The sequence below is a fragment of the Conger conger genome, chromosome 12 (genome assembly GCF_963514075.1).
Source record: "Conger conger chromosome 12, fConCon1.1, whole genome shotgun sequence".
In the NCBI taxonomy this organism is placed as follows: domain Eukaryota; kingdom Metazoa; phylum Chordata; class Actinopteri; order Anguilliformes; family Congridae; genus Conger; species Conger conger.
The window spans coordinates 776,820-846,853 of record NC_083771.1 but is presented as its reverse complement, the minus strand read 5'-3'; the positions used below and the strand labels follow the sequence as shown (position 1 = coordinate 846,853).

Here is a 70,034-nt window from a genome sequence, read left to right as displayed (position 1 = left end):
TTTTCCCTCCTTTCTGGGTTTGTGTGTTTCATTTTGCTTCAGACACTGAGCCAATGCCCAGCAGCACAGATATTTTAAAAGACATTCAGCATTTCTCTTGTTTTAGGATAAAGATTAGGATTTTGTCTGATTATGCCCTGTTCAGGTTCTCTTCCTAAGCTCTGTTACTCTGTATTCAGGTGGCTCTATCAATTTTCTCGAATATCCTCTCTTCTTCTAAAGCTCTCCACTTATTCTATAGAAACTGTGTTTGGAAGTGCCTAAGTCTAAATGGACTCTTACCATTTTCCCTTTCTCCTCTTGTGGTTCCCCTAGATTCTATTGGTGGTTATCAAATGTCCTGTGGTTAACTGTGAAGGTTCCCTTTTCAGTTGTGTCTGTTCCTCCATCCCCACTCCCTTATAGCAGGAAAACATGCTTCAACACAAAATCATTGTGCAATTTTCAGAACTTTTAATTAAATGCAACTAATATGATGCCTTGCTGCCATGTGGTTTCAAAAGTATCATGGTTATCGCATTTGCCTCACACGAGACTGGTCCCCAGTTAGAAACTGGGCAGAGACCTGGCTTTTGGGATTGCAATGAGGAACAGTTGCATGTCTGGAGTATCAAATTGCCTCAAACCTATATCTTTATACCTATACTGATGTCATGCCAGAAGAACTCCTTTGTTACTCCATAAATTCACATCACACGCCCACAAATCCTTATTTATCACAAATGTGCTTAGCCAGTGCTTTCAACCCTCTGGGGTCTGAAGGCAAAATGAGAACTAATGACTGCCACACTCTGACATTTGTCAATTTAATCAACTTTATATATCCAAAGTGTGTAATGTAATTATTTTCAGCACAAACTCCGCTACAATCATATGAGAACAGCAAGTAGGACTGAATCATTTCTGGGTTGTAAATTGCTCTAGAATCACACATTCAAACCCTCAGTTTTGAACCCGTCCAGGAATGTTGCAAAAGCCTGCGCTAACCAATTGTAACGATGTTAGGGTTGCTGACATTTGTTCATCTTGGTCTTGGGTCTCGAAGATATTGTAGTAAATCCAATTAGAAATATAAAATATAAGGCTGAGTAAGTAGGCTTTTCACACTTGGCCTGACCCCTCCCTACCTCTAAGAGAATGCCTTTCCACAAAGCAATACTCGGTGAGCCATTTCAAAGACAAATACATATTTTGATTCAGGAACTTACTGAAATCACCTCACAATCTACATACAATGAAGATGCAATTCACAAACATCCCAAATGTGCCCTTTTAGCTGTCCGCAAAGGGGGACATCACCCTCTTTGCACTTCCATTGAGTGTTCTGTTTCTTCCCAATGTCCATCCTGCACAGCATGCACCTCTTGCGACCATACGACGCCACCTTGTTGACATCCAGAGTCTGTGTGGCTGGAGGCACAGGCACATGATCATACATGGCCTGTTGAGATTCCTTGGGTTCTGTCTCTGAGACACCACACAGCTGTGCAGTGAGCTCCTCCATAAGTGCCACTGCTTCCTGTTCCAGTGATGACAGTTCTTTGTATAGCATGTAAGAATTTGTTGCAGCACTGTCCAAAATAATAAATCCTGTGTGTGTGTCTATATAGCCTACAAACAAAGGTGCCTCTTTACCTTTAAAAATGCAGAGGTATTATTTTGAGATGTAATTGTAAGAATCCTTCATGAATTCAGAACAGAGTGGGAACTTATAAACACGCATTACTGACTATTCAGAAAAACACGGGTTTTAATACAGCACACATTTAACAGTATGATCGTAAGACATGCACTTCCTCTTGCAGTTGGTCTGTTTAGCAAAGTATTTTCTCTCTGCCATTTCCCCAAACGTAGGTAAAGTACATTAATATTGATTGTGCTGCAAGTACAACCAGTTTTAGAATCCTGCCTAAGCCACTACACATCACATACAGTCAAATAATTATTTGATCCCTTGCTGATTTTTGTAGGTTTGCCCACTTACAAAGAATGGATTTGTGTAGAATTTTAATCATAGGTGCATTTTAACATTGAGAGACAGAATATCACAAAATAATCATCATACTTTTTATAAATTTATTACCGTATTTTTGCATGAAATAAATATTTGATCCCCTACCAATCAGCAATAATTCTGGCTCCCACAGACCAGTTAGTTTTCCATTAAGAAGCACTCCTAATCTCAACTCATTACCCAAAACACCTGTGTCAACTCGCTACATCGTTATGTAGCTGTATAAAAGACACCTGTCCACACAATCAGATTCCAACGTTTCCACCATGGCCAAGACAAAGGAGCTGTCTAAGGACATCAGGAACAAAATTGTAGACCTGCAGAAGGCTGGGATGGGCTACAAGAAAATAACTTCTCACCAAGCTGCTTGTTTAACAACTGTTGGAGCAATTATTAGAAAATGGAAGAAACACAAACTCACCGCCAATCTCCCTCGGTCTGGGGCTCCACGCAAGATCTCGCCTCGTGGGATATCAATGATCATGAGAGAGGTCAGGGATCAGCCCAGTACTACACAGGAGGAGCTTGTTAATGACCTGAAGGCAGTTGGGACCACAGTCATGAAGAGAACCGTCAGTAACACACTACACTGTGAAGGATTAAAATCCTGCTGCGCACGCAAGGTTCCTCTGCTGAAGAAGGCACATGTACAGGCCCATCTGAAGTTTGCCAAAGAACACCTGGATGATCCAGAGGAGGCTTGGGAGAAGGTGATGTGGTCAGATGAGACCAAAATAGAGCTATTTGGCATCAACTCGACTCGCCGTGTTTGGAGGAAGAGAAATGCTGAGTACAACCCCAAGAACACCATCCCCACTGTGAAGCATGGAGGTGGAAACCTTATGCTTTGGGGGTGTTTCTCAGCTAAGGGGACAGGACGACTTCACCGTATCGAGGGGAGGATGAATGGGGCCATGTACCAGGAAATTTTGGGCAACAACCTCCTTCCCTCAGTGAGAGCACTGAAAATGGGTTGTGGATGGGTCTTCCAACGTGACAATGACCCAAAACATACGGCCAAGGCAACAAAGGAGTGGCTCAAAAAGAAGCATATTAAGGTCCTGGAGTGGCCTAGCCAGTCTCCAGACCTAAATCCCATCAAATCTGTGGAGGGAGCTGAAGCTTCGAGTTGCCAAGCGACAGCCTCGGAACCTTAACCTTAAGGATTTGGAGAGGATCTGCAAAGAGCAAAGACCAAAATCCCTCCCCAAGATCTGTGCAAACCTGATGAAAAACTACAACAAACGTCTGACCTCTGTGCTTGCCAACAAAGGTTTCTCCACCAAGTATTAAGTCCTATTGTTCTATGGATCAAATACTTATTTCATATGAAATTTATAAAATGTATATGTTATTGTGGTTTATTTTGTGATATTCTGTCTATGTTAAAATGTACCTATGATTAAAATTCTACACAGTTCCATTCTTTGTAAGTGGGCAAACCTACAAAATCAGCAAGGGATCAAATAATTATTGCTCCCATTGTATGTATTATTTTGAGATTCAATGGTGAGAGTGTGGTAATTTACAAATGTGCATATTACTTTATATTCAAAGTTGGAGAAGTTGCAGTCCACATGCAGGAAATGCATTTACTCATGAAGTTGTTTCTCAGCTGGTTCCTTTTGCTGTTCAGAATGACACTGCTCTTTGTCACTGTCGATACCTGATGAGTTGTTTTGCTTCTTCCACAAGGCATACAGCACCTGAAGTCCAGTCATTCGTGCCATTTTCAGTAATGAAGAAGTGACTAAGCCTATGCTCCACTGTGTAATTATCAAGCTTTACAGTAGGCGGTCTTGCTCAGGGCATCGCCCCTCCCCTGCCAGAGAATAATCATCACCCCGTGTCAATATGGATGAGATGGGTCAGAATTTGTGCTGAACAAAACTTGCATATGTGTTATGTACAACCCTGAGAACCCAGATGCAGACCAAGGGATATTCCAAAACATAGTTTTACAGTCCAAAGCCAAGAGATCACAAGACAACCAAGCCAAAATGAGATGCAAAAGGAAAGTTGAAAAAGCAATGAGGTCAAAATCCAGGAAATTAAAGGGCAAAGGTACATACGGGGTAGGCAATCAAAGTCGAAAAGGCATTTCATGCCCCATTAAAAGGAAAACATTTTTAAAAATAAAGAATAATAAAAATTTAAAATGTTGGAGATATAGTGGCCCGTTTGGTTGTACTTTGATGGAGGTGGAGCTGGTTTGTTTGGGCAAAGAGGGAGGTTTTTGGGGTTTCCTTGGGGTTGAGTGGAACTGTTCTTTTGGCTTGTTTCATGTGACACGCTATTGCTGGGTGGGTAGATTCTGGGGTGCTGCTTCAGTTGGATCTTAATCTTTTGCCCCTTTTTGATTTAGCCTTTTGCCAAGGTGTTATGGTGTCTTCAGAATTAGTGGTTGAGGAGTCTGACCCCTCCACCATGATGGGTGTGTCGGAGTCAGGCTCCTCCTTAACGGTGATAATTAAAGATTGAGTGGCTTTGGTGTTGGGTTCCGGAGTTTGTTCTGCAGGGAAGGTGTTGTATTGTGCTCAGTGTTTGAAGGGGTGGGAGTGGGCAAGCTTGCACAGCTTGGGCATGCTGTAATAAGACATTACGCCCCGGTGTCTCCCCAGCATGATGGTGCTGGGGATGTGACATACCCCCCCGACTGCAGAGGGGTCGGGCTTGAGCTAGACCAGCCATTTCCTGGCCCCGGTCCAGACTCCATCCTCATCCAGGACCCTCCAAGATCTGGATTTAACAATGCCGTACCTGCCTAACCACATAATCCTGCACAGCTTCATTATAAAACTGCACAGTGACCACTTTGTTTTCCATGTCAGACAGGGGCTCTACCTCAAAGCTGGGGGGAGCTGTCAAGGACTAGCACCACTAAGAGACTTGCACTGTTACAGACACGCAACACAAACACTATTTACATGTCTGCCGGCATCGGTAAAGGTAATGAAATAAACAGCGAGTGCATTTAAAAATGTTTATTGGGGTTTTACCGTTTAAAACTTGATGGGAAAGTTTTTACCTGGGTCCGTTCAATCCTGGGTGCCACTACCAAACAGGAAGTGGAGTGCAACCAGGTGGTATTTCTGGAGGGGGGTTAGTGGAAGCTTCCATCTGTTTGTTTGATTGGTGTAAGGGGGGAATTTGAACAGTACAAGTATGACTGCTTAATTTCCATTTAGTACCCCCTTTGTTGTTGCTCCTCTCTCCAGCCACCTGGTTGGTTGTTTCCTCCCAACAGGCCCTGGGGTACCTGGAGGTCAGAGAGGGCCGCGGTCAGGCCACTGGTACACTCTCCTCGCTCCAGGTACAGCTGTTCCAGGGGGGTCCGTGAACTGTGAGCTCGCACCAGCTGTGGTCAAGCCACGTCCTGGGAATGAAACCTGTCGGGTTAGGAGGAAAAAACCAGGTGGTAAAAGAAGGGGCAAAGGAGCCAGGAAAGGGAGGGAAAAAAGAGAGAGAGAAGGGACACAAAGCTCTAAGAAGCCTCTCAGAAACAGCCAAAAAAAACCAACCGGTTGATTCGTGCTGAAGAGAAACCCGAGCGAAATATGACCTTTCAGCGCACCAGGCGCCTCCGGCCCCCTTCCCAGCCACTCCCACTGACCCGGGGTTGCCACTGCTGCCAGCCGGCCGGACAATCCGAGAGGGAAGGTGGGAAAAGCGAGACAGCGCAATAACAAACAGTTACGTCCCGCGCACAAAACTACTACATCATTTTGCTAAAAAACAGAGGCAAGCACACTTACAACAAGGGCACATATTCAGCCTATTTACAACACAATTTACATACATACAAAAAAACAAACAAACAAAAAGGGGGAAGAACAGGGCAACCCACCCACCTAGTAAAGGACAACAAAACACAACCTTTTTTTGCACAAAACTTGGAGAGGCGCACCGTTCCCGAACACACTGCAATAACGGGTCGATGCTTGAAGCGGACGGAGCAAGCTCCTTCTCCGACTCCCTGTGCCAAAAATCTGTTTAATATATAGTCCCCTGATAGGGGACGTATCAGATATTAAACTGATAAAACAGATTTTTTTTTTTGTATTTAAATGATTTTATTGTCCGCTCAGACATCATTTCACATACACACACTGTACAACAAAATCCAAACACAAAACCTCTCTACATCTCTCTTTAACAGAAAAAAACCCCCAAACCCCACCCCTTCCCAACCAAGTCCCAAAGTCCCAAAACCCATTCTTTCCCCCTCCCCCTTCCCAACACATTCCCGCCATACAAAACGCATTTCAAACCAAAAAATCTCAGAAAACTGAGACAGCAATACAAACCAAACAAGAAAACAAACAAAGACAGCCCTACACACAAAACCCTTCAAAAACCCTAACTCACCCCCTTCCATCGCTCCCATGCGGCGTGGAAACCCCACCTGAGCACCTCCCATCGGAAGCGCCGCTCCACCTCCGCCTCCACCATCCGCACCACCCCCCTCCCTGTCCACCCCGTCTTCACCGCCCCCCTCTCCCCCCGAGCCCCCCACAGCTTCTGCTTCGCCAGGCTCAGCAGCAGCAGTGCCTGAAACCTGGCCCTCCCCTTCTCCCTCCCCAACCCCTCTCCAAATAACACTCCCTCCCGTGTCACCCCCCTTACCCTCCTGTACCTCCTCCCCATCAGCTGCCACACCTCCTGGGCAAAGGGGCAGCCCCAGAAGACATGGGCCACGGTCTCCTCCTCCCTCCCACAGCCCTCCCTGGGACAGAACCTGTTCTGGGTCAGCCCGTGCCTGTACAGGACGTCCCTCACTGGCAGCCTCCCGTAGGCCACCAGCCAGTTCAGGTCCCTCAGGCGGTTCTCCAGCCCTTTCTGCTGGATCACCGCCCAGACCTCCCGCCCCACCGGCACTCCTGTCCCCCCCACCGGCCTCAGCCGCTCCTTTAGGGCCTTGTACAGGGCCCTGTGGTGCAGCACCAGCTCCCTGTCTGCACACTCCTTGTGCCTCCTGGCCCAGCGCCTTACCTGCACATAATGAGCAGGGGCCACCTGCCCCCTCGGCACCCTGTTGTCCCACCCCACCAAAAACCGCACACAGGACGAAAACCAAAAACGAACAAAATACTGAAACTTATGACAAACCGGGGAAACCAAGGATACACACAAATTACAAAAAAACAACACATCTAACTTAAGCGGAAAATGTAACACATCCCTCCCTCCCTCCTCCACCGCCATATACATCACCTCTCTCCTTATGTACTCATAACCCCCCCCCCACAAAAACTTGAACACCGCCCGCACCAGCTCCCTCTTAAGCCGCACGGGCAAAGGAAAAACATAAGACACATAAACTAAAAACGGAAATATGTCAGCCTTTACTGCTAACACCCTCCCGGACAGTGTGAGCCGGCGTGTTGACCAGAGGCCTAATTTGGTCTTCACACCCGCCACCCTCCTCTCCCAGTTCCTCACTGCGTCCCGCCTGTCTCCCTCCCCAAACTCTACCCCCAGGACCCTCACTGGCCCTATACTTACCTGCAGCCCACACTGTCCATCCCTTCTACCCTTCCACGCCCCTAAATATTTCATGGTGGACTTTGCCAGGCTAACAGAAGCCCCCGCCCCCCTGGCAAAGTCCCCCACCACCTCCATTGCCCTCCGCACACTCCCGTCCCCCTCCAAAAACAGACAGACATCGTCCGCGTACAGACCTGCCTTCACGCTCTCACCCCCTGCTCCTGGCATTGGGACCCCTCTTATCCCTCCGTCCCTCCGCACTGCCTCGGCCATCGGCTCAATGTATAGAACAAAGAGGAGCGGTGACAAGGGGCAACCCTGCCTTACCCCCCCCTTCTGCCCCACCATCTCCCCCAAAAACCCATTGACCCCTATCCTACTCCCTACCCCTTTGTACAGGAGCTGCAGCCACCTCAAGAACCCCACCCCAAAGCCCAAGCGCGCCAAAACCCCAAACAAAAACCCATGGCTGACCCTGTCGAAAGCCTTCTCCATATCTAAAGAAACAAAAATTAACGGGAGGTTCCTCTCCTCCACCCAACAAAAAACGTCCCTCGTGAGCTGGAGGTTCCATGCTACCGACCTGCCCTCCACCCCACAGGTCTGATCCTCCCCCACCAGGAACGGCATGGCCAACCTCAGCCGACCCGCCAGTGCCCGGGCGATGAGCTTATAGTCGACGCCCAGAAGTGTTATCGGGCGCCAGTTGTTCAAATCAAGCTCATCGCCCTTCTTATAGAGCAAGGCCACCACTCCCTCCTTCATCGAAGGGGCGAGCTCCCCCCTCTCGTAGATCTCCCGAACGACACCTAAAAAATCCAGGCCCACCAGCTCCCAGAATTTAAAATAAAATTCTTTGGGAAGCCCATCCTTCCCCGGGACCTTCCCTCCCTTCATCCCGGAGAGTGCCTTTTTCAGCTCCTCTGAGCTGAAAGGCATCTCCAGTACTGCCCTCACTCCCTCCGGCACCCTCTCCTCCACCAAGCCCAGAAAACGCTCAGAGGCACTCCTGTCCACCTCCCTTTCCCCGAAGAGGAGCGAGTAGTAACAGGAGGCCACCTTCAGCATCTCCTGCGTTCCTCTATGCACCCTCCCGTCCTCCCCCCTCAGCCCTTCCATCACCCTCTTTGCCCTCATCACCCTCACCCTCTGGAAAAAATAAGAGGAACAGGTCTCGTCCTTTTCATATCTCTCTCCTTGGCTCCTAAAAGCCAGGGAGCGTGCCTTGCCCTCGTGCATACCCTTAAGCTCTGCCTTTAAGGCCTCCCACCTCCCCTCGTCAAACTCCCCCCCGTTGTTCCATCTCTCGTAGAGCCCCTCCAGCTCTCTCTGGAGCCTAAGAGAGTACCTCTGCTCCCTCCTTTTTTTCCCCCGGCAGTACGCGATAACAAAGGCCTTAATCCGGGCCTTCGTCACCTCCCACCACTCCACCGCCGAGCTAAAAAATGGCTTCAATTTCGCCCACCCTGCGTACGCTTCCCTGAAGCGCACGCAAAAGGCCTCCTCCTTTAAAACCTGTGTGTTCATGCACCAGCACCCTCTCCCAAAGGCTGGCGCATCCCACCCCACTGTCACCGCCACCCCACTGTGGTCCGAAAAGAACAGCGGAATGACCTCCGCTGCCCTCACCCTCTGCCCCCCTGAAACGAACACAAAATCAAGGCGGGACTTGGCCCCCCTACTGTTCCCCCAGGTAAGCCCTGGGTCCTTTGGCCACACCTCCCTAAACCCATCTTTCAGGGAGAACCTCCCCAACACACCTTTCAGGTGTGCCACCGACCAATCCGGTGATTCAAAAGAAACATTAAAATCCCCCCCCATCACTACAAACCTGCTTGTGGCACACACCTGTTCCAAAGACAGAAAGAACTCCTTTCTCCTTTGCACCAGGGCTGGAGCATAAACATTCACCATCCTCAATTTTATGCCCCTCCAGTCCCCGTCCACCACAAGAACCCGCCCCTGCACCCACGAGAACACGTTCACAATTTTTATCTCCCTCCCTCTAACCAAAATTCCCACCCCCGAGGAATGGGCCCCACCCACACTCCAAAAAGAAAACCCCTTCTTCCATTCCAAAGTAAATTTCTGAGAGTCCTCACTGGACCTCAGATGCACCTCCTCCAAAAAACAAAACGTAAAACTCTGCGTAGACAAAAAATGAAAAACTCCCCTCCTCTTTTCCCCATTTAACAACCCCCTCACATTACACGTCATTACTCTCAGACATTGTGCCATGACGCAAACAAAACAGAAAATAAAACGCCACCATCACAGGCTGAACCCCCCAAACCTCCCTCCCCCTTCCACCTCATACTCCAAAAAGGGTACCTCATTCGGGGGCCTCAGTTGGACCATCCCCCCGTCATACCCACACTCGGACAGTGGGGAAGCCATGTCCCTCACCCGGCTCTCACTGCTCGACCTGCCTAGGGAGTCCTCAGAGTCCGAGTGAAAGTTCCCCCTGGCCACGCCCAGCCTGACCTTCTTCTTCTTTTTCTTTTCCCCCAGCCCTGGAGACCCGCTCTCCCCACTGGTGCTCGCTACTGCCAGCTCCTCCGTCGCCTCCGCCCAAGTGGGGGTGCGGCTGCGCTTCACCCCCCCCTCCAGGCCTCCTTCCTCACCGCCAGCTGCCCCTGCGCGCACCGCCGCAGAAGCTCCCTCTGGGGGCGCCTCTTCTGCTGCCTCTGCCTTCCGCCCCACCTCTGCTCCACCAGAGGCTGGCACTGCCCTGCCTGCCTTCGCCTCTCCCCTCCTGCCCTGAGGGTGTGGGGTGGGGGGCACCTCTCCAGATGAAGGCACCGACGAAGCTGAGGCCTCTAGCTCCGACTCCTCCACCACCCCCTCTGCTGCAGGAGCTGCCCCTGAGCCCTGCGCCTCCTCCGCCGACTGCTCCTCCCCAGCTGGCTCGCTTCCAGGTGCCTGCGTCTCCTCCTCCTCTCCTCCAGGAGGCGCTGCATCGGCCGAAGCAGCACTGCCCTGCTCACGTCCCCGCTCCTCTGCCTGGCTCTGCTGCCCCTCCCCCTGCGCTTCCTCCTCCCCACCACCAGGGGGAGCCGGCTGTCCTCCTGCTGCCTCGGCGTAGGAGCGCCTCCGGGCCGGGCAGTCCCGGATCAGGTGTTCCCCACTCCCACACAGATGGCACTTCCTTCCTGCCGGGCACTCTCTTGCCGCATGGCCTTCCTCCCCACATGCCAAACACACAAAGAAACTGCAGTCTTTTGCCATGTGTCCGTACTTGAGGCACCTCCTGCAGTATGTAGGTAGGCCGGAATAGGTTAGAAACCCTTTATCCGGCCCGATGGAAAATACTACAGGCAGATGCCTCACACCGCCCACCGCTTTTTCTTCTGGCCTAAGCCTCACCAGAACCTGCCTCTTCCCGTTCCACACCCCGAAACGATTTCTCATCCTCACCTCCGGCCTTAGCACGGTGCAGTATCTTCCAAGAAACACCTCCACCTCCCTCGCCGTCACAAACGGGTTGTAAGTAAGCAGGGTAACCAGCTTCACATCACTTGAAAACAGCGGCTCCATGCTTATCCCCTTTAATACTTCAGCCTCCTTCCTCTCCTTGTAGGCCTCGAAAACCTCCAGACACAGGCCCTCACTCTCCAAAGTAACATCAAAAAGACCTCTGCTCGGGTAATCCTGCACGCAGTACATCTTCTCAACGCCAACCTTAAAAAAGTCATTAAACAGCCTTACTATGATGAACTGCAGATCCACCTTCCGTCTCTCCTCCATCGCAACCTGCAGCCGAATTGTATTCCTCCTCCGTAAAGTTCCTCCTGGCATCTCCGGTCCTGGAGCATCCATGGTCCCGCACGAAAAAACTCTGGATCGCGAAAGTTGTCTCCGTCTGATAAGAACAGATACTTTATACAGATACAGAAATCTTTAGTAAAAGGTTGTTTTATTGGTTTAAATTTCTTTTACATTTTAAAATTCTTTTCCTTTTTAAAACACACTCAATAACTCAAAATAATGATTTCAACAAAAACAAACACTCGACAAAACTAGACAACAACTGTAAATCACATGAAACATAACTCCAAACAAAAACGTGCAAACAGATGACTAAACAAATGAGAAACAAGTCTTTGGAAAATCATATCAAAACAAACGGAAAACAACGAAGTGAGTCTTTTTAAGAAAGCCCAAAGCGGGCAAAAATGCTTAAAAAGGGTCCATCTTGCTCGGGTTTGGCAGGTGTTGAGCATCTCTTGCCCCTCTTGGGGGGGTGGACTATATAACCAGTTCTTTCCAGTGGTCCACCCCCCATTTCTCTCTCGCCAGGGTCTTGTTGGTGTGAATGTCCAACATCACGCCGTCTTGGAGGAGGTTTTGAATCCTCCTCCGGAGAGTGATCAGGTCTACAGTTGTTTTTTGGTAGACCTTGATGTTCCTCGTCTCCCACAGGACCTGCTTCACGATGTTGATGATCCTCCACTGACGCTGGAGCACGGTGGTCTTGCATCCCCCCGGCGGACCGTAGAGGACGCCCTCAGCCATCAGGGAGGACCTCGGCAGGAACCTGCTTAGGGAGACAGAGGAACAAACAAGGCCCCAGACCCGCCTGGCCACGGAGCACTCCCAGAACAGGTGGTGAATGTGTTCAGAGTCAGTGCATCCGTGGGGGCAGCGTTCAGTCAGGGCTAAGTGCCGGCGATACATAAAAGTTCGTGTGGGGAGACACCTATGGGCTGTCATCCAGGCAATGTCTTTTTGTTTGTTGGTAAGACACTTGTGTGTCACATTTGCCCAGATGACTTGCGGGTCCAGGTCTGGCCCCCCCCTCGGGAGCGTTACAATTTGGCCAGATCGTAAATGAGCCATGATCATTTTGTAGCTCCACAAGGTTAGGCCAGCCCTGGGCAGACCCGTCCTGTAGGCAAAGTCCTTCAGGGCTCGATAGACATAGGGGGGGTCCCAGCTGTAGGGTATGGTGAGGTCCAGCACACCCAAGCCCATTGCTCTGAGGAAGGGGGTGGCATAGTACCTGGCAAAGGTACCAGAGGCCTTACCCACCTTCCCTACGTTCTGGACAAGGGTGGCCAGACCCTGCACCATAATGATGTTTACGATATCTGGGACCCCCCGCCCCCCATTCCGCTTCTCCTTGAGGAGGGTGACACGTTTCAGTTTTTCCATCGTGCTCCCCCAGACAAAGCGGAAAGCCATCCGGGTGATTAACTTCCCGGTGGCTTTGTCTGGGGGAAACACCCTCCCCAAATAGAGCAGAATGGGTAGGACAATTGCCTTCAGGACAAGGATCTTACCCGCCATGGTCAAGGGCCGTGCACTCCAGCTCCTGATTTTATTTTGGACGTGGCGGAGGGCTCCCTCCCAGCTGGTTCTCCCTCCTCCATCAGCCTGGAAGGTCACCCCCAGGAGCTTGATGGTATTCCTACGCACAGGGAAGGAAACGGTCAGCTCCTCACTCCAATGTGGAGACAGAAACAGTTCACTCTTGTCCCTGTTGACCAGGGCGCCAGTGGCCACACAGAAGTCGTCCAACACCTTGGTGGCACAAGCGATAGAACGACTGTCTGTGGCGACGATGGCAATGTCGTCCATGTACGCCATCACCTTTAGCCGTTCCCCCCCGGCTCCAGGTAGTGGGTAGCCCACCACCCCTGGATTGGCCCTGAGGGCCTGGAGGAACGGTTCCAGGTAGATGACGTACAGGAGAGATGCTAGAGGGCACCCCTGCCTGACGCCAGACCTGACCTCGAACGGGGCAGAGGGCTGCCGATTGACAACCACTCTGCCCGTTATATCTGTCAGACAGATCTTTGTCCAGCGCAGGAGGGGGCCAGGAATGTTCATTTTCTCTAGCACTCTCTCCAAGCACACATGACTCACCCGGTCAAATGCCTTCTCTTGATCGAGACTGAGAAGGCACAAGGGGGACCTCCGCTCCCCGGAGTGGATGATTAGATCCCTCGCGAGGAGCAGGTTGTCATTTATGGACCTCCCCTGCACGCTGCAGGTCTGGTCCGGTCCGATCACCGATGTTATCAGGCCTTGGAACCTCCCCATCAGCGCCTTCGCCATGATCTTGTAATCGACTGAGAGGAGGTTGATCGGCCGCCAGTTGCGGAGGTCCTTCAGGTCCCCCTTCTTTGGGACAAGAGCTACTGAGCTCTGTCTCAGTGAGGCGCCTAACCGCCCCTCCCTGTACGCAGCCCTGAACACTTCCGCCACGTCCCCCTTCAGGAGATCCCAGTGAGCCTGATAAAACTCAGCTGGGATTCCGTCAGGGCCCGGAGCTTTTTGCGTGTTCAAGGAGTGCACCGCCCTGGTGAGCTCCTCAGTGCTCAACTCCACCTCCATCTGCTCATCTCCCAGGCGTCTGTCCAGGCAGCCCAGGAAGGTGTCCATGAGAGCCCCGTCTGAGGGCCTCTCGCTGTAAAGGCCCTCATAGAACTCCCTGGCCACCTCCCGGACCTCCGCCTCTTCAGACACCACCACACCTCTGCTGTTATAGAGAGACAAGATGTTATTCGTCTTGGTCCGTGCCCTGCGGAAGAAGAACCGTGTGCATTTCTCATCCTCCTCGAGGCCCTGGAGTTTGGAGCGGAAGGTCTGTTTCTTCCGCTCTTCCCGGTAGAGGGTGGTGAGGTTCTGCCGAGCTTGCGCGATCTCGCTGCTAACATCCAGGCCTCGGGACTGGAGGAGGCTTAGTCTTTGGAGGGCAGCATTGTGGCGTTCAAAAACTGCCCTCCCTTCCCTCGCCTTCCTCCGCCCGACTGCCCGGAAGTAGCCCCGCACTCGCTCCTTCACCATCTCCCACCACTCCACCGGGGAGTCAAAGAGATGTTTCAGACTCACCCACTCCAGGTATCTTCTCGAGAAGGAGAGACGCACCTGGGGGTCTTGGAGATGGCTGATGTTCATTCGCCAGAGCCCCTTACCCACGGTTATCGATTTCTCCCAGACCAGGGACACGGTTACCATGTGGTGGTCCGAGAAGTGCACCGCCTTGGTGGAATAGCTGTGCACCCTCAGGCCTGGGGAGAGCAGAAACATGTCAATTCTGGATGAGGAGGAGCCAGAGGAACTCACGAACGTATGCTGGGGAGGAGAGGCGCCCCCGGCGTCGCAGAGGGAGAAATCCTCGATGAGGGACCGCAGCAGGGTGCCGGAGCGATCCGGCCTTGGTTTGCTGCGGTCCTCATCTCTTAAAGCACAGTTGAAGTCTCCCCCTACGACGACGGGCATTGTAGTGTGTAATATGGAGCGTAATTTTGTGAAAAGGGAGACTCTCTCGGCCACACTGGTGGGGCCGTACACGTTGACGACCCTGAGTGGGGAACCCCCGACATCGAAATCAGTGACGAGGATTCGCCCACTCTCCACAATATTGTGTGCTGTTGTTTTAACAAAGGGATTCTTGGTCAACGTGCCGACCCCATCAGCTCTGGCGATGTTGGAGCCAGACCAGAGAGAGTCTCCCATTCTCCATTCCCCCCCCCAGAACGCCATCCAACTCCCGGAACGGGATTCCACATTCCTGGAGCAGGACGACGTCCGAGGGGATTTGTGAAAGAATGGAGAAAACTGTTGAGCGTTTGTCTGGATGTTTAATGCTGCGAGTGTTGAGTGTTGTTAATGTGATTGTATTTTCCATAAAGTTTATTTTTGGTGTGTATCTGGTGTACCGGGGTTATTACTGGAAATTTTTTGGCACATTTGGTCTATTGTAGTAAAAATTGTGTCTGGGTTATTTTGGCGCCTACTCACCCCCTGACCATGTGCTCCCATGGGTCTCCCCTCCCGACTGCCTGGGAGGTTCCGTCCTGGAGAGGTGGGGGCAGATGTTCTTACCCCAGGCTTCCCCCCAGCCCCTGGAGGGCCCTGAGAGGCGGATGTTGTTTGGGTCCAGGGGCTGGCTGGTCCTTAGTGGTTCTAGGATGAAGGGTGCTAAGGGTGTGGTGACCGGTTTGTCTCGGCTTTGATGGTGGTGGGGTTGGTTTGTTTGGGCGTGGTAGGGGATTTGGCCTAACGGAGGTTTGTGGGGTTTCTTTTGGGTTTGTCATAACGGCTCTTTTGGCTAGTTTGGTTTGGCGTGTTATTGCTGGATTTGCAGGCTGGGTGGGAAAATTGTGCTGAGCTGTAGTTTTTGGTGATCTCATTCTTTTGCCCTTTTTGGATTTTGCCTTCTGCCAAGGTGTGATGGTGTCATCAGTGTCTGTGGTTGAGGAGTCTGACTCCTCCACCGTGATGAGGATGTCGGAGTCAGGCTCCTCCTTTACTGTGGTGATTGGGGATAGGGTAATCAGGGGAACTGTGCTGTTTGGGATTTCCGAAATAGTGCTACAGGGGAGGTCTTGTGCCGTGCTCGGTGCTTGTGTTGGTATGTTATCAGGCTGAATGAGGGGGGACGTGTATGTATTTTCGATTATTGTGGGTATAAGAGGGGTAGGGAGCGGGGGGGCAGTCAATGACGATGGTAGGGGCGCGGTGCTCCGGGCCCTGTTCGCGTACGAGAGGGGGCAATCCCGGAAGAGATGCCCCCTCACCCCGCAAAGATTACAGGGCCTCGGGTCACGGCACACCCTGGTCTCGTGCTCGCCGCCACACGACTTGCACTTGACCACTGTGCAGGCTGCGGCCAAGTGACCTAACTCGCCGCAGTTCCTGCACAGCTTGGGCATGCCGTGATAAAACACCACGCCCCGGTGTCTCCCCAGCGTAATGGTGCTGGGGATATGACATACCCCCCCAACTGCAGAGGGGTCAGGTTTTAGCTGGACCAGCCATTTTCTGGCCCCGGTCCAGACTCCGTCCTCATCCAGGACCCTCCGAGATCCTGATTTTACACTGCCATACCTGCCCAACCACGTACTCACATCGTGGTCCTGTACAGCTTCATTATAAAACTGTACAGTGACCACTTTGTTTTCCGTGTCGGACAGGGGCTCTACCTCAAAGTTGCTGAGGGGGGCCTTGTCCTTCCCCTCTCTAAAGAGGTTCCAGAACCTCTCCAGGACATTAGCGTTTTTAAAGCTAATTTCAAAAATATCTGCATTTCCTGGAACCTTCAACAGGCAGTTCAGGTCGCCAGGCACAAAGCCCATGGCTCGCTGAAGAACTGCCCGACTAAATTCCAGGTGGGTCATACCTGTCACTCTCCTGTCCTGTCCGCTCACTTTTGGGGCAGCAGCTCCATTTCCTCCACTGGTGGCAGCTGGCCCAGTGGTGCCCTCAGCGGCTGCACCACCTGCCCCTTGCTCCACCAGAGGACCCACACTACTGCTGCTGCCCCCTTCTCCACTGGGCAGGAGAGTCATGCGGACGGCGTGATGTCTTCTGACACCTGGCTGGACTCCTGTCGCCATCCTCCCTCTCGCTCAGGCCGGACCTTTGCCGTTGGGAAGAAAAGCAGACACAGCGCTCAAAGATGTTGTCTTTGTCCCCAGGGGACCAAAAGGCAAGCCCAAAAGGAGCTGATCAAAGATCAGCTCCCCTGGTGCAGTGGCACCTCCCTTCTTGAAGAAGACGCCAAGCGTTGGATCCAAGCAGGGATGGCAAAGCTGGATCCGGTCGGCGTCGTCTGGGTGAGGGAGGTCCTTGGTCCCCGTCTGCCTGCTCCTCAGCCTCGTCTTCGGGGAGCCTCAGGTGGAGCTGCTGCAGAGCCTGGAAGACCAGAGGGAGAGCGCAACAGGAATGGCGAAGGCCCAGCAAAGAAAAGCTGGCGGTGGCCCGGAGAGCAACCCTATCCGGGAGATCTCTCCGGTCAGCTCTGGAACTTCCCTCCGGTCCTCGGCAAAAAGGCGTTCCGCAGCAGACGTGGCTCTTCCTCCGGATGGTAGAAGACTTCTGGCAGGGGAGACTTCTGGCAGGGGATCCTCCAAGCGCTGCGTCGGCTTCGGCGTTTGGGGTTCGGCAAGCCGCGGTAAGGCCACTGGTACCTGCCTAGCCCCAAAACGCTGTGTCGGCTTCGGCGTTTGGGGTTCGGCAGGCCGCGGTCAGGCCACTGGTACGTGCCTAGCCCCAAAACGCTGTCGGTCCGGCCACTGGTACTTCGGTTTCACAACAGACCTTCAAAGAGAGAGGGAAACGAGCAAAAGGGAGAGAGAAAGAAAGAGGGACACGCCGCTCAAATTGCCTCAACACCTGCAAGCCCAGTGTCCTCTGCTGTTTTACGAGCAGAGGGCATTGGGTTAATACAATCTGAAGAGAACAGAACAGAAAACTACATCATTTTGCTAAAAACCAGAGGCAAGCACACTTACAACAAGGGCACATATTCACCCTATTTACAACACAATTTACATACATACAAAAAAAACAAACAAACAAACAAAAAGGGGGAAGAACAGGGCAACCCACCCACCTAGTAAAGGACAACAAAACACAACCTTTTTTTGCACAAAACTTGGAGAGGCGCACCGTTCCCGAACGCACTGCAATAACGGGTCGATGCCTGAAGCGGACGGAGCAAGCTCCTTCTCCGACTCCCTGTGCCAAAAATCCGTTTAATATATAGTCCCCTGATAGGGGACGTATCAGATATTAAACTGATAAGAACAGATTTTTTGTTTTTAAATTTTTTTATTAAATCTGCCCTCAGTTTGCATTTCCAGACAGTTTACTTGGGCTTACATTACCGTTACAAAAATTTTATATATATATATTTTTTACACAAAGTCTAAACAAACACAAACAAACTCAAGATATACAACAACATTTCCCGAACCCACCCCAGAAGTAAAAAAAAGGAAAAGGAAAAAAACTGGCTTCATTTTCCCCCCTCCCACAGAGACTAATGAATCCAAACACATTTTAAATACATAAAATTACCCACCCCCTCTTTAAAAGAAATTACACAAATAATTTAACAACGGTTCAAAACCAAAACAACACAAAACACAGTTTAAAACCCAGAGTTAAAAACCCAAACCTCACTCAACCTTTTGTATTGGGCAGTCCTGTGTCCTTAAAAAACACACTCCTCTCCCTTCTATTCCACAAACACAAAGACCGCCCATTGCTGTTCCTCCGTCCGCACCCACGAGAGTCCATGCTGCGGGGCCCCACATCGTCCGGGCCTCGTCTGTGCCTTTCCTCCTCCGGTCTCTCCTCATGTAGTCCCGGACCCGGGATTTTGCCAGCCGCCACACTGCCTCCAGTTCCAGTGCCCTCCTCTCCTCCACCCAGAGAGTCCTGGCTGTCCAGAGGGCCTCTTTGCAGCAGTTTGCTGTGAGCCACATGGCCCTCCAGCTCCTGGTCCCCAGCGCCTGTTTCCCCGCCCCGTAAAGGGCGTGCTGCAGGGTCATTGTCCCGCCTCTGAAGAAGAGGCTCAGCAGGGGGTCGGCCAGCCTCCAGAGCTCCCTGGCGGCCTCACAGTCCCACAGTGCGTGGCGGACTGACTCCTCGTCCCGGCATCCATCCCGGGGGCACACCGCAACAGTAGCCAGGCGTCTCGCGTGCATCACTGCCCGCACTGGCAACACCTCGTGGGCGCCGAACCACGCCAGGTCCCTGTGTTTGTGGAGCAGATCCGGATGGGTGACCGCGCTCCAAACGGTTGTTGCTTGGCCTACCGCCAGCCCGCGCACTGGACACACCTGGTCTCTGCCCTGCACAAAAGAGAGGATAGCACGGTGAGAGGCCAGGGTACCCTCCCCCTCCCCCTCCAACCCACACTTCCCCAGAAAGACCTGAAGCGGCCGATATGGCTTGGGCATTTCAAAAGCCATGGGCACCGTGAGGGGCACCTTAATAAGTCCCAGCCGCTTCAGGTACCTCCCTATAAAAAACCGTACTAAAAAGGATCCCAGTGTGTTCATTTTTAAAACCATTGAAACATGTAGCGCCACAAACTGGCTCAACAAAACACGGTAAAAATCCGGGACCCCCCTCCCGCCCCTCCCCGGCTCCCGCCTAACCCATTCCCTCCGGAGCCGTTCCCACCCCCCTCCCCATAAAAACCGAAACACACACTGATTTAGACGAGACAGGACAGAACGCGACGGAACAAAAATGACACCCACAAAAGACAATAACGGGACCAACACAGACTTTAAAATCAGGATCTTCCCCTGGAAGGTGAGCCTCCGAAGCTGCCAAAACTGGAGCCTGCGCTCAGCCTTCTTCAGCACCACCTCCCAGTTCCCCCCTCCCTTCCCTTCCGAGTTAAAAACAAGGCCCAGCACCCGCACATCCCCCTGAGTCTCCACCAGGGGGAGTGCTTGGCGCTCTCCTTCCTCCCACACTCCAAAGGTCTTGAGGACAGACTTGTCCTCGTTTAGCCTCGACCCTGAGGCCTCCCCATACAAAGCTGCCTTCTCTAAGACCTTTTTTACCGAGCGAGCGTCACTACATAAAATCGTGACGTCGTCCATATAAAAGATACACCTGGCCTCCCTCCCCCCACTACCCGGGATCTTTAAACCCGCTATCCAGGCTTCCCTTCTCAAGACCTCTGCAAATGGCTCTATACAGCACACGAACAGAAGAGGGGATAAGGGACACCCCTGGCGGACGCCGCAGTTGATTTTCACTGCCCTGGTTAGGACCCCATTTACCAAGAATCTACTCCTCGCCCCCGCGTAAAGAAGTCCCACCCGAGCTAGAAACCTGGCCGGAAAGCCCATCTTTTGCAGTACACTGAACATGTACTGGTGCGAGACCCGATCGTAAGCCTTTTCGAAATCTAAATTTAGAAGAGCTAATTTCAGATTTCTGTCTCTCGCCAGACAGATGGCATCTCTCACCAACACCAGGCTGTCCGTGATCCTCCTTCCGGCCACTGCACAGGTTTGATCCGGGTGTATCAAACCCCCTAAAACCGATTTCATTTTGATTGTTAAAATCTTGCTAAAAAGTTTCAAATCAAAATTTAAAAGTGTGATCGGACGCCAGTTTTTTAGGTCCGTCACCTCTCCTTTTTTAAATAACAGGGTCACAACTCCCTCCTTAAAACTGTTCGGGAGCTGCTCCCTAAAATCAAAATCCTTAAAAACGTTTTCCAAATCCGGACCCACCAGATCCCAAAACGTCTCATAAAATTCCAGGGGCAAGCCATCTGCCTTCCCTTTTTTAAAAGACCTCAGGGCGGTGGACAGGTCGGCTAAAACTATGGGGGCCTCAAGACCCACCCCCTCTCCAACAGTTCTGTCTATTACCCTCAGAAACTCCTCCAACCTCTCCTCCACCACCTCCTTGGTGGAGAAGAGGTTGGAGTAGAAACTTTCCACCTCCTCCCTCAAACCCTCACTCGTTTCGGCCAAGGAGCCATCCTCTTTCCTCAACCCCTTCATGAGGGCTCCCTGCGCCATCACCCTTTTAAAAAAGTACCTGGTGCAGGCCTCTCCCTCATCTATGTCCCTCTCCCTGCTCCTAAAAATCACGCCCTTCCCCTGGGCTTCTGCCATGGCAGCCATGAGACGCCTCGTCTCCTCCACCTCCGCTCGGAAGTCAAAACCCCCGAGCAGGAGGTTAGAGTAGCGATTGAGGCGCCTCTGGAGCCCGGCCCACACGCGCCTCTCTCTCTCCCGTTTCTCCACGCCAGCGTGGATAAAAAAACCCTTTATTTTGGGCTTTGTGTCCTCCCACCACTCCGCCCTGCTCCCAAAAAGGTCCTGGAGAGACTGCCAGGCTAAATATTCCTTCCTGAACTGCTCCTGCACTCCCCGCTCCTTTAGCAGGAGACAGTTCAGCCTCCACACCCCCCGTCCTACTTCCAGGCTGCCTTCCAGCACCAGGGAGCAGGTCAGGAGGACGTGGTCCGAGAAAAACACCGGGGTGGCCCGTGCTGTAGCCGCTGCCACCCCCCTTCCGAAAATAAAATCAATTCTGGAGGCTCTGGCCCCATCCGGACTACTCCAGGTAAAGCCCGGAGCCGTATTTACCTCTCTTAAGAGATCTTTAAGTTTAAAATCCTTTAAAACCGTGTTTAAAAACAAAGAGGTCTTATCTAATCTAAAATCCCCAAAACCCTTCCTCCCTTCCCTTTCTAAAACGCAATTAAAATCCCCCACTAACAAAAGTGGAACCCTCCCCAGCAGGTGTGGGGATAACCCGTGAAATAAATCAAATCTGTCCTGCTTTAACGCTGGGGCATAAACATTTATTACCCGAAATGCCACACCCCCAAAACTCAAAGAAACCGCTAAAACCCTACCTGGTCTAATCACCGTGTGACCCACCACCTCCACCCTTGTGTTGCGCACCAGGACTGCCACCCCATCCGCCTTGTTCCCATCCGACCCACTCCACACAGACGGGCCGTGGGTCCACCTCCTCTCCCACTGTTTATAGGAGGAGCTGAGGGGCAGGCAGCATTCCTGTAGGCAGAGGATGTCTGCCCCCACAGTTTCCAGGAATGCAAAAACCGCCTGCGCCCTCCCGGGAGTACAGATGCTTCTCACATTCAAAGTGGCTATTGAGATGGTGGCCATTTTTTTTTTTTTAAGGGGATAAAAAATCACTAAAACCTCCTTCCTTAAAAACACGGTACCAAAAATAAAAAAATTCTAACCACTAGGGCTTATTGCCCCCTGCTGGCTCTGCCTCTACCCCCCCCGGGGCTCCCCCGGTGGTGGGCGGGTCCACCCCCAGGTACGGCCACTCATTGGGAGACAGCTGCGGGAAGACCGGGGACGAAGCAGCGGGCTCACTGTCCGACTCCCCAGCCAGCAAGCCCCACCTCTCCCTGAAACTTACCCGTCCCTTCTTTACCCCGCCCTCCTTCTCAGGCCCCACCACCTCGTCAGCCAGCCTCTTCATCACCCCGGCCTGAGCCGCTTCCATCTCCTCCTCGGACTCCACAGTCACCATGGACCCGGACCCGGACCCGGACTCGGAATCCGACTCCACTGGTATCCCGTACAGGTTCTCCAGGGTCTCCTCTGGAAACAACACCAGGCTTCCCTGGTCGCTCCCTTCCCCTACCTGCCTCTTCTTGTCCTTTTTTTCTACCCTCCGCTCCACCGTGGCCCTGCTGGACTCCCCGGCCCCTACCTCACCCTCTTCTACCCCTTCCTCTCTCTCCTTGTCTTCCACTCCCTTGCCCTGGGCCACTTCACCCCCTTCTTCATCTACCTCTTCCTGGGCTCCCTTCTTCTCCATTCCCTGGGCTTCCTCTCCCTCCCTTTCCCTCCCCTTCTCTCCTGCCCCCTCCTGGGCCTTGCTGTTCTTCTCCTCCGCTTCCTGCCCTTCTCCCTGAGCCTCTCTCTCAGTCCTCCCTTTCTCTTCTCCCTGCTCCTCAACCCTCCCCTTCTCTCCTACCTGCTCCTCCCCCTCCTCAGTCCTCCCCTTCTCTCCTCCCTGTTCCTCCTGTGTCTCTCGCTCCCTTTGTTCTCTGCTGGCTGCCCGGAGTGCCTTTGTTCTATTTGCAAAGGAGTCCGGGCAGTCCCGAAACAGGTGGGTATTCTCCCCGCACAGATTGCACTTCCTCCCAGTTGTACACTCTGCGGCCAGGTGCCCCACCTCCCTGCACTTACCACACACTACCACTCTGCAGGCTTCAATCAGGTGGCCATATTGGCCACACCTGCGGCACAGCTTGGGCTGACCCTGATAATATATCAGCCCGCGGTTCTCACCCAGCACAATTAGTGTCGGCAGGTGGCGCATCCCACTGAACCCTGATGGGTCCTCGTTTAACTTGATTGGCACGCGCCAAACACAGGTCCAAATGCCGTCCACATCCATTACTTTTTGTGGAGAACCTCTCACCTGGCAATACCGAGAAAGCCAGGTGGCAATGTCCGGTTCCTCCACAGTCTCATTGAACATACGGACAATAGCCACTTTCAGGCTATCGTCCGTAAGCCTCTCTACCTGGAACATGCCCAGTTTCTCTTTCACTGTCTCGAACTTTGTCCAGAACGAGGCCAGTTGCTGTGACGTTTTGAAGGATACGTCGAATCCTTTTCCTTGGGGGAGGACTACGAGGCAATTAATCTCAGCTGGGGTGAACCCCAGCACTCCCCTGATATATTTCCTGGAGAAATCCAGACGAGAAAGCTGCAGAAGCTTTCCGTCTTTCTCTCTCAACAGGAATCTTACACAGCAGTGTCTGCGGCTTCCCAGTCTCGCCGCAGACATTTTACAAACTTTTACAAAGAACAAACGACAAAAAGACAAAAAACTCAAAAAGACCAGCACACAGAATTAACTTTCTAATCAAACGTATCTTAAAGACAAAAAAATGTTTTTACCCCAGGACAAAGGCCCTGTTTCTCCCAGCTCCACCCCTTAACACACCCCAATCAACAGTACTTACCTCCTTTTCTTCAACTCGGAAAAAAACCAAAAAAATTCCAAAAAAAACTGTTTTACAGATTTCAAAATTGCTTACTTGCCCAGAGATCAAACCGCCTATCTTAGCCAAAAGGCCGAGAAGCGATAACCACAAACTGGCCCCTGCCGACGGCGCCCTCCCGGTGGCCCCGGACCGCGCTCGGGGCAGACGCCACCTGGCCCAGGGGCCGGCCCCCCTCCCCGCCTTCCCAAGAACCCTGCGCACGCACTGACTGGCCGGTCGGCGAGCTACCGTAACGACCGGACTCAGCTGGCTCCTCCCACCAAGATCCACTGTCCTCCACTGGCAGGCACAGCCGCCAAAAACACTCAACACATACCGAGTACACTGTGACGTACTTACTACCGAGTTACTTACTGAATAGCTGCTCTCTAGGCAGCGACCAAAGCTATTTAGCGAGCGGGGCATCGATCGCACGCGGCAAGCAGGCGATAAGCCAGAAAGGAGCAAGTCGGCTCGGCTCGTCGGCGACGCGCAAGCAACCCGCATACCTGTCGCACATTGCCGTCTGTCCTTAAACCGTTCGAAGCTGCCCCGTCCTGTGGACAGAGCATCCAAAAATAGCACAAACTCAGGTGCGTTCCTCTCCACGGAAATCTTTAGTAAAAGGCGAAAGATTTGTGCGTGCTGAAGAGAAACCCGAGCGAAATGTGACCTTTCAGCGCACCAGGCGCCTCCGGCCCCCTTCCCAGCCACTCCCACTGACCCGGGGTTGCCACTGCTGCCAGCCGGCCGGACAGACAATCCGAGAGGGAAGGTGGGAAAAGCGAGACAGCGCAATGACAACAAACAGTTACGTCCCGCACAGAAAACTACATCATTTTGCTAAAAAACAGAGGCAAGCACACTTACAACAAGGGCACATATTCACCCTATTTACAACACAATTTACATACATACAAAAAAAACAAACAAACAAACAAACAAAAAGGGGGAAGAACAGGGCAACCCACCCACCTAGCAAAGGACAACAAAACACAACCTTTTTTTGCACAAAACTTGGAGAGGCGCACCGTTCCCGAACGCACTGCAATAACGGGTCGATGCTTGAAGCGGACGGAGCAAGCTCCTTCTCCGACTCCCTGTGCCAAAAATCCGTTTAATATATAGTCCCCTGATAGGGGACGTATCAGATATTAAACTGATAAGAACAGATTTTTTTTTTTATATAAGAAACTTTTATTTTTACAAATATCATTTTACATTTTATTTACATTACACACACATAACACCAACTGTATACCCACCCCTTACCTTTTCCACAGACAACACATATACATTCATTATTTACACTTTTATTTACACTATTTACACATTTGCCTCTTACAGGCTCAAGGCGGCCTTCACCCTTCCCCATTTCTTTTCTCCCCTTTTTCTCCCCTCTACCTGGGCGCACACCCTCATCTCCACCTCCACTCTTCTCTCCCACCCCTTGAAACACTGCCCCCCCGTCGTGCCATCTGAGGGATTCAGCATTTTCCTGTTCCTGCTGTCCCACAGGGCCAGCTTCCCCCAGCTCACCAGGAGGCTGAAAACCTCCCTCTCCTCAGCCTTCAGGCTCCCCACCCCGGCAGCCCTCATGACCCCCTCTTTGTCCACTGCTGTGGCCCATACCGGGAGAAACACCACCCTGTTTGCCCTCCCCCAGAACACTCTTGCAAAAGGGCATTCCCATAGGGCATGCCCTCCCGTCTCCTCCCTCCCACACCCCCTGGGGCACAAAGGGCTCCTGGCAGTGCCAGCCCTGTGCATCCTCTCCCTCACCGGTAGTCTTCCCAGACCTCCCAACCAGTTCAGGTCTCCTGCCCGGTTTGGGAGCCACCTGGCCGTCAACCACCTCCATTGCCCTCCGCACCTTTCCACCTCCCTCTCTGCCTCCCTCGTCCTCCTGCCCAGGATCGCTTTGTAGAGGGCCCGATGGTCCCGCAGCCCCTGCGCCATGATGATCTCCCTGTGCGTTCTTAAAAAGAGCACTGCCCTTGTGTACCACCACGGGGTGTCCTCCGCCCTCGGCCCCCTGTTGTCCCACCCCACCAGCTCCCTCATGGCTGTCCCCACCCACATCTTCATGAGGTGCCGGCACTTGTGGCCTTCATCCCCCACCAGGGTATCAACAATGCCCTTCAGATATAACACCTCGAGCTTTACGCCCACGTCCACGAGGCCTCTTCCCCCTTTCTCCACTGGCAAAAACAAAACCTCCCGTTTTACCGGCTCCAACCGCCCTCCCCACAGGAAATAAAAAATCAGCCGGTTCAATTTCACCCTGCACACCGCCGGCATCGGAAAAACCCTCCCTAAATAAATCAATTGCGGCAAAAAGTCCGCCTTCACCACTAGTACCTTACCCGTCACTGTTAAAGCTCTCGCCCTCCACAAGCCCACCCTCTTCCTTACCTTTTCCAGGCACTGCTCCCAGTTCAGCCTGTCTGCCCTCTCCCTGCTGAACCGGATCCCCAGCACCTTCATCCCGTCCTCACACACTGCGAGGCCATGCTGTTCCCCCCTCCTCCCTCTCCATCCCTCGGTCACCATCACTGCCGACTTGCTATAGTTAACTTTTGACCCCGACCCACGACAGTACTGGCCCACCAGGCCCATGACCCTCTCTATGTCCCTGTCTGAGGAGACCACCACTGTAGTGTCGTCCGCGTACTGCAGCAGCTTTAAGGTCTCTCCCCCGCTGCCCGGGATCTGCAGGCCTCTAAAAACCTTGTCCTGCCTCATCAGTTCTGCCAGAGGCTCTATAAAGCAGACATAGAGTAGTGGGGACAGAGGGCACCCCTGTCTCACCCCTCTACCCTGCGACACCGCCGCGCTCAGAGCTCCGTTCACCTTTACCCGGCTGAAGGCCCCCCTATAGAGGGTCCTCACCCAGGAAATGAACCTCACTCCGAACCCCATCCTTCCCAGAACCTGCACCAGGAAGGCGTGGTCGACCCGGTCGAACGCCTTCTGCTGGTCCAGGCCGATCACCCCTACCCCCACCTTCCTGCTTCTCGCCCAGCTCAGCACATCCCTGAGCAAAATTAAGTTTTGGGACCCCATCCTTCCCGGAACCGCACAGGTTTGATCTGGTCCCAGAACTTCCCCCAGAACCCCCTTGGCCCTGTTGGCCAGCACCTTCCCCAGCACCTTGTAGTCGGTGCAGAGGAGTGTGACTGGCCGCCAGTTCCCCAGATCTTTCCTCTCCCCCTTCTTGAACAAAAGGTTTATTACCCCCTCCCTCATTGACTGGGGCATTTTCCCCACTTCTCCCACCCGGTTAAACACCTCCACCAGGTCCTCCGCCATTATACCCCAGAAGTGGGTATATAGCTCCCTGGTGATCCCGTCCTTCCCTGGAGTCTTCCCCGCCTTTAGGGAGAACAAGGCTTCCCTTACCTCTTCCATCCCTATCCTCCTCCCCAGAGCTTCCTGATGTCCCTCCCTTACCTTCCTCCAGAGCTGCGCCACCAGCCTGTCCCCCTCCTCTGTGTCCCTCTCCTCCCTACCAAACAGCACAGAATAAAACCGTGCTGCTGCATCCAGCTTTTCCTCCTGCAGTCTTACCTCCCCCTGGTTTGTAGCTAGCGCCTCCATCCATCCCTCGCTTTGGCGCGCACTCACCGCCTTGAAAAAGAAAGGCGTCACCCTCTCGTCCTTTTCCTTCCTCTCCACCCTCGCCAGGAAGGCAAACCGCCTTGCTTTCTCCACATAGTACGTCTTTATTTGCTCTTTTAAGGCCTTGACCTCCTCTGTCCTTACCCTCCCTCCCCTGTTTGCCACGCCCACCCAGTATTGCAATTCACTCTGCAATACCCACACCCTCTCTCTCTCTTCCCTTCTCCTTGCTATCCCGTATGCCACACAGAACTCTTTTATCCTTACCTTCACCACCTCCCACCAATCCAGAACACATACAAACTGGGCTTTGAAGGCCTTCCACCCCAAATAAAATTCCCTAAATTGCTCAACAAAACAAAAATCTTCCAGGAGCTCCGAATTAAAAACCCAAACCCTTTTCCTTTCAGGCTCCCCTCCCTCCAAAATACACTTTATAAAACAATGGTCTGAGGACCAACTAGGCAACACCCCAAAATTTTTCAACTTAAATTTTTTCGAAACAAAAAAATAATCTAACCTTCTCCTGCAGTCCCTGGAGTTTGCCCAGGTAAACCCCTCCCCCTGTCGGCCATCTTTTCTAAAACAATCAAACAAAGCAAATTTGTCCAAAATCTCTTTTTTTAAATAAAGGGCCGAAAAATCCCTCCTCCCTCCCACCATCCCCTCGTCCATAGACACATTAAAATCCCCCCCCAAAATAATATTTCTATTTGTCGCCAACAAATCTGGCAAAACCTTAAAGAACTTAAAACGTTCAGAAATGTTGCACGGGGCATGCACATTTATCAGCCTAAATTTTTCCCCTCCCCACAGAACATCTACCCACATTAGTTTCCCTGGTACTACCGACAGGAATTCCTCTACCAACACACCCCTACCTTGAAACAAAATCCCCAAACCGTCAGCATGGACATTCCCCACTGACCAAACCGAAGGCCCCATCACCCAATCCTTCCTAAACGCGTCTACATCTTTCCCCCCTCCCAAATGACATTCCTGCAGAAAAAACACATCCCAAGGCATCTCTTTTAGGGATAAAAACAGTGCAGCCCGTTTATACTTTTCCTTTATTCCCCCCCGTGTTTAAAGACATACAGATTTTCTCCATTACAGCAATAATATTTTTACTGAGGCTTTCAGCCTACCTCCGTCCAAAAATCTTCTCCATCCCCATCCTGGGTTCCGCCGGCAATGGAGCGTCCGAGTCCCCCATCTCGTTCTCCACCTCTTCGGCCCAGTCCTTGGGCCTGGCTATGGCCTTGACCGGAGCCCTGGCCTTTGCCTGCCTCCCCCCTGGTGGAGCTCCAGCCATCTCAGGCCTCTCCTTCCTCTTCTCTCCCCTCAGCCTGATGACGGCATCCTCCTCCATGGACAGCTCCATGTCGGAGTCGTCGCTGCCCTCATCCGCCGTCTCCCTCCCCTCCCTGCTGCCGAGCTCCAGATCGGTGTCTGGGATCGGGCCTTCCTCGGTGCTAGGCCCCGCTGAGCCCGGTGCAGGCCCTCTCTGCTCCCCCTTCCTGCTTTCCGCCTTGCTGTGCTCTGTTGGGCCTGGTGTAGGCCCCTCAGCCTCTGCTGGGCCTGGTGTAGGCCTCTCAGCCCCTGCTGGGCCTGGTGTAGGCCTCTCAGCCCCTGCTGGGCCTGATGTAGGCCTCTCCGCCTCCTTTGGGCCTGGTGTAGGCCCGTCAGCCTCCGTTGGGCCTGGTATAGGCCTCTCAGCCTCTGCTGGGCCTGCTGTAGGCCTCTCAGCCTCTGTTGGGCCTGGTATAGGCCTCTCAGCCCCCGCTGGCCCTGGTGTAGGCGTTGCTCTCTCCCTGGCTGCGTCGGCGTAGGTGCGGCGGCGCTCAGGGCATGCCCTCATGAGATGATCCCCCGAGCCGCAGACGTTGCAGGTGCGCGGCTCCTTGCACTCGGCCGCCATGTGCCCTCTTTGTCGGCAATTGTGGCAGACCACCAACATGCACCCCGCGTCGACGTGGCCCACCTCCATGCATCGCCGACAGAAAGGAGGCTGTCTGGAGTACATGATGTGGCCCTTCACTCCTTCGACCATGCAGAGGGCTGGAGGATGGAGGAAGCCCTCGTATCCATGGTCACTCTCCCGGAGCAGGACCTCATACACCCTCTGGCCATTCCAGAAGCCGTAGACGTCCCTCCGGTATCTGGGTCCGGCCACCACCCTGGCGTACCTCTCCAGGTACCTCCCGACAGCCTCGTCCGGCACGTTCATATCGAAGAGGTTGATAATCACCACCCTGTGGTTCCTCCTCTCCATGGACTCCACGCGGTATGACCCCAGATCTTCCCTCTTGCACCGCTCCATGAACGCCTTAAATGCATCCGGTCCTCTGAAGGCTACATCCACGAACTCCTCCCTTCCATTCCGCTGTATCCCCAGAATGTCGTTCTCCGACAGCGAGAACTTCTCCAAAATGAAGGCCTTCACAAACTCTTCCCTCTGGGGCATTCTCCCTGGGGCTCCTGCCCACTTTACTCTCACGGTATTCCGAACTGCTCTCCAATTACTGTTCGCCATACTTACAAATTGGTCACTTCTCCTCACCACAAACCACTTGATCTTAGCCAAAAGGCCGAGAAGCGATAACCACAAACTGGCCCTTGCCGACGGCGCCCTCCCGGTGGCCCCGGACCGCGCTCGGGGCAGACGCCACCTGGCCCAGGGGCCGGCCCCCCTCCCCGCCTTCCCAAGAACCCTGCGCACGCACTGACTGGCCGGTCGGCGAGCTACCGTAACGACCGGACTCAGCTGGCTCCTCCCACCAAGATCCACTGTCCTCCACTGGCAGGCACAGCCGCCAAAAACACTCAACACATACCGAGTACACTGTGACGTACTTACTACCGAGTTACTTACTGAATAGCTGCTCTCTAGGCAGCGACCAAAGCTATTTAGCGAGCGGGGCATCGATCGCACGCGGCAAGCAGGCGATAAGCCAGAAACGAGCAAGTCGGCTCGGCTCATCGGCGACTCGCATGCAACCCGCATACCTGTCGCACATTGCCGTCTGTCCTTAAACCGTTCGAAGCTGCCCCGTCCTGTGGACGGAGCATCCAAAAATAGCACAAACTCAGGTGCGTTCCTCTCCACGGAAATCTTTAGTAAAAGGCGAAAGATTTGTGCGTGCTGAAGAGAAACCCGAGCGAAATGTGACCTTTCAGCGCACCAGGCACCTCCGGCCCCCTTCCCAGCCACTCCCACTGACCCGGGGTTGCCACTGCTGCCAGCCGGCCGGACAGACAATCCGAGAGGGAAGGTGGGAAAAGCGAGACAGCGCAATGACAACAAACAGTTACGTCCCGCACAGAAAACTACATCATTTTGCTAAAAAAACTGAGGCAAGCACACTTACAACAAGGGCACATATTCACCCTATTTACAACACAATTTACATACATACAAAAAAAACAAACAAACAAACAAACAAAAAGGGGGAAGAACAGGGCAACCCACCCACCCACCTAGTAAAGGACAACAAAACACAACCTTTTTTTGCACAAAACTTGGAGAGGCGCACCGTTCCCGAACGCACTGCAATAACGGGTCGATGCTTGAAGCGGACGGAGCAAGCTCCTTCTCCGACTCCCTGTGCCAAAAATCCGTTTAATATATAGTCCCCTGATAGGGGACGTATCAGATATTAAACTGATAAGAACAGATTTTTTGTTTAAGAAACTTTTATTTTTACAAATTACATTTTACATTTTATTTACATTACGTACACGTAACACCAACTGTATACCCACCCCTTACCTTTTCCACAGACAACACCTATATATTCATTATTTACACTTTTATTTACACTATTTACACATTTGCCTCTTAGAGGCTCAAGGCGGCCTTCACCTTTTCCCATTTCTTTTCTCCCCTTTTTTTTCCCTCTACCTGGGCGCACACCCTCATCTCCACCTCCACTCTTCTCTCCCACCCCTTAAAACACTGCACCCCCGTCGTGCCATCTGAGGGATTCAGTACTTTCCTGTTCCTACTGTCCCACAGGGCCAGCTTCCCCCAGCTCACCAGGAGGCTGAAAACCTCCCTCTCCTCAGCCTTCAGGCTCCCCACCCCGGCAGCCCTCATGACCCCCTCTTTGTCCACTGCTGTGGCCCATACCGGGAGAAACACCCCCCTGTTTGCCCTTCCCCAGAACACTCTTGCGAAAGGGCATTCCCATAGGGCGTGCCCTCCCGTCTCCTCCCTCCCACAGCCCCTAGGGCACAAAGGGCTCCTGGCAGTGCCCGCCCTGTGCATCCTCTCCCTCACTGGTAGTCTTCCCAGCCCGCCCAACCAGTTCAGGTCTCCTGCCCGGTTTGGGAGCCACCTGGCCGTCAACCACCTCCATTGCCCTCCGCACCTTTCCACCTCCCTCTCTGCCTCCCTCGTCCTCCTGCCCAGGATCGCTTTATAGAGGGCCCGATGGTCCCCCAGCCCCTGCGCCACGATGATCTCTCTGTGAGCCCTTAGAAAGAGGACTGCCCTTGCGTAACACCACGGGGTATCCTCCGCCCTCGGCCCCCTGTTGTCCCACCCCACCAGGTCTCTCATTGCTGTCCCCACCCACATCTTCATGAGGTGCCGGCACTTGTGGCCCTCATCCGCCACCAGGGTATCAAAAATGCCCTTTAAAGATAGCACCTCTAGCTTTAAGCCCACGTCCACGAGGCCTCTTCCCCCTTTCTCCACTGGCAAAAATAAAACCTCCCGTTTTACCGGCTCTAACCGCCCTCCCCACAAGAAATAAGAAATCAACCGGTTCAATTTCACCCTGCACACCGCCGGCATCGGAAAAACCCTCCCTAAATAAATCAATTGCGGCAAAAAATCCGCCTTCACCACTAATACCTTACCTGTCAATGTTAATGCCCTCGCCCTCCACAAACCCACCCTCTTCCTTACCTTTTCCAGGCACTGTTCCCAGTTCAGCCTGTCTGCCCTCTCCCTGCTGAACCGGATCCCCAGCACCTTCATCCCGTCCTCACACACTGCGAGGCCATGCTGCTCCCCCCTCCTCCCTCTCCATCCCTCGGTCACCATCACTGCCGACTTGCTGTTGTTCACTTTGGACCCCGACCCCCGACAGTACTGGCCCACCAGGCCCATGACCCTCTCGATGTCCCTGTCTGAGGAGACCACCACTGTAGTGTCGTCCGCATACTGCAGCAGCTTTAAAGTCTCTCCCCCGCTGCCTGGGATCTGCAGGCCCCTAAAAGCCCTGTCCTGCCTCATCAGTTCTGCCAAGGGCTCTATAAAGCAGACATAGAGTAGTGGGGACAGAGGGCACCCCTGTCTCACCCCTCTACCCTGCGACACCGCCGCGCTCAGAGCTCCGTTCACTTTTACCCGGCTGAAGGCCCCCCTATAGAGGGTCTTCACCCAGGAAATAAACCGCTCTCCGAACCCCATCTTGCCCAGAACCTGCACCAGGAAGGCGTGGTCGACCCGGTCGAACGCCTTCTGCTGGTCCAGGCCGATCACCCCTACCCCCACCTTCCTGCTTCTCGCCCAGCTCAGCACATCCCTGAGCAAAATTAAATTCTGGGTCCCCATCCTTCCTGGGACCGCACAGGTTTGATCTGGTCCCAGCACTTCCCCCAGAACCCCCTTGGCCCTGTTGGCCAGCACCTTCCCCAGCACCTTGTAGTCGGTGCAGAGGAGTGTGACTGGCCGCCAGTTCCCCAGATCTGACCTCTCACCCTTCTTAAACAAAAGGTTTATTACCCCCTCCCTCATTAATAGGGGCATTTTCCCCACTTCTCCCACCCGGTTGAGAACTTCCACCAGGTCCTCCGCCATTATACCCCAGAAGTGGGTATATAGCTCCCTGGTGATCCCGTCCCTCCCTGGCGTCTTCCCCGCTTTTAGGGAGAACAAGGCCTCCCTTACCTCTTCCTTGCCTATCTTCTTCCCCAGAGCTTCCTGTCTTCCCTCCCTTACCTTCCTCCAGAGCTTCCCTACGAGCCTGTCCCCCTCCTCTGTGTCCCTCTCCTCCCTCCCAAACAGCACTGAGTAAAAAAGCGCCGCGGCGTCCAGTTTTTCCTCCTGCTTCCTTACCTCCCCCTGGCCTGTCCTTATCGCCTCTATCCATCCGTCGCTCTGGCGTTCCCTCACGACTTTAAAAAAGAAAGGCGTTACCCTCTCATCCTTCTCCCTCCTCTCCACCCTTGCCAGGAAGGCAAACCGCTTTGCTTTCCCCATGTAATATGCCTTTATCTTCCCTTTTAAAGCCTTTACCTCCTCTACCTCTACCCTCCCTCCCCTGTTTGCCACACCCACCCAGTATTGTAGTTCGCTCTGTAGTGCCCACACTCTCTCTCTCTCTTCCCTCCTCTTCGCTATCCCATAGGCCACACAGAACTCCCTTACCCTTTGCTTTACCACCTCCCACCACTCCAAGATACATGGAAATTGGGCCTTGAAAGCCTTCCAACCAAAATAAAACTCCTTAAACTGCTCTACAAAAACTGCATCCTCCAGGAGTTCTGCATTAAAGCTCCAAATCCTGCTTTTTTTCCGCTCCCCTCCCTCTAATATACACTTTATTGCACAATGGTCGGAGGACCAGCTTGGTAGCAGCACAAAATTTCTCAACTTAAACGCCTTCGAAACAAAAAAATAATCCAGCCTTCTCCTACAGCCCCTGGAGTTCGCCCATGTAAACCCCTCCCCCTGTCGGCCATTTTGCCTAAACCCATCAAACAAAGAAAACCTAACTAAAATCTCTTTCTCTAAATAACTAACTGAAAAATCCCTCCTTCCTCCCACTATCCCTTCATCCACAGCCACATTAAAGTCCCCTCCCAAAAACATATACCTCTATTCGTCGCCAACAAAACCGGCAACAACTTAAAAAAAGCCAAACGCTCAGAAATATTGCACGGGGCATGCACATTTATGAGCCGTAATTTCCCCCCCCCCCACAAAACATCCACACACAGGAGCTTTCCTGGGACTATGGTCAGGAATTCCTCGACCACTACCCCCCTTCCCCTAAACAAAATCCCCAAGCCGTCTGCGTGGACATTGCCCACTGACCAAACTGAAGGCTCTAAACCCCAATCCTTCCTAAAAATGGCCACGTCCTTCCCCCCTCCCAAATGGCATTCTTGAAGGAAAAGTACATCAAACGGCACCTCTTTTAGCGATAAAAACAGTGCAACCCTTTTGTCCCGTTCCTTTATGCCCCTGGCATTTAGAGACATGAAAGTCCTCTCCATTACTAAAAATGTATTAAAAGAATTATTGGCTTCCGGCCTACCTCCGTCCAAAAATCTTCTCCATGGCCCCCCTCGGATCCGTTGGCGGTGGAGCCTCCAAGCTCCCCATCTCCTTCTCCACCTCCTCGGCCCAGTCCTTGGGCCTAGCCACGGCTTTGGTAGGGGCCTTGGCCTTAGCCTGCCTCCCCCCCGGTGAAGCTCCAGCCATCTCAGGCCTCTCCTTCCTCTTCTCTCCCCTCAGCCTGATGACGGCATCCTCCTCCATGGACAGCTCCATGTCGGACTCGTCGCTGCCTTCCTCCGCCGTCTCCCTCCTTTCCCTGCTGCCGAGCTCCAGATCGGTGTCCGGGATCGGGCCTTCCTCCATGTTAGGTCCCGCTGCGCCCGGCCTAGGCCCTCTCTGCTCCCCCTTCCTGCTCTCTGCCTCGCTCTGCTCTGCTGGGCCTGGTGTAGGCCCCTCAGCCTCCACTGGGCCTGGTGTAGGCCCCTCAGCCTCCACTGGGCCTGGTGTAGGCCCCTCAGCCTCCACTGGGCCTGGTGTAGGCCCGTCTGCCTCTGTTGGGCCTGATGTAGGCCTCACAGCTTCTGTTGGGCCTGGTGCCGGCCTCTCCACCCCCGCTGGCCCTGGTGTAGGTGCTGCTCTCTCCCTGGCTGCGTCGGCGTAGGTGCGGCGCCGCTCAGGGCATGCCCTCATAAGATGGTCCCCGGAGCCACATACGTTGCAGGTGCGCGGCTCCTTGCACTCGACTGCCATGTGCCCTCGCTGCCGGCAGTTGTGGCAGACCACCGACCTGCACCCCGCGTCGACGTGGCCCACCTCCATGCACCTCCGACAAAAAGGAGGCTGCCTGGAATATGAGATGTGGCCCTTCACTCCTTCGACCATGCAGAGGGCTGGAGGATGGAGGTAGCCCTCGTAGCCATGGTCACTCTCCCGCAGCAGGACCTCGTACACCCTCTGGCCATTCCAGAAGCCGAAGACGTCCCTCCGGTATCTGGGTCCGGCCACCACCCTGGCGAACCTCTCCAGGTACCTCCCGACCGCCTCATCTGGCATGTTCATATCAAACAGGTTGATGATGACCACCCTGTGGTTCCTCCTCTCCATGGACTCCACCCGGAAAGCCCCCAGATCTTCCCTTTTGCATCTCTCCATGAATGCCTGGAATGCCTCTGGTCCTCTGAAGGCCATATCAACGAACTCCGCTCTCCCGTTCCTCTGGATGCCCAAAATATCCCTCTCTGACAGAGAGAACTTCTCCAAAACAAAACTCTTCACAAATTCTTCCCTCTGGGGCATGCTCCCTGGGGCTCCTGCCCATTTCACCCTTGCAGTGTTTCTTACGGCTCTCCAATTGCTAGATGACATACTTACTGTCGCTTCTCTCCACCACAAACCACTTGATCTTAGCCAAAAGGCCGAGAAGCGATAACCACAAACTGGCCCCTGCCGACGGCGCCCTCCCGGTGGCCCCGGACCGCGCTCGGGGCAGATACCACCTGACCCCGGACCCGGCCCCCCTCCCCGCCTTCCCAAGAACCCTGCGCACGCACTGACTGGCCGGTCGGTGAGCTACCGTAACGACCGGACTCAGCTGGCTCCTCCCACCAAGATCCACTGTCCTCCACTGGCAGGCACAGCCGCCAAAAACACTCAACACATACCGAGTACACTGTGACGTACTTACTACCGAGTTACTTACTGAATAGCTGCTCTCTAGGCAGCGACCAAAGCTATTTAGCGAGCGGGGCATCGATCGCACGCGGCAAGCAGGCGATAAGCCAGAAACGAGCAAGTCGGCTCGGCTCATCGGCGACTCGCATGCAACCCGCATACCTGTCGCACATTGCCGTCTGTCCTTAAACCGTTCGAAGCTGCCCCGTCCTGTGGACGGAGCATCCAAAAATAGCACAAACTCAGGTGCGTTCCTCTCCACGGAAATCTTTAGTAAAAGGCGAAAGATTTGTGCGTGCTGAAGAGAAACCCGAGCGAAATGTGACCTTTCAGCGCACCAGGCGCCTCCGGCCCCCTTCCCAGCCACTCCCACTGACCCGGGGTTGCCACTGCTGCCAGCCGGCCGGACAGACAATCCGAGAGGGAAGGTGGGAAAAGCGAGACAGCGCAATGACAACAAACAGTTACGTCCCGCACAGAAAACTACATCATTTTGCTAAAAAACAGAGGCAAGCACACTTACAACAAGGGCACATATTCACCCTATTTACAACACAATTTACATACATACAAAAAAAACAAACAAACAAAAAGGGGGAAGAACAGGGCAACCCACCCACCTAGTAAAGGACAACAAAACACAACCTTTTTTTGCACAAAACTTGGAGAGGCGCACCGTTCCCGAACGCACTGCAATAACGGGTCGATGCTTGAAGCGGACGGAGCAAGCTCCTTCTCCGACTCCCTGTGCCAAAAATCCGTTTAATATATAGTCCCCTGATAGGGGACGTATCAGATATTAAACTGATAAGAACAGATTTTTGTTTTTAAAGGTTTTTATTGTATCAATACATAAAAAAAATTGACAATACATTATTTTTTTAAGGGCAAGTTCCTACAGGAATAAATAACAAATCTTAAATAACAAAATTACACTCTAGTAAAATCATATACATAGATACAAATAAAATGCATGTCATTTCATTAAAAATCCCACCAAGACCCTTTGCCCTTCCCTTTATTTATCGATAAAAGCACACACAATATTTAAAATCACAACCACAATCATTAAAACAGACGACCTTTGTACCGGGCAGCGGTGGGCGCTCTTAAACAACCTGCCTTCACACCGCCCCTGTTACCTCGTCATAACAGATCCAGGCCGGTCAGGCTGGCCCTCCCGGCCCCATGATCATTGTCCAGGCTGCATGCCCCCATGCCCCCTTGGCCCAGTCCACACCTCTTCTCCGCCGGTCTCGCCACATGTAGTCTCTGAGGGAGGCAAACGCCACCCTCCTCAGTGCCTCCGGTGACAAGGCCCTGTTCTCCTTGATCCACACAGTGCGGGCAGTCCAGATGGCCTGTTTGACACAGTTTATGGCCAGCCACAAACATCTCCACCGGCGTGAGGTCCTTCCCCTGCCCACGCCGTACAGCACCATCTGGCACTGCAGGGTCAGTCCCGCTCCCAGCAGCAGCTGGATCAGGGGCCCGCACTGTGTCCAGAGGGTCCTTGCCACCGGGCAGTCCCATAGACAGTGGCGGACCGACTCCTCCTCTTCACACCTGGGCCAAGGGCACTTTGCAGTCCTGGCCAGTCTCCGGGCATGCAGCACTCCTTGGACCGGGAGGACCCCATGCGCCGCCAGCCAGGCCAGGTCTCTATGGCGATGCAGCAGATCTGGGTGGGCCACAGCGTTCCAAACTTCTTCCGGCTGGCCTACTGCCAGCTCACGCACCTGGCTCACCGGATCCCTACCCTGCACAAAGGACAGGAGAGACTTGTGGTTAGTTAAAACCCCCGCTCCCACCCCTTCCAACCCCATCTTCTTTAAAAAGGCCTTCATTTTCACATACCCTCCCACCATTTTAAAAGCCAAGGGTACCGTTAAAGGCACCCTCACCACCCCAATGCTTCTAAAATAGGCCCCGCTAAAAAACTTGACAAAAAAAACGCTTTACAAGACAGAGACAGACACAAGGACACCTGCAGCGCCACAAAGTGGCACCACAACACAGTGTAAAAATCCAGAACCCCCTTCCCACCCTTCTCTGGTTCCTTTTTTACTACCGTTCTGGGCAACCGCTCCCATTTTGTTCCCCATAAAAAATAAAACAAAGCACGATCAAGACGAGACAACACGGCACGAGACGGCACAAACACAACACTCACAAACAGCCACAAGGGTAAAATCACAGATTTTAAAATGAGAATTTTGCCCTCCAGCGATAATTCCCTTTGCTTCCAAAACTGTAGCCGTTTTTCCGTTGTTTTTAAAATCCCCGCCCAGTTCCCATCCCCACGTCCGTCAGAATTAAAATGGACCCCGAGGATTCTCACCTGGTCAGGTCTTGCCATCATTGGCATTCCAGAGAGTTCAGTCCCTGTCCAACGTCCGTACAGTTTTAGGTCACACTTGTCCTTGTTAAGTCTTGCCCCTGAGGCCCTCCCAAACCACACTGTCCTGTCAACAGTCCGGTCAATGGAAGGCTGGTCAGTGCAGAGTACGGTCACGTCGTCCATGTATAAAATGCAGCGGGCCTCCTGCCCACCGCTCCCTGGAATGCCCAGCCCTGATATCCGGGTATCCCTTCTCAACACTTGTGCCAGTGGCTCTATACAGCACACAAACAGGAGTGGCGATAACGGACAGCCCTGGCGGACACCGCAGCGGACGTCTACTGCCTTGGAGAGGACCCCGTTCACCAGGATTCTGCTTCTAATCCCCGTGTACAGAAGCCCCACCCGTGCTATGAACCCAGCCGAAAAGCCCATTTTCCCCAGCACCTTGAACAGGTACTGGTGCGAGACTCGATCGAACGCCTTTTCAAAATCTAAATTTAGTACGGCGAGCCGAATGTTTCTGTCTCTCGCATAACAAATGGCGTCTCTTACCAGTACGAGGCTGTCAGTGATCCTCCTTCCAGCCACAGCACAAGTTTGATCCGGGTGGATCACGTCAGGTAAAACCGTCCTCATCCTCAGGGTTAAAATCTTACTCAAGAGCTTAAAATCGAAATTTAAAAGGGTGATCGGGCGCCAATTCTTTATCTCGTGCCTCTCTCCTTTCTTAAAAATTAGTGTGACCACCCCCTCTCTAAAACTCTTAGGTAAAATTTTTAAATTGTCAAATTCGTTAAAAATATTTAAAAGATCTGATTCTAATAAATACCAAAATTTTTCATAAAATTCCTGTGGCAGCCCATCTAGGCCAGGTGCTTTGCCTTTTTTAAAAGACTTAAAACTGCGTGTTAGCTCTTCCCTCCCTATTCCTCCTTCCAAAATGCCTCTATCCTCCACCACCCCCTCTATAAAATTTAGCACCTCCCCCGTCCTTTCCTCCTCTACCTCCTTTTCCCTAAATAAATTACCATAAAACCCCTCCACCACCCTCAGCATGCCATCTGTATCTGTATTTAAAACTCCATCTTCTCCCTTCAGACCTTTCATTAAAATATTCCTTGATAAAATCTTTTTAAAAAAGAATCTTGTACACTTTTCTCCTTCCTCTATCTCCTTTTCTCTACTGCTAAAAATGATGCTTTGGCATTTCTTCTCCATTAAAATCTCCATCTCTCTTTTGACCTCTTTATATTCTTCTTTAAAATCAAACCCCATATTTATTAAATTCCCGTATCTATTTAATCTTTTTTGTAGTCCCACCCACACCCTCCTCTCCTTTGCTTTTTTCTCCCTCCCCTGTTTAATAAAAAAACCCTTTATTTGTTTTTTTACCCACTCCCACCACTCAGCCCGGGTCTCATAAAAACATTGGAGGGTCCGCCATTCTTCATATACTTCATTAAAAGCCATCACTACTGCCGGGTCCTCCAACAACCGGCAGTTCAGTTTCCATATTCCCCTGCCGACTGCTACACCTGACTTCACAGCCAGGGAGCAGCACAGCAGGGAATGGTCTGAGTAAAATACCGGGCTCAGAGACGATGCCAGACCAGCAAAACCCCTGGCAAAGAGGAAGTCAATCCTCGATGCTCGGGATCCATCACTCGTGCGCCAGGTAAAACCCTCCTGCCCCGGGTTAAGAGCAGAATAAATATCTGTGAGTTTAAAATCATTAATTAAATTTTTCAAATAAAAAGACGTTTTGTCCATTTTAAAATCCTCCCCTGCTCCCCTCCGCCCAGCCCTGTTTAAAACGCAATTAAAATCCCCAACCAATAGCAGAGGAGCTCTCCCTAAAAGGTATGTGGGGAGCTCCTGAAGGAGCTCCCAGCGCTCCTGCTTCCCCTGCGGGCAATAAATATTCACGAGGTTAAAAGTCATTTCATTAAAAGAGAGAGATACTGTTAAAACTCTGCCTGTTCTCACCACTGTGCTCCCCTTCACCTCAATATTTCTGTTCTTCACCAGCACTGCCACACCATCCGCCCGATTGGAGTGGGAGCCGCTCCAGAGAGACGGCCCCTGCTGCCATAGGTCCTCCCACATCCTGTAGGAGGAGCGATATGGCAGCCCACACTCCTGTAGGCAAATCACATCTGCTTGCACACTTTCCAAAGAACACAACACAGATCTTGCCCTCTTTAATGTCCTCACGCTGCACACATTAATGGTTGCCACCGTGAGGGGCATGTGCTGGGAAGCCATTTTATTAATATTTTTTAAATTAAGAAGTGAGGGTTAGAACAGGCAGAAAGAATTAAAAACACCACGAAGTTAAAAGAAATGCCATACTCACCATCACTTTAAAACCCCACCGCCACCTGCTGGTGACCCAGCAGATGACGATGGTTCCGTCTCGGAGATATAGGGGGCCTGGTTTTGTCCCTGCTCCGGGTAGATTGGGGAGGAGCCCGATGACCCGCTGTCTGACAGCCCAGCCATCAGGCCCCACCTCTCCCTCACCCCCCTTTTCTTTCTTTCCACCCCTTCCGTTCCAGTCTCTGCACCTCTTTTGCGGACCATTCCTTCCACCAACATTTCCTCATCACTCTCCCCCTCTGTTACAGTCTCCATGAAGACTGCGTCAGAGTCGGAGTAAGAGTACAGAGACTCGACGGGTTCACAGGCCATTTCTTTCTCCCTGTTCTCCCCCTCCTTCACTTCCACCTCCTCACCTGCACCTTCTTTCCCGGCCACGCCCACACTCATTCCCTCATTAACCTTCACATTCACTCCACCTGCCTCTCCCTCGTTCTCTCTCACATTCTCACCAGCGCCCTTTCCACCAGCCGCGCCCACACTCGTTCCCTCATTTACTCCCCCATTCTCACCTGCACTCTTCCCACCAGCCACGCCCACACTCATTCCCTCGTTTGCTCCCCCATTCACTCCACCTGGCTCTCCCTCATTCTCTCCCACATTCTCACTCACTCCACTCGTTCCAGCCACACCCTGACCACCATTTTCACCTTCTGCCCCTTCTTGGGCTTCCTCACCCTTTCCCTCTTCCTTCTCCTCCTGCTCCTTCCTCATGGCCTCCCCCTCCTCCCCCGGGCGTCAGCCCTCGCCTGCTTGGCCCTGTTCGCGTAGGAATCAGGGCAATCTCTGAACAGGTGGTCTGAAGACCTGCAGAGATTGCACCTGATTCCATTCACGCACTCAGCCGCGAGATGCCCCACCTCCCTGCACCTGTTACAAAAAATGACCTGGCAGGCCTCTGCCAGATGGCCATAGGCCCCACACTTCCTGCAGAGTTTTGGCTGGCCTTGGTAGAAGACCAGCCCCCTGTTCTCCCCCAGAACAATAAGGGAGGGCAGATGTCTTAACCCCCCATATCCATTTTTGTCCTCCACCAATTTCACCGGGGCCTTCCAACTCCCAGTCCAAATCCCATCTATATCCATTATTTTCTGGGCTGGCCCCCTCACCAGGCAGTAGTTCCTTAGCCAGGCTACCAGGTCTTCCGACTCCACCGTCTCATTATACATCTTGAAAACGATGTATTTTACAGAGTCATCTGTGAGCCTCTCAATGTCGAACATTGAGAAGCTCTCCTTGCTTTTTTCAATTGAGTTCCAGAAGGAACCCAACAGCTGAGGGGTGCGGAAGCTTACGTCAAAGCCCCGACCCCTCGGGAGCACAACCAAACAGTTTATGTCTCCCGGCACAAACTTTAATGCTCCCATGAGCAGCTTCCTGGAGAAGTCAAAACGGGACATCTCCAGGAGCTTCCCTTCCTTCTCCTTCAGGGAGAACCTCACACAGCAGTGCCTCCGGGCGCCGACCCTAGCAGCCGCCATCCCGGATACACCACCACACAAAGACTACACCACACTACAAACAATTTAACAAAGAAGTATCAACCGCAGAGAAACACAGGAAAAGCACGCCCAAAAGGGCCCTACCCCCCCGGAGGACCCCCTCACTCCTCCTCTCCGGTTGGGCTCTTAACACACCCTACACACACAAAAAAGGACACAAGCAACACAGCAACAAAAAAGACAACTATTATTTACTTACTTTTTCTTTTGAGCGCGACAAGACTCCTCTCCCACCAACCAACGATTCGACCGCCTATCTTAGCCAAAAGGCCGAGAAGCGATAACCACAAACCGGCCCCTGCCGACGGCGCCCTCCCGGTGGCCCCGGACCGCGCTCGGGGCAGACGCCACCTGGCCCAGGAGCCGGCCCCCCTCCCCGCCTTCCCAAGAACCCTGCGCACGCACTGACTGGCCGGTCGGCGAGCTACCGTAACGACCGGACTCAGCTGGCTCCTCCCACCAAGATCCACTGTCCTCCACTGGCAGGCACAGCCGCCAAAAACACTCAACGCATACCGAGTACACTGTTACGTACTTACTACCGAGTTACTTACTGAATAGCTGCTCTCTAGGCAGCGACCAAAGCTATTTAGCGAGCGGGGCATCGATCGCACGCGGCGAGCAGGCGATAAGTCAGAAACGAGCAAGTCGGCTCGGCTCATCGGCGACTCGCAAGCAACCCGCATACCTATCGCACATTGCCGTCTGTCCTTAAACCGTTCGAAGCTGCCCCGTCCTGTGGACGGAGCATCCAAAAATAGCACAAACTCAGGTGCGTTCCTCTCCACGGAAATCTTTAGTAAAAGGCGAAAGATTTGTGCGTGCTGAAGAGAAACCCGAGCGAAATGTGACCTTTCAGCGCACCAGGCGCCTCCGGCCCCCTTCCCAGCCACTCCCACTGACCCGGGGTTGCCACTGCCGCCAGCCGGCCGGACAGACAATCCGAGAGGGAAGGTGGGAAAAGCGAGACAGCGCAATAACAACAAACAGTTACGTCCCGCACAGAAAACTACATCATTTTGCTAAAAAACAGAGGCAAGCACACTTACAACAAGGGCACATATTCACAACACAATTTACATACATACAAAAAAAACAAACAAACAAACAAAAAGGGGGAAGAACAGGGCAACCCACCCACCTAGTAAAGGACAACAAAACACAACCTTTTTTTTGCACAAAACTTGGAGAGGCGCACCGTTCCCGAACGCACTGCAATAACGGGTCGATGCTTGAAGCGGACGGAGCAAGCTCCTTCTCCGACTCCCTGTGCCAAAAATCCGTTTAATATATAGTCCCCTGATAGGGGACGTATCAGATATTAAACTGATAAGAACAGATTTTTTTTTTTTTTGTATTTTAATTATTTTATTGTCCGCTCAGACATCACTTTACATACACACACTTTACAACAAAATCCAAACACAAAACCTCTCTACATCTCTCTTTAACAGAAAAAAACCCCAAACCCCACCCCTTCCCAACCAAGTCCCAAAGTCCCAAAACCCATTCTTTCCCCCTCCCCCTTCCCAACACATTCCCACCATACAAAAACGCATTTCAAACCAAAAAATCTCAAAAAACAGAGACAGCAATACAAACCAAACAAGAAAACAAACAAAAACAGCCCTACACACAAAACCCTTCAAAAACCCTACCTCACCCCCTTCCATCGCTCCCATGCGGCGTGGAAGCCCCACCTGAGCACCTCCCATCGGAAGCGCCGCTCCACCTCCGCCTCCACCATCCGCACCACCCCCCTCCCTGTCCACCCCGTCTTCACCGCTCCCCTCTCCCCCCGAGCCCCCCACAGCTTCTGCTTCGCCAGGCTCAGCAGCAGCAGCGTCTGAAACCTGGCCCTCCCCTTCTCCCTCCCCAACCCCTCTCCAAAAAACACTCCCTCCCGTGTCACCCCCCTTACCCTCCTGTACCTCCTCCCCATCCGCTGCCACACCTCCTGGGCAAAGGGACAGCCCCAGAAGACATGGGCCACGGTCTCCTCCTCCCTCCCACAGCCCTCCCTGGGACAGAACCTGTTCTGGGTCAGCCCGTGCCGGTACAGGACGTCCCTCACTGGCAGCCTCCCGTAGGCCACCAGCCAGTTCAGGTCCCTCAGGCGGTTCTCCAGGCCCTTTGGCTGGATCACCGCCCAGACCTCCCGCCCCACCGGCACTCCTGTCCCCCCCACCGGCCTCAGCCGCTCTTTTAGGGCCTTGTACAGGGCCCTGTGGTGCAGCACCAACTCCCTGTCCGCGCCCTCCTCGTGCCTCCTGGCCCAGCGACTTACCTGCGCATAATGAGCAGGGGCCACCTGCCCCCTTGGCACCCTGTTGTCCCACCCCACCAAACCCCGCACACAAGACACAAACCAAAAACGAACAAAATACTGAAACTTATGCCTTTGTGGGGAAACCAAAGAAACACACAAATTACAATAAAACAAAACATCTAACTTGAGGGGAAGGTGAAGCACATCCCTCCCTCCCTCCTCCACCGCCATGTACATCACCTCCCTCCTCACATATTCGTAGCCTCCCCACAAAAACTTAAACACCGCCCGCACCAGCTCCCTCCTAAGCCGCACGGGCACCGGGAAAACACAGGCCAAATAAATTAAGGAGGGCAGGATGTCGGCCTTTAGGACCAGGGCCCTCCCAGACAGTGTGAGCCGGCGTGTGGACCAAAGGCCCAATTTGGCCTTCACGCCCGCCACCCTCTTCTCCCAGTTCCTCACTGCGTCCCTCCTTACCCCCTCCCCAAACTCCACCCCCAGAACCTTCACTGGCTCTCAAACTACCTGCAGCCCACACTGTCTATCCTTCCTCCCCTTCCACACCCCTAAATATTTAATGGTGGACTTTTCCAGGTTGATAGCGGCTCCCGCCCCCCTGGCAAAGTCCCCCACCACCTCCATCGCCCTTCGCACACTCCTGTCCCCCTCCAGAAACAGGCACACGTCATCGGCGTATAACGCCACCTTCAAAACCTCCCCCCCCGCCCCTGGCATTGGCACCCCTCTGATCCCTCCATCTCTCCGTATTGCCTCTGCCACCGGCTCCATGTATAGTACAAAGAGGAGGGGTGATAAGGGGCACCCCTGCCTTACCCCCCCCCTCTGCCACACCATATCCCCCAAATGCCCGTTAACCCCTACCCTACTCCCCACACCCCTATACAGCAGCTGCAGCCACCTCAAAAAACCCTCCCCAAACCCCAACCGTGCTAAAACCCCAAACAGAAAACTGTGGCTGACCCTGTCGAACGCCTTCTCCATATCTAGCGAAACCAACACTAATGGCAGGTTCCTCTCCTCCACCCAGCACAAAACGTCCCGCGTGAGCTGGAGGTTCCATGCCGCCGATCTTCCCTCCACCCCACAGGTCTGGTCCTCCCCCACCAGGAACGGCATGGCCAAACTCAGCCGACCCGCCAGTGCCCGGGCGATGAGCTTGTAGTCGACGCCCAGAAGTGTTATTGGGCGCCAGTTTTTTAGCTCAAGCTCATCGCCCTTCTTCCGCAGCATGACCACCACTCCCTCCTTCATCGATGGGGCGAGCTCCCCCTTCTCAAATATCTCCCCCACGGCATCCAAAAAGTCTGGGCCCACCATCTCCCAGAATTTAGAGTAGAATTCCTTAGGAATCCCATCCTTCCCCGGGGCCTTCCCTCCCTTCATCCCGGAGAGTGCCTTTCTGAGCTCCTCCGAGCTGAAGGGCACCTCCAGGACTGCCCTCACTCCCTCCGGCACCCTCTGCTCCACCAGACCCAGAAACCTCTCAGAGGCACTCCTGTCCACCTCTCTTTCCCCGAAAAGGTGAGAGTAATAACAGGAGGCCACCCTCAGCATCTCCTGCGTTCCTCTCTGCACCCTCCCGTCCTCCCCCCTCAGCCCTTCCATCACCCTCTTTGCCCTCATCGCCCTCACCCTCTGAAAGAAATACGAGGAGCAGGTCTCGTCTTTCTCATATTTCTCTCCCTGGCTCTTAAAAGCCAGGGAGCGCGCCTTGTCCTCGTGCAGAGCCCTCAGCTCTGCCTTTACCAACTCCCACCTCCCCTCATCAAACTCCCCCCCATTGTTCCATCCCACATAGAGCCCCTCTAGCTCCCTTTGGAGCTTAAGGGAGTACCTCTGCTCCCTCCGTTTCTTTCCCTGGCAGTAGGCGATAGCTAAGGCCTTAATCCTGGCCTTTGTCCGCTCCCACCACTCTGTTGCCGTGTTAAAGAAAGGCTTCAGCTTCCTCCACCCCCGGTACGCCTCCCTGAAGCGTACACAAAAGGCCTCCTCCTCCAGGATCTGGACGTTCATGCGCCAGCACCCTCTCCCAAACGCTGGCGCATCCCACCCCACTGTCACCACCACCCCGCTGTGATCTGAGAAAAACAGCGGGATCACCTTGGCCGCCTTCACCCTCTGCCCCCCCGGAACAAAAACAAAATCAAGACGGGACTTGGCCCCCCTGCTGTTCCCCCAGGTAAGCCCCGGGTCCCTTGGCCACACCTCCCTAAACCCGTCCTTCAGGGAGAACCTCCCCAACACCCCTTTCAGGTGTGCTGCCGAAGCATCTGGTGCCTCAAAAGAAACATTAAAATCCCCCCCCATCACTACATACCTGCTTGTAGCACACACCTGCTCCAGAGACAAAAAAAAACCCCTTCGCCTTTGTAGCAAGGCTGGAGCGTACACACTCACAAACCTTAGTTTGATTCCCCTCCAATCCCCGTCAACCACGAGGACCCTCCCCTGAACCCATGAGAACACATTTATAACTTTTATCTCCCTCCCTCCAAACAAAATTCCCACCCCGGAAGAATGTACCCCTCCCACACTCCAAAAAGAAAGCCCCCTCTTCCACTCAAAAGCAAATTTCTGAGCGTCCTCACTGGACCTCAGGTGCACCTCCTGCACAAAACAAACGAAAAATCTCTGTCCCGTCAAAAAATGAAAAACCCCCCTCCTCTTTCCATCCTTTCTCAAACCCCTCACATTACAGGTCAGTACAGTTAATTTTTCTGCCATGATTGAAACCTGACGAAAAACAAAAAACCTCCTCCCTCCCAGCCTCACAGGCCAAACCCCCCCACCCTCCCTCCCCCTCCCTCCTCGCAATCTAAAAACGGTACCTCGTTCGGGGCCCTCTGTTTTACCGGCCCCTCGTCGTACCCACACTCGGACAGGGGGGAAGCCATGTCCCACACCAGGCTCTCACTGCTCGACACGTCTGTGGAGTCCCCAGAGTCCAGGTGCAATCCCCCCCTGACCACGCCGAGCCTGACCTTCTTCTTCTTCTTCTTCTTCTTCTCCTTTTCCCCTGGAGATCCGCTCTCCCCGCTGGTGCTCTCCACCGCCAGCTCCTCTGTGGCCTCCGCCCACGTGAGGGTGCGGCTGCGCTTCACCCCTCCCTCCAGGCCTCCTTCCTCAGCCCCAGCTGCCCCTGCCACAAGGGCTCCCTCTGGGGGTGCCTTTCCTGCCACCACCTCTGCTCCGCCCGGGGCCGGCACTGCTCTGCCTGCCGTCGCCTCTCCCCTCCTGCCCCGAGGACGTGGGGTGGGGCCCACCTCTCCCGATGACGGCACTGATGAAGTCGAGGCCTCCAGCTCCGACTCCTCCACCACCTCCTCACCCGCCTTTTCTGCTGCAGGAGCTGCCTCCGACGCTACCTTTCTTCCCTGTCTCGGCGCTCCCTCCTCCTCTCCTCCAGGGGGCGCTGCATCGGCAGGAGCAGCACTGCCCTGCTCCTGTCCCCTTTCCTCTGCCTGGCTCTGCTGCGCTTCCTCCTCCCCTCCACCAGGGGGAGCTGGCTGTCCTCCGGCTGCCTCGGCGTAAGTGCGCCTCCGGGCGGGGCAGTCCCGGATCAGGTGTTCCAGACTCCCGCACAGATGGCACTTCCTTCCTCTGGGGCACTCGCGTGCCGCATGGCCTTCCTCCCCACATGCCAAACAAACAAAGGAGCTGCATTCTTTGGACATGTGTCCGTATTTGAGGCATCTCCTGCAGTACGTGGGCAGGCCTGGGTAAGTTAGGAACCCCTTATCCTGCCCGATGGAAAAAACTGCAGGCAGATGCCTCACACCGCCCACCGACTCCTCTTCAGGCCTTAGCCTGTACAGTGAGCGCCGTACACAGGTTACAAAAGAAAAGGGTGTCAAATTTCAGCCCTAAGCACGGCACGTCACGCCCTCCCTCCAATACCGGCTGATACATGCGGGCTCGCTGAACGTACTCATACGAGCCCCACAGAAAACGAAAAACAGCCCTTGTCAGGCTTTTACGCTGCCTAGCTGGCAAAGGAAATACCAAACTCAAAAAAACCAAAGACGAAAGAACCTCGGCCTTCAGCACCGTGGTCTTCCCCATGAGGGACAGAGGCCGCTGCTGCCACAAACCTAGCTTCCTCCTGGCCATCGCAATCCTCTTGCCCCAATTCAACCCGCTACTGTCCCCTTCCATAAAATCCACCCCCAGCACCCTTAAAGGGCCAGCGCAGACCTCCATCCCACCTAGACTGTCCCTCCTTCCTGCCCAGGCTCCGAAAAATTTAATCTTACACTTACCTATATTTAATGCAGACCCAGATGCCCTCCCAAACCGGCCTACCAGCTCAAGAGCACACTCTACACTCCTGTCGCTAGTGACAAACAACGTCATGTCGTCTGCATATGCTGACATCTTTAAAACCGCTCCCCCACTACCTGGGAGCCACACCCCCTCCACTCTCCTATCCGCACGCATTGCAGCTGCCAGGGGCTCCAAATACAAAACATACAGCAGGGGGGACAGGGGGCAACCCTGTCTCACGCCCCTTGTCTGCAACACAAAATCTCCTAAAAACCCGTTTATCTTAACCTGGCTGCCAACTCCGGAATAGAGTATGCTTACCCACCTTCTAAAATTGGCGCCAAAACCCAACCTCTCCAAAACCCTAAACAAAAAACTATGGCAGACCCTGTCAAAAGCCTTCTCCTGGTCCAGACTCACCAGGACCAGAGGAAGGCCTCTGTCCTCCACCCAGCTCACCACATCCCTAACCAGCTGCAGGTTGAACAGCACAGACCTACCCTCTACCCCACACGTCTGATCGCTATGGATCACGTGTGGCATGGCCTTGCCCAACCTTGCAGCTAGGGCCCGAGCAATTATCTTGTAGTCGACCCCTAACAAAGTCAGGGGCCGCCAGTTGCTTAGCTCCTCAGGGTCTCCTTTCTTATACAGGAGGGACACCACCCCTTCCCTCATAGAAGGGCTTAACTGCCCTCCCGCAAATATTTCCTCCACCACCTTTAAGAACTCAGCCCCCAGCAACTCCCAGTTCTCCACATAAAACTCCCTGCCCATCCCGTCCTTGCCAGGGACCCTCCGCCTGCTCATCCCTTTCAGGGCCTCCCACAACTCCTGTTTGGAGAACGGGAGCTCTAGCTCCGCCCTCACAGCCTCCGGAACTCGTCTGTCGAGGAACCCCAGAAAGTGATCCCCCACTGCTGGTCCACCTCCTGCTCGCCAAACAGCTGCTGGTAAAAAGATGCGGCGACCCCTAACATCCCCCCGCTGTCCGTGTGCAGCTCCCCTTTCTGCCCCCTAAGCCCACCTACAGCTGTCCTGGCCGTCGCCGCCCTCACCGTCTGAAAAAAGAAGGCACTGCACCTCTCATCCTTCTCAAAGCGCTCTTTCTGTGCCTTGAAACAAAAAATGCCTGCCCTTTTCTCGCACCACCTCCTCTGCCACTGCTTCAGCTCATCCACCTCCTGCACCCTCAGCTCACAACCCTTATTCCACTCCTCATAAAGGTCTTGCAGCCTCCTTCTCACAGCCCGAAACTCCCCCACATCTTTATCCCTTTTCCGCTTCATATACCTCCTTGCTAAAATTCCCACCCGCCTTTTGATGCTCTCCCACCAGTCCACCCAAGACCCATAGAGCGGCCTCAGGTTCTGCCAGCCCTGGTACGCCCATTGCAGCTGCTTCCTAAACTCGTCGTCCCCCACTATCCCCTCGTTCAGTTTCCAGTACCCCCTGCCAAAGGTCCTACTGGAAACTAAAACCCCCACAGTAAGTGCCAAGTGGTCAGAAAACCACACTGGAGTCACAAAACCAAAACTTATTATTTGCCCCTTCTGTAAAAAAATATAATCGATGCGACTCTGGCTCCCCCTTGTGTTCACCCAGGTCACGCCAGGGCCCTGCTTATTCACAACCCGATAAGCATCCTCCAAATTAAACCCCTGTACAACAGAACATAATCCCCTGAGGCTAGCATCCTTCCCCTTATCAATGCTGGTGTTGAAATCCCCCCCCAAAATCAAAAACCTTGTTGAGCACAGTAAAGCGTCAAAACCCGAAAACACCTCCCTCCTGCCAACCGGGTCAGCGGGGGCGTAAACGTTGACCACCCTGTATTTTGTATTCCCCCAGTCAAAATCAACTAATAACACCCTGCCCTGCACGGCAGACAAACAATGTACGATCTTAAAATCCCTCCCACCAAACAAAACCCCCACTCCAGTGGAATGAACTCCCCCCACACTCCATCTTGACTCCCCTCTCCCCCACTCCTTAGAAAACCGTTTGCAATCTGCCCCATCCCTCAGATGCACCTCTTGCAGGAGGCAGATGTGAAAATCCAACAATGAGAGGTGTGCAAATACCGCCCCCCTCTTCTCTTTGTTCTGCAACCCCCTCACATTAACGGTCGTTATTTTGAGTTCCGCCATGTTTCCAGTGTACATGACCAAATCCCCTTTACTCTCTTTCCTCCCTATCATCTAATACAAACCCCTCCATGTCCCACTCGAGGGGGGACTCCCCTCCCAGGCCCATGTCCGAGTTGTCCTCCAGCAGCGACTCCTCAGCCACGTATGTCAGAGCCGCATAGCGGTTCGACAAATTGACCTCCGAGCCGGACTTGTGCAGCTTGGAGGGATTGGAGTCCTCGAAAGAGGCCCGCTTCCTCCCTGCCACTCTTGCCCACTGCATGCTGTCCTCTGCAGGCTCCGTGTCCCCCCAAGCAAGCGGGGTTCCCAGATCCCCGGAGGCCAACCCAGCAATATCCACCTCCGCCTGAGCTGGACCATGACCTGAAGCTGGATTCTGGAGCGGAGCTGGATTCGGGACTGGAGCTGGTTCGGGAACTGGAGCTGGTTCGGGGACTGGAGCTGGTTCGGGAACTGGAGCTGGTTCGGGGACTGGAGCTGGATCAGGGACCGGAGCCGGAAGATCCTTCCCTCCCACCTGCTTGCCTCGAAAAGCAGCCGCTGCCGCCCTGCGGAAGCGCTGCGCTAACCCGGAATGAACCGGGCTGTCCGGGCTCTCCGGAATAACCACGCCCGGAACCGGATCGGGAGCCGGGCCAGCGACCGGAGCTAGCGCTGCAGTGGAAAACGCCTTGTGCCGTCCCTTCACTCCACCTGGTTCAGGTGCAGCCTGAGCAGGAGCAGGAGCGGGGCCTCCTTTCAGAGGCCGTGCAGACGCCCCAGCCGATAAAGGAGCTACAGGGACCGAGCCAGCAACAGCACGCGCGCAGGCAGGGACTTTCGACGGGCCTGGCGTTTCCTCATCCAGGGACCCCCTCCGGGAATCCGGTCCTGGCTTGTGCTTTGCCTTTCTCTTGCCCTCTCCTCCGGTAACAGGATGAGTCCCCTTGGCGCTCCTCTCTCCTCCACCACCAGGGGGATCCACGGCCTCGTCCTCCACCTCACAAGCAGCCCCTCCCATTACCTCCGCATAGGTCCTCCTCCGTTCCGGGCACGCCCGAAACAGGTGCAGCGTGCTAGAACAAAGGCTGCAGCTTTTAGGCGCGGCACATTCCTTGGCCAGGTGGTCTTCAGCTCCACAATTCCTACAATTGCTTGCCTTACAGTCCTCTTTCAAATGACCGTATAGGCCGCAACGCCTGCAGTACACTGGCATTCCAGGGTAGTAAAGATACCCCCTATCCGGGCCTATGGCAAAACTCCCAGGAGGGTGTTTGTACCCACCAGCGCTAAGCGCATCCGTCTTAAATTTGACCATGTACCGCCTCTTTCCAGTCCAAAACCCATATTTGTTCTTCACTTTGGAGCCCTCCTTCACTTCTGCGCAATAGCGGTGCAAAAAACATAAAATGTCCGACTCCAACACAAAAGGATTGTACAAATGAATCACTAAAGGCCTGAGGGGCCTGGAATACAGCAGCCAGACCGTGACTCCTCTCAAAACTGCACTATCCCTAGCCTCCTTGAATCGGTGGTAGAAATTCAAACAGTCCGCTTCCGTAACAAAAGTTAAATCAAACAGGCCTCTACTTGGCACATCTTGCAAACAAAAAACTGAATCAGGCTCCAAAGCAAACAGACCTTTGATGATCTTCTCCACGAAAAAATCCAGCGTCACCGTCTCTCTCATCCCTTCCGAAACCTCGAACCTGACGGTATTCCTCAACCGCACCCGGTGGGTCGGCACCTCTTCATCCTCCAAAGCCATCGCTCCCGCGAAGAACAGATACTACACTTGATCTTAGCCAAAAGACCGAGAAGCGATAACCACAAACTGGCCCCTGCCGACGGCGCCCTCCCGGTGACCCCGGACCGCGCTCGGGGCAGACGCCACCTGGCCCAGGAGCCGGCCCCCCTCCCCGCCTTCCCAAGAACCCTGCGCACGCACTGACTGGCCGGTCGGCGAGCTACCGTAACGACCGGACTCAGCTGGCTCCTCCCACCAAGATCCACTGTCCTCCACTGGCAGGCACAGCCGCCAAAAACACTCAACACATACCGAGTACACTGTTACTTACTGAATAGCTGCTCTCTAGGCAGCGACCAAAGCTATTTAGCGAGCGGGGCATCGATCGCACGCGGCAAGCAGGCGATAAGCCAGAAACGAGCAAGTCGGCTCGGCTCATCGGCGACTCGCAAGCAACCCGCATACCTGTCGCACATTGCCGTCTGTCCTTAAACCGTTCGAAGTTGCCCCGTCCTGTGGACGGAGCATCCAAAAATAGCACAAACTCAGGTGCGTTCCTCTCCACGGAAATCTTTAGTAAAATGTGGTTTTATTGGTTTTTTTACATTTCTTTACATTTTAAAATTCTTTTTCTTTTTTTACTAATTAACACAAAATAATCATTTAATCAAGAACTTAAACTAATGAAACAAAGACATCAAAGGAATGAAAACAAACAAAGAAAGAGTGATTACAAAATAATTCAAAGAGACCTTACAAAACTTAACAAAATCAATTTCAACAATAAAGAAACTAAGGTGAATTAAAGACGAGAAAATAGTAAAGAAAGAGTCCATTCCGCTCAGGTTTGGTTGTCCCGAGAGGCTTCTGTGTCCCTTCTGTGTCCCTTGGGGGGGTGGACTATATGATGAATTCTTTCCAGTGGTCCACCCCCCACTTCTCTCTCGCCAGGTTCTTGTTAGTGTGCATGTCCACCAGAATGCCGTCCTGGAGGAGGTTTTGGATCCTCCTCCGGAGAGTGACCAGGTCTACAGATGTTTTCTGGTAGACCTTGATGTTCCTCGTCTCCCACAGGACCTGCTTCACGGTGTTGATGATCCTCCACTGACGCTGGAGCACGGTGGTCTTGCATCCCCCCGGCGGACCGTAGAGGATGCCCTCAGCCATCAGGGAGGACCTCGGCAGGAACCTGCTTAGGGAGACAGAGGAACAAACAAGGCCCCAGACCCGCCTGGCCACGGAGCACTCCCAGAACAGGTGGTGAATGTGTTCTGAGTCAGTGCATCCGTGGGGGCAGCGTTCAGTCAGGGCTAAGTGCCGGCGATACATAAATGTTCTGGTGGGGAGACACCTATGGGCTGTCATCCAGGCAATGTCTTTTTGTTTGTTTGTGAGACACTTATGTGTCACATTTGCCCAGATGACTTGCGGGTCCAGGTCTGGCCCCCCCCTCGGGAGCGTTACTATTTGGCCAGATCTTAAATGAGCCATAATCATTTTATAGCTCCACGAGGTTAGGCCAGCCCTGGGCAGATCCGTCCTGTAGGCAAAGTCCTTCAGGGCTCGGTAGACGTAGGGGGGGTCCCAGCTATAAGGTATGGTGAGGTCCAGCACACCCAAGCCCATTGCTCTGAGGAAGGGGGTGGCATAGTACCTGGCAAAGGTACCAGAGGCCTTACCCACCTTCCCTGCATTCTGGACAAGGGTGGCCAGACCCTGCACCATAATGATGTTGACAATGTCTGGGACCCCCCGCCCCCCATTCCGCTCCTCTTTGAGGAGGGTGACGCGTTTAAGTTTTTCCATGGTGCTCCCCCAGACAAAGCGGAAAGCCATCCGGGTGATTAACTTCCCGGTGGCTTTGTCTGGGGGAAACACCCTCCCCACATAGAGCAGAATGGGTAGGACAATTGCCTTCAGGACAAGGATCTTACCCGCCATGGTCAAGGGCCGTGCACTCCAGCTCCTGATTTTATTTTGGACGTGGCGGAGGGCTCCCTCCCAGCTGGTTCTCCCTCCTCCGTCAGCCTGGAAGGTCACCCCCAGGAGCTTGATGGTATTCCTACGCACAGGGAAGGAAACGGTCAGCTCCTCACTCCAATGTGGAGACAGAAACAGTTCACTCTTGTCCCTGTTGACCAGGGCGCCAGTGGCCACACAGAAGTCGTCCAACACCTTGGTGGCACAAGCGATAGAACGACTGTCTGTGGCGACGATGGCAATGTCGTCCATGTACGCCATCACCTTTAGCCGTTCCCCCCCCGCTCCAGGGAGTGGATAGCCCGCCACTCCTGGATTGGCCCTGATGGCCTGGAGGAACGGTTCCAGGTAGATGACGTACAGGAGAGATGCTAGAGGGCACCCCTGCCTGACGCCAGACCTGACATCAAACGGGGCAGAGGGCTGTCGATTGACAACCACTCTGCCCGTTATGTCTGTCAGACAGATCTTTGTCCAGCGCAGGAGGGGGCCAGGAATGTTCATTTTCTCCAGCACTCTCTCCAAGCACACATGACTCACCCGGTCAAATGCCTTCTCTTGATCGAGACTGAGAAGGCACAAGGGGGACCTCCGCTCCCCGGAGTGGATGATTAGATCCCTCGCGAGGAGCAGGTTGTCATTTATGGACCTCCCCTGCACGCTGCAGGTCTGGTCCGGTCCGATCACCGATGTTATCAGGCCTTGGAACCTCCCCATCAGCGCCTTCGCCATGATCTTATAATCGACTGAGAGGAGGTTGATCGGCCGCCAGTTGCGGAGGTCCTTCAGGTCCCCCTTCTTTGGGACAAGAGCTACTGAGCTCTGTCTCAGTGAGGCGCCTAACCGCCCCTCCCTGTACGCAGCCCTGAACACTTCCGCCACGTCCCCCTTCAGGAGATCCCAGTGAGCCTGGTAAAACTCAGCTGGGATTCCGTCAGGGCCCGGAGCTTTGTGTGTATTCAGGGAGTGCACGGCCCTGGTGAGCTCCTCAGTGCTCAACTCCGCCTCCATCTGCTCATCTCCCAGGCGTCTGTCCAGGCAGCCCAGGAAGGTGTCCATGAGAGCCCCGTCTGAGGGCCTCTCGCTATAAAGGCCCTCGTAGAACTCCCTCCGCCTCTTCAGACACCACCACACCTCTGCTGTTATAGAGAGACAAGATGTTATTCGTCTTGGTCCGTGCCCTGCGGAAGAAAAACCGTGTGCATTTCTCATCCTCCTCGAGGCCCTGGAGTTTGGAGCGGAAGGTCTGTTTCTTCCGCTCTTCCCGGTAGAGGGTGGTGAGGCTCTGCCGAGCTTGTGCGATTTCGCTGCTAACATCCAGGCCTCGGGACTGGAGGAGGCTTAGTCTTTGGAGGGCAGCATTGTGGCGTTCAAAAACTGCCCTCCTTTCCCTCGCCTTCCTCCGCCCGACTGCCCGGAAGTAACCCCGCACTCGCTCCTTCACCATCTCCCACCACTCCACCGGGGAGTCAAAGAGATGTTTCAGACTCACCCACTCCTGGTATCTTCTCGAGAAGGAGAGACGCACCTGGGGGTCTTGGAGATGGCTGATGTTCATTCGCCAGAGCCCCTTACCCACGGTTATCGATTTCTCCCAGACCAGGGACACGGTTACCATGTGGTGGTCCGAGAAGTGCACCGCCTTGATGGAATAGCTGTGCACCCTCAGGCCTGGGGAGAGCAGAAACATGTCAATTCTGGATGAGGAGGAGCCAGAGGAACTCACAAACGTATGCTGGGGAGGAGAGGCGCCCCAGGCGTCGCAGAGGGAGAAATCCTCGATGAGGGACCGCAGCAGGGTGCCGGAGCGGTCCGGCCTTGGTTTGCTGCGGTCCTCATCTCTTAAAGCACAGTTGAAGTCTCCCCCTACGACGACGGGCATTGTAGTGTGTAATATGGAGCGTAATTTTGTGAAAAGGGAGACTCTCTCGGCCACACTGGTGGGGCCGTACACGTTGACGACCCTGAGTGGGGAACCCCCGACATCGAAATCAGTGACGAGGATTCGCCCACTCTCCACAATATTGTGTGCTGTTGTTTTAACAAAGGGATTCTTCGTCAACGTGCCGACCCCATCAGCTCTGGCGATGTTAGAGCCAGACCAGAGAGAGTCTCCCATTCTCCATTCCCCCCCCAGAACGCCATCCAACTCCCGGAACGGGATACCACATTCCTGGAGCAGGACGACGTCCGAGGGGATTTGTGAAAGAATGGAGAAAACTGTTGAGCGTTTGTCTGGATGTTTAATACTGCGGGTGTTGAGTGTTGTTAACATAATTGTGTTTTCCATAAAGTTTATTTTTGGTGTGTGTCTGGTGTACCGGAGTTATTGCTGGAAATTTTCTGGCACATTTGGTCAATTGTAGAAAAGATTGTGTCTGGGTTATTTTGGCGCCTACTCACCCCCTGACCATGTGCTCCCATGGGTCTCCCCTCCCGACTGCCTGGGAGGTTCCGTCCTGGAGAGGTGGGGGCAGATGTTCTTACCCCAGGCTTCCCCCCAGCCCCTGGAGGGCCCTGAGAGGCGGATGTTGTTTGGGTCCAGGGGCTGGCTGGTCCTTAGTGGTTCTGGGATGAAGGGTGCTAAAGGTATGGTGACCGGTCTGTCTCGGCTTTGATGGTGGTGGGGTTGGTTTGTTTGGGCGTGGTAGGGGATTTGGCCTAGCGGAAGTTTGTGGGGTTTCTTTTTGGTTTGTCACAACGGCTCTTTTGGCTAGTTTGGTTTGGCGTGTTATTGCTGGATTTGCAGGCTGGGTGGGAAAATTGTGCTGAGCTGTAGTTTTTGGTGATCTCATTCTTTTGCCCTTTTTGGATTTCGCCTTCTGCCAGGGTGTGATGGTGTCATCAGTGTCTGTGGTTGAGGAGTCTGACTCCTCCACCGTGATGAGGATGTCGGAGTCAGGCTCCTCCTTTACTGTGGTGATTGGGGATAGGGTAATCAGGGGAACTGTGCTGTTTGGGATTTCCGAAATAGTGCTGCAGGGGAGGTCTTGTGCCGTGCTCGGTGCCTGTGTTGGTATGTTGTCAGGCTGAATGGGGGGGGACGTGAATGTATTTTCAATTATTATGGGTATAAGAGGGGTAGGGAGCGGGGTAGGGAGCGGGGGGGCAGTCAATGACGGTGGTAGGGGCGCGGTGCTCCGGGCCCTGTTCGCGTACGAGAGGGGGCAATCACGGAAGAGATGCCCCCTCACCCCGCAGAGGTTACAGGGCCTCGGGTCACGGCACGCCCTGGTCTCGTGCTCGCCGCCACACGACTTGCACTTGACCACTGTGCAGGCTGCGGCCAAGTGACCTAACTCGCCGCAGTTCCTGCACAGCTTGGGCATGCCGTGATAAAACACCACGCCCCGGTGTCTCCCCAGCGTGATGGTGCTGGGGATATGACATACCCCCCCGACTACAGAGGGGTCAGATTTTAGCTGGACCAGCCATTTTCTGGCCCCGGTCCAGACTCCGTCCTCATCCAGGACCCTCCGAGATCCTGATTTAACACTGCCATACCTGCCCAACCACGTACTCACATCGTGGTCCTGTACAGCTTCATTATAAAACTGTACAGTGACCACTTTGTTTTCCGTGTGGGACAGGGGCTCAACTTGAAAGTTGTTGAGGGGAGACCTGTCCTTCCCCTCTCTAGAGAGGTTCCAGAACCTCTCCAGGACATTAGCGTTTTTAAAGCTAATTTCAAAAATATCAGCATTTCCTGGAACCTTCACCAGGCAGTTCAGGTCGCCTGGCACGAAGCCCATGGCTCGCTGAAGCACTGCCCGGCTAAACTCCAGGCGGGTCATACCTGTCACTCTCCTCTGGCTGTTGGCTGTTGGGGCAGCAGCATTGGTTCCCCCCCTAGTGGACGCTGGCTCGGTGGCGCCCTCCACAGCTGCGCCATTCACCCCGTGCTCCACCAGGGGGCCTACCCTGTCGCTGCTGCCCCCCTCTCCGCTGTTCAGGAGGGTTAGCCGGACGGCATTGTGGCGCCGCACACCTGGCTGAGCCGCCGTCGCCATTCCTGCTGGGGGCCGGAGTCCAGCTGTAGGCAGAGAACAAAGAATCGCCTGAGGTTGATGGCCTGTCCCAGGGGGACCGAACATGCAAGGGGGGCCGATGGTTCAGCTCCCCTGCCGCTAGTGAACCTCCCTTCCGGTGGGGGGGCGCCAAGCGTTGGTCCGGTACGCAGTGAGCAGGTCCGGATCCAAAGGGCGCCGCCGTCTTCTGGGGGGAGGTCCACGGATCCCCCTTTCTGCCTGCTCCGCACGCCTCGTCCTCCGGAGGGGTTCCGCTGGATCTGCTGCAGGGCCTGAAAAACCAGAGGCAGAGAGAGCAACCGGCGAAGGCCCAGCAAGGCTGGTACAGGCCCGGAGAGCAGCCCTTCCGGGCGTTCTCTCCGGGCAGCTCTTGTACTCGCCTCTGGCTTCCGGCAGAAAAGCGTTCTGCAGCAGTGGAGCTCGTCCTCCGGATGGCGGGAGTCTTCTGGCAGGGTGGCCTCCAGGCGAGTCTCTGCCTCCGCCGGCTGGCTCTCGAGGATCCTCGTCGCCGCCTCAGTCCAGGGAAAGGTGGTGGAGTCCCGGGCTTCTTGGCTGGCTCTCTGGATCCTCAAGGCTCCTCCGGGTCCGGCTCCCTCTGGTGGCAGGCTCTGGCAACGGCAGCTCCCTCCGCAGTTCCTGGATCAGCTCCCTCGCTCCTTCTCTCCAGCCACCTGGTTGGTTCCTCCCAACAGGCCCTGGGGTACCTGGAGGTCAGAGAGGGCCGCGGTCAAGCCACTGGTACTCTCTCCTCGCTCCAGGTACAGCTGTTCCGGGGGTGGTCCGTGAACTGCGAGTCCGCACCAGCCGCGGTCAGGCCACGTACTGGGAACGGAACTCGCAGTCCGTCAGGTTAGGAGGAAAAACCAGGTGGAAAAAAGAGGGGGGCGAAGGAGCCAAGAAAGGGAGGAAAAAGGGAGAGAGAGAAGGGACACAAGCTCTGAGAAGCCTCTCGAGAACAGCCGAAAACCCCTTGTCTACCACTAGCAAGCCAGTGGTAGGCAACAGGTTAATTCATGCTGAAGAGAAACCCGAGCGAAATGTGACCTTTCGGCGCACCAGGCGCCTCCGGCCCCCTTCCCAGCCACTCCCACTGACCCGGGGTTGCCACTGCTGTCAGCCGGCCGGACAGACAATCCGAGAGGGAAGGTGGGAAAAGCGAGACAGCGCAATAACAACAAACAGTTACGTCCCGCACAGAAAACTACATCATTTTGCTAAAAAACAGAGGCAAGCACACTTACAACAAGGGCACATATCCACCCTGTTTACAACACAATTTACATGCATACAAAAAAAACAAACAAACAAACAAACAAACAAAAAGGGGGAAGAACAGGGCAACCCACCCACCTAGTAAAGGACAACAAAACACAACCTTTTTTTGCACAAAACTTGGAGAGGCGCACCGTTCCCGAACGCACTGCAATAACGGGTCGATGCTTGAAGCGGACGGAGCAAGCTCCTTCTCCGACTCCCTGTGCCAAAAATCCGTTTAATATATAGTCCCCTGATAGGGGACGTATCAGATATTAAACTGATAAGAACAGATTTTTTTTTGTATTTAAATTATTTTATTGTCCGCTCAGACATCATTTCACATACACACACTGTACAACAAAATCCAAACACAAAACCTCTCTACATCTCTCTTTACCAGAAAAAAAACCCCAAAACCCCACCCCTTCCCAACCAAGTCCCAAAGTCCCCAAACCCCATTCTTTCCCCCTCCCCCTTCCCAACACAGTCCCACCATACAAAACGCATTTCAAACCAAAAAATCTCAGAAAACAGAGACAGCAATACAAACCAAACAAGAAACAAACAAAAACAGCCCTACACACAAAACCCTTCAAAAAACCCTAACTCACCCCCTTCCATCGCTCCCATGCGGCGTGGAAACCCCACCTCAGTACCTCCCATCGGAAGCGCCGCTCCACCTCCGCCTCCACCATCCGCACCACCCCCCTCCCTGTCCACCCCGTCTTTACCGCTCCCCTCTACCCCCAGTACCTTCACTGGCCCTATACTTACCTGCAGCCCCCCCTGTCCATCCCTTCTCCCCTTCCACGCCCCTAAGTACTTAATTTTTGACTTTGCCAGGTTAATAGCGGCCCCCGCCCCCCTGGCAAAGTCCCCCACGACCTCCATTGCCCTCCGCACACTCCTGTCCCCATCCATAAACAAACAAACATCATCCGCATACATTGCCAACTTCAAAATCTCACCCCCCGCCCCTGGCATTGGCACCCCTTTTATCCCTCCCTCCCTCCTAATTGCCTCCGCCATTGGCTCTAAATACAAAACAAAAAGGAGTGGTGACAAAGGGCACCCCTGCCTTACCCCCCCCTTCTGCCACACCATGTCCCCCAAGTGCCCGTTAACCCCTACTCTACTCCCTACACCCCTATACATCAAGTGCAGCCACCTTAAAAACTTTACCCAAAAACCCAAACGCCCTAAAACCCCAAACAAAAAACTATGACTTACCCTATCGAATGCCTTCTCCATATCTAGAGAGATAAAAGCAAGCGGGAGGTGCCTTTCCTCCACCCAACACAGGACATCCCGCGTGAGCTGGAGATTCCACGCTGCTGTTCTCCCCTCTACCCCACAGGTCTGGTCCTCCCCCACCAGGAACGGCATGGCTAACCTCAGCCGGCCTGCCAGTGCCCGGGCGATGAGCTTGTAATCGACGCCCAGAAGTGTTATTGGGCGCCAGTTTTTTATATCAAGCTCATCGCCCTTCTTGTACAGCATGGCCACCACTCCTTCTTTCATCGAGGGGCCGAGCTCCCCCTTCTCATACATCTCCCCCACTACGTCCAAGAAGTCTGGGCCCACCATCTCCCAGAATTTACAATAAAACTCCTTGGGGATCCCATCCTTCCCCGGGACCTTCCCTCCCTTCATCCCAGAGAGTGCCCTTCCGAGCTCCTCCAAGCTGAAGGGCACCTCTAAGACCGCCCTCACTCCCTCCGGCACCTTCTGCTCCACTAACCCCAAGAAACGTTCTGCGGCCACCGTATCCACCTCCCTTTCCCCAAAGAGTTCGGCATAGTACCGGGAGGCCACCTTCTGCATCTCCTGTGCCTCTCTCTGCACCCTCCCGTCCTCCCCCCTCAACCCTTCCATCACCCTCCTTACCCTCATCGCCCTTACCCTCTGAAAGAAGTAGGCCGAAACCGTCTCCCCTTTTTCATATAGTTCTCCCTGGCTCTTAAAAACCAGGGAGCGCGCCTTCCCCTCGTGCAGCGCCCTTAGCTCTGCCTTTAACCCCTCCCACCTCCCCTCATCAAACCCTTCCCCCTTGTTCCACCGCACATATAGCCCCTCTAGCTCCCTTTGGAGCTTAAGAGAGTACCTCTGCTCCCTCCTCCTCCTTCCCCTGCAGTAGTTGATAACAAAAGCCCTAATTCGGGCCTTTGTTACCTCCCACCACTCTACCGTGGTACTGAAAAAGGGCTTCAGCGCCCTCCATCCCTTGTACGCCTCCCCAAAATGCACGCAAAAGGCCTCCTCCTCTAGCACTTGTGTATTCATGCGCCAGCACCCCCTCCCAAAAGCTGGCGCATCCCACCCCACTGTCACCACCACCCCGCTGTGATCCGAAAAAAACAGCGGGATCACCTCCGCCGCCTTCACCCTCTGCCCCCCCGGAACAAAAACATAATCAAGGCGGGACTTGGCCCCCCTGCTGTTCCCCCAGGTAAGCCCCGGGTCCCTTGGCCACACCTCCCTAAACCCGTCCTTTAAGGAGAACCTCCCCAACACACCCTTCAGATGTGCCGCCGAGAAATCCGGCGCCTCAAAGGAAACGTTAAAATCCCCCCCCATCACTACCACCCTGCTCGTGGCACACACCAGCCTCAGCCTTCTTTCCCTCCAATCCCCGTCCACCACGAGGACCCTCCCCTGAACCCAAGAGAACACATTCCTGATCTCTATATCCCATCCCTCTTCCACCCCGGAAGAATGAGCCCCTCCCACACTCCAAAAAGAAAACCCCTTCTTCCACTCAAAAGAAAATTTGTGAGCGTCCTCACTGGACCTCAGGTGCACCTCCTGCACAAAACAAACAAAAAACCTCTTTCGTGACAAAAAATGAAAAACCCCCCTTCTCTTTCCATCGTTGTAGGCCTCGAATACCTCTAAGCACAGGCCCTCACTCTCCAGCGTCACATCAAAAAGTCCCCTGCTTGGGTAATCCTGTACGCAGTACATCCTTTCCACGCCAACATTGAAAAAGTCATTAAACAGCCTTACGATAACGTAACGCAGATCCACCTTCCCTCTCTCCTCCACCGCCACCTGCAGCCGGATTGTGTTCCTCCTCCTTAAAGCTCCTCCCGAACTCTCTGGTCCTGGCGCAGTCATGGTCCCACACACAGAAAAATCCTCCGATCGCGAAAAAAGTTTTGTCTCCGTCTGATAAGAACAGATTTTTTTTTTTTGTGGTGAAGCTCAGAGTCAAGGCCTCAGCGTTGGCTCAGAGTTTTACCTTTTTTTATTAAATCTACACTAATCCTATATACATATATACAACAGCGACGTTGTCCAAATCATTATCCAAATCAATCCCAGTCCAATTTCCAAATTCCAGTATCAATAAGTCCAATTCAATCCCCGAAGGGCGCTACGCTAATCAGGGGGAAAAAAAGTAAAACCCCCGATCGCTCCTCACCACCAGGCCGAAGCCTGGCTTGAGAGCCGATTTTTTAAGCTCCAGGCCTTAGGCAGAGACTCAAGGGGATCCATGAACCATCATGGATCTTAGCCAAAAGGCCGAGAAGCGATAACCGCAAACTGGCCCCTGCCGACGGCGCCCTCCCGGTGGCCCCGGACCGCGCTCGCGGCAGACGCCACCTGGCCCAGGAGCCGGCCCCCCTCCCCGCCTTCCCAAGAACCCTGCGCACGCACTGACTGGCCGGTCGGCGAGCTACCGTAACGACCGGACTCAGCTGGCTCCTCCCACCAAGATCCACTGTCCTCCACTGGCAGGCACAGCCGCCAAAAACACTCAACACATACCGAGTACGCTGTGACGTACTTACTACCGAGTCACTTACCGAATAGCTGCTCTCTAGGCAGCGACCAAAGCTATTTAGCGAGCGGGGCATCGATCGCACGCGGCAAGCAGGCGATAAGCCAGAAACGAGCAAGTCGGCGACTCGCAAGCAACCCGCATACCTGTCGCACATTGCCGTCTGTCCTTAAACCGTTCGAAGTTGCCCCGCCCTGTGGACGGAGCATCCAAAAATAGCACAAACTCAGGTGCGTTCCTCTCCACGGAAATCTTTAGTAAAAGGCGAAAGATTTGTGCGTGCTGAAGAGAAACCCGAGCGAAATGTGACCTTTCAGCGCACCAGGCGCCTCCGGCCCCCTTCCCAGCCACTCCCACTGACCCGGGGTTGCCACTGCTGCCAGCCGGCCGGACAGACAATCCGAGAGGGAAGGTGGGAAAAGCGAGACAGCGCAATGACAACAAACAGTTACGTCCCGCACAGAAAACTACATCATTTTGCTAAAAAACAGAGGCAAGCACACTTACAACAAGGGCACATATTCACCCTATTTACAACACAATTTACATACATACAAAAAAAACAAACAAACAAACAAACAAACAAAAAGGGGGAAGAACAGGGCAACCCACCCACCTAGTAAAGGACAACAAAACACAACCTTTTTTTGCACAAAACTTGGAGAGGCGCACCGTTCCCGAACGCACTGCAATAACGGGTCGATGCTTGAAGCGGACGGAGCAAGCTCCTTCTCCGACTCCCTGTGCCAAAAATCCGTTTAATATATAGTCCCCTGATAGGGGACGTATCAGATATTAAACTGATAAGAACAGATACTACACTTGATCTTAGCCAAAAGGCCGAGAAGCGATAACCGCAAACTGGCCCCTGCCGACGGCGCCCTCCCGGTGGCCCCGGACCGCGCTCGGGGCAGACGCCACCTGGCCCAGGAGCCGGCCCCCCTCCCCGCCTTCCCAAGAACCCTGCGCACGCACTGACTGGCCGGTCGGCGAGCTACCGTAACGACCGGACTCCCACCAAGATCCACTGTCCTCCACTGGCAGGCACAGCCGCCAAAAACACTCAACACATACCGAGTACGCTGTGACGTACTTACTACCGAGTCACTTACCGAATAGCTGCTCTCTAGGCAGCGACCAAAGCTATTTAGCGAGCGGGGCATCGATCGCACGCCGCAAGCAGGCAACAAGTCAGAAACGAGCAAGTCGGCTCGGCTCATCGGTGACTCGCAAGCAACCTGCATACCTGTCGCACATTGCCATCTGTCCTTAAACTGTTCGAAGCTGCCCCATCCTGTGGACGGAGCATCCAAAAATAGCACAAACTCAGGTGCGTTCCTCTCCACGGAAATCTTTAGTAAAATGTGGTTTTATTGGTTTTTTTTACATTTCTTTACATTTTAAAATTCTTTTTCTTTTTTTTTTTTTTTTTTAAACACACTAACACAAAATAATCATTTAATCAAGAACTTAAGCTAATGAAACAGAGACATCAAAGGAATGAAAACCAACTTAAAGAAAGAGTGATTACAAAATATTCCAAAGAGACCTTACAAAACTCAACAAAATCAATTTCAACAATAAAGAAACTAAGGTGAATTAAAAGACGAGGAAATAGTAAAGAAAGAGTCCATTCCGCTCAGGTTTGGTTGTCCCGAGAGGCGTCTGTGTCCCTTCTGTGTCCCTTGGGGGGGTGGACTATATGATAAGTTCTTTCCAGTGGTCCACCCCCCACTTCTCTCTCGCCAGGTTCTTATTAGCGTGCATGTCCACCAGAATGCCGTCCTGGAGGAGGTTTTGGATCCTCCTTCGGAGAGTGACCAGGTCTACAGATGTTTTCTGGTAGACCTTGATGTTCCTCGTCTCCCACAGGACCTGCTTCACTGTGTTGATGATCCTCCACTGACGCTGGAGCACGGTGGTCTTGCATCCCCCCGGCGGACCGTAGAGGATGCCCTCAGCCATCAGGGAGGACCTCGGCAGGAACCTGCTTAGGGAGACAGAGGAACAAACAAGGCCCCAGACCCGCCTGGCCACGGAGCGCTCCCAGAACAGGTGGTGGATGTGTTGCGAGTCAGTGCATCCGTGGGGGCAGCGTTCAGTCAGGGCTAAGTGCCGGCGATACATAAATGTTCTGGTGGGGAGACACCTATGGGCTGTCATCCAGGCAATGTCTTTTTGTTTGTTTGTAAGACACTTGTGTGTTACATTTGCCCAGATGACTTGCGGGTCCAGGTCTGGCCCCCCCCTCGGGAGCGTTACTATTTGGCCAGATCTTAAATGAGCCATAATCATTTTATAGCTCCACGAGGTTAGGCCAGCCCTGGGCAGACCCGTCCTGTAGGCAAAGTCCTTCAGGGCTCGATAGACATAGGGGGGGTCCCAGCTGTAGGGTACGGTGAGGTCCAGCACACCCAAGCCCATTGCTCTGAGGAAGGGGGTGGCATAGTACCTGGCAAAGGTACCAGAGGCCTTACCCACCTTCCCTGCATTCTGGACAAGGGTGGCCAGACCCTGCACCATGAAGATGTTCACGATGTCTGGGACCCCCCGGCCCCATTCCGCTCCTCTTTGAGGAGGGTGACGCGTTTAAGTTTTTCCATGGTGCTCCCCCAGACAAAGCGGAAAGCCATCCGGGTAATTAGCTTCCCGGTGGCTTTGTCTGGGGGAAACACCCTCCCCACATAGAGCAGAATGGGTAGGACAATTGCCTTCAGGACGAGGATCTTACCCGCCATGGTCAAGGGCCGTGCACTCCAGCTCCTGATTTTATTTTGGACGTGGCGGAGGGCTCCCTCCCAGCTGGTTCTCCCTCCTCCGTCAGCCTGGAAGGTCACCCCCAGGAGCTTGATGGTATTCCTACGCACAGGGAAGGAAACGGTCAGCTCCTCACTCCAATTTGGAGACAGAAACAGTTCACTCTTGTCCCTGTTGACCAGGGCGCCAGTGGCCACACAGAAGTCGTCCAACACCTTGGTGGCACAAGCGATAGAACGACTATCTGTGGCGATGATGGCAATGTCGTCCATGTACGCCATCACCTTTAGCCGTTCCCCCCCCGCTCCAGGGAGTGGATAGCCCACCACTCCTGGATTGGCCCTAATGGCCTGGAGGAACGGTTCCAGGTAGATGACGTACAGGAGAGATGCTAGAGGGCACCCCTGCCTGACGCCTGACCTGACATCGAACGGGGCAGAGGGCTGTCGATTGACAACCACTCTGCCCGTTATGTCTGTCAGGCAGATCTTTGTCCAGCGCAGGAGGGGGCCAGGAATGTTCATTTTCTCTAGCACTCTCTCCAAGCACACATGACTCACCCGGTCAAATGCCTTCTCTTGATCGAGACTGAGAAGGCACAAGGGGGACCTCCGCTCCCCGGAGTGGATGATTAGATCCCTCGCGAGGAGCAGGTTGTCATTTATGGACCTCCCCTGCACGCTGCAGGTCTGGTCCGGTCCGATCACCGATGTTATCAGGCCTTGGAACCTCCCCATCAGCGCCTTCGCCATGATCTTATAATCGACTGAGAGGAGGTTGATCGGCCGCCAGTTGCGGAGGTCCTTCAGGTCCCCCTTCTTTGGGACAAGAGCTACTGAGCTCTGTCTCAGTGAGGCGCCTAACCGCCCCTCCCTGTACGCAGCCCTGAACACTTCCGCCACGTCCCCCTTCAGGAGATCCCAGTGAGCCTGGTAAAACTCAGCTGGGATTCCGTCAGGGCCCGGAGCTTTGTGTGTATTCAGGGAGTGCACGGCCCTGGTGAGCTCCTCAGTGCTCAACTCCGCCTCCATCTGCTCATCTCCCAGGCGTCTGTCCAGGCAGCCCAGGAAGGTGTCCATGAGAGCCCCGTCTGAGGGCCTCTCGCTGTAAAGGCCCTCATAGAACTCCCTGGCCACCTCCCGGACCTCCGCCTCTTCAGACACCACCACACCTCTGCTGTTATAGAGAGACAAGATGTTATTCGTCTTGGTTCGTGCCCTGCGGAAGAAGAACCGCGTGCACTTCTCATCCTCCTGGAGGCCCTGGAGTTTGGAGCGGAAGGTCTGTTTCTTCCGCTCTTCCCGGTAGAGGGTGGTGAGGCTCTGCCGAGCTTGTGCAATTTCGCTGCCAACATCCAGGCCTCGGGACTGGAGGAGGCTTAGTCTTTGGAGGGCAGCATTGTGGCGTTCAAAAACTGCCCTCCCTTCCTTCGCCTTCCTCCGCCCGACTGCCCGGAAGTAGCCCCGCACTCGCTCCTTCACCATCTCCCACCACTCCACCGGGGAGTCAAAGAGATGTTTCAGACTCACCCACTCCAGGTATCTTCTCGAGAAGGAGAGACGCACCTGGGGGTCTTGGAGATGGCTGATATTCATCCGCCAGAGCCCCTTACCCACGGTTATAGGTTTCTCCCAGACCAGGGACACGGTTACCATGTGGTGGTCCGAGAAGTGCACCGCCTTGGTGGAATAGCTGTGCACCCTCAGGCCTGGGGAGAGCAGAAACATGTCAATTCTGGATGAGGAGGAGCCAGAGGAACTCACAAAAGTGTGTTGGGGAGGAGAGGCGCCCCCGGCGTCGCAGAGGGAGAAATCCTCGATGAGGGACCGCAGTGCCGGAGCGATCCGGCCTTGGTTTGCTGCGGTCCTCATCTCTTAAAACACAGTTGAAATCTCCCCCTACGACGACGGGCATCGTGCAGTGTAACAGTGGTGGTAGTTTAGTGAATAGGGAGACTCTCTCGGCCACGCTGGTGGGACCGTACACGTTGATGACCCTGAGTGGGGAACCCCCGACCTCGAGATCGGTGACGAGGATTCGCCCACTCTCCACAATGCTGTGTGCTGTTATTTTAGCATAGGGATTTTTCATCAACGTGCCGACCCCATCAGCTCTGGCGATGTTTGAGCCAGACCAGAGAGAGTCTCCCATTCTCCATTCCTCCCCCAGAACGCCATCCCACTCCCGAAACGGAATCCCACATTCCTGGAGCAGGACGACGTCTGAGGGGATCTGTGACAGAATGGAGAAAACAGTGGTGCGTTTATCGGGGTGTCTGATACTTCCGGTGTTAAGTGTGGTGAGTGTGAAGTTGTATGCCATGATATTTATTGTTTTTGTGTATCTGGTGATCCAGTATGGCTGTTAGCCATATTCTGACAGATTTGGTTAATTGTATGAAAAATTGTATCCGGGTTATTGTGGCGCCTACTCACCCCCTGACCATGTTCTCCCATGGGTCTCCCCTCCTGACTGCCTGGGAGGTTCCGTCCTGGAGAGGTGGGGGTGGTTGTTTTTGCCCCAGGCCTCCCCCCAGGGCCTGGGAGGAGGGGGATGTTGTCGCCCCCCTTTGAGAGTCCGGACCGGGGGCTGGCTGGTCCCTGATGGAGTGGGGGTGAAGTGTGCCAATGTTCTGCAAGTTTTCCTTATGGTTTACAGATTTTGGTGGATGGGTAGCAGGTTTGGGAAGGGGATTGGGCCTGGCGAAAGATTTGGGACAGTGTACCGGTTTTTTGTTTGATTGTACTGTTTGTCTTTTGGCGTTGATCGGTTGGCGTGTTATTGCTGGGTTTGGAGGCTGGCTGGGTGTATTTTGTGCTTTAGCTGTTGTAGGTGATCTGATTCTTTTTCCCTTTCGTTTGGGTTTTTGCCACGGAGTGATGGAGTTTGTGTCCGATTCTGCAGAAGAGGAGTCTGACCCCTCCACCACAATGGGGGTGTCAGAGTCAGGCTCCTCTTTAACTGTGGTGACAGTGGGTTGGGTAACAGGGGGTGCTGTTGAGGTGGGGGTTGCCGGTGTTGTGCTGCAGGGGAGGGTTAGTAGTGTTTGTGTTGTGGGGGTTAGGCTGGGGCAAAAAGGGAGTGGGTGCTCTAATGCGTGGTGTGGGGGTAGGATGGGGTGGGGGAGGGGGGGCAGTCATTGACGGTGGTGGGGGCGCGGTGCTCCGGGCCCTGTTCGCGTATGAGAGGGGGCAATCCCGGAAGAGATGCCCCCTCACCCCGCAAAGATTACAGGACCTCGGGTCACGGCACGCCCTGGTCTCGTGCTCGCCGCCAC

General features: G+C 53.9%; 8 non-coding genes and 6 pseudogenes across 8 annotated transcripts; all 14 read right to left on the bottom strand.

Moving 5' to 3' along the window:
• Window positions 1-5,910: 5,910 nt before the first annotated feature.
• On the bottom strand, window positions 5,911-6,088 carry LOC133106550 (U2 spliceosomal RNA; annotated as a pseudogene).
• An 11,803-nt stretch (window positions 6,089-17,891) lies between these two features.
• LOC133106460 (U2 spliceosomal RNA) lies at window positions 17,892-18,075 on the bottom strand. The gene has a single exon (XR_009704501.1). It is a non-coding gene; the product is annotated as a U2 spliceosomal RNA (small nuclear RNA).
• A 6,243-nt stretch (window positions 18,076-24,318) lies between these two features.
• Window positions 24,319-24,430, bottom strand: LOC133106592 (U5 spliceosomal RNA). The gene has a single exon (XR_009704554.1). It is a non-coding gene; the product is annotated as a U5 spliceosomal RNA (small nuclear RNA).
• Window positions 24,431-24,785: 355 nt separating this feature from the next.
• LOC133106333 (U2 spliceosomal RNA) lies at window positions 24,786-24,966 on the bottom strand (annotated as a pseudogene).
• A 5,468-nt stretch (window positions 24,967-30,434) lies between these two features.
• Window positions 30,435-30,551, bottom strand: LOC133105736 (U5 spliceosomal RNA). The gene has a single exon (XR_009703930.1). It is a non-coding gene; the product is annotated as a U5 spliceosomal RNA (small nuclear RNA).
• A 360-nt stretch (window positions 30,552-30,911) lies between these two features.
• LOC133106389 (U2 spliceosomal RNA) lies at window positions 30,912-31,087 on the bottom strand (annotated as a pseudogene).
• Window positions 31,088-36,495: 5,408 nt separating this feature from the next.
• On the bottom strand, window positions 36,496-36,612 carry LOC133105735 (U5 spliceosomal RNA). The gene has a single exon (XR_009703929.1). It is a non-coding gene; the product is annotated as a U5 spliceosomal RNA (small nuclear RNA).
• A 347-nt stretch (window positions 36,613-36,959) lies between these two features.
• On the bottom strand, window positions 36,960-37,157 carry LOC133106318 (U2 spliceosomal RNA). Its single transcript, XR_009704468.1, has one exon. It is a non-coding gene; the product is annotated as a U2 spliceosomal RNA (small nuclear RNA).
• A 6,089-nt stretch (window positions 37,158-43,246) lies between these two features.
• Window positions 43,247-43,363, bottom strand: LOC133105733 (U5 spliceosomal RNA). The gene has a single exon (XR_009703927.1). It is a non-coding gene; the product is annotated as a U5 spliceosomal RNA (small nuclear RNA).
• A 343-nt stretch (window positions 43,364-43,706) lies between these two features.
• On the bottom strand, window positions 43,707-43,886 carry LOC133106532 (U2 spliceosomal RNA; annotated as a pseudogene).
• A 9,052-nt stretch (window positions 43,887-52,938) lies between these two features.
• LOC133106585 (U2 spliceosomal RNA) lies at window positions 52,939-53,029 on the bottom strand (annotated as a pseudogene).
• A 7,325-nt stretch (window positions 53,030-60,354) lies between these two features.
• LOC133106423 (U2 spliceosomal RNA) lies at window positions 60,355-60,529 on the bottom strand (annotated as a pseudogene).
• Window positions 60,530-64,185: 3,656 nt separating this feature from the next.
• LOC133105878 (U5 spliceosomal RNA) lies at window positions 64,186-64,302 on the bottom strand. The gene has a single exon (XR_009704066.1). It is a non-coding gene; the product is annotated as a U5 spliceosomal RNA (small nuclear RNA).
• A 359-nt stretch (window positions 64,303-64,661) lies between these two features.
• LOC133106290 (U2 spliceosomal RNA) lies at window positions 64,662-64,852 on the bottom strand. The gene has a single exon (XR_009704457.1). It is a non-coding gene; the product is annotated as a U2 spliceosomal RNA (small nuclear RNA).
• Window positions 64,853-70,034: the final 5,182 nt, after the last annotated feature.